Source organism: Balaenoptera borealis (assembly GCF_965194805.1).
Source record: "Balaenoptera borealis genome assembly, chromosome: 17".
NCBI lineage: Eukaryota > Metazoa > Chordata > Mammalia > Artiodactyla > Balaenopteridae > Balaenoptera > Balaenoptera borealis.
In genome coordinates, this window is record NC_138876.1 from 43,563,528 (window position 1) to 43,635,616 (window position 72,089).

General features: G+C 36.3%; 1 pseudogene across 1 annotated transcript; it reads right to left on the bottom strand.

Moving 5' to 3' along the window:
• Nucleotides 1–17,521: 17,521 nt before the first annotated feature.
• On the bottom strand, nucleotides 17,522–33,109 carry LOC309614621 (ATP synthase F(0) complex subunit B1, mitochondrial pseudogene; annotated as a pseudogene). The gene is made up of 3 exons: nucleotides 33,050–33,109; nucleotides 31,640–31,889; nucleotides 17,522–27,876 (listed from the first exon to the last, which is right to left on the bottom strand). The product of its transcript is annotated as an ATP synthase F(0) complex subunit B1, mitochondrial pseudogene (transcript).
• Between the last annotated feature and the right edge of the window lie 38,980 nt (nucleotides 33,110–72,089).

The window sequence follows — 72,089 nt, forward strand, 5'->3', positions numbered from 1 at the left end:
TCAGCATCTCTCTGCTTCATGTCTGCTCCAGTGAAAGGATTACCCTTCTCAACCCATTTAAAGCAGCTTCCCCCATTATTTCTTGTAGAAGCGTGTTTTGTTCCTTCATGACAATTACAATAGTATCTAACATGTACTGTGTTCTTCCTACATGCCAGACCATGTTCCAAGTTTTTTGCAGATATCAGTTTTTTCTCATTTTAATCATGAATATACATACTTTTATTATGTTAAAATGAAGAAATTGAGGAACAAAAAAAGGTTTAATAACTAGTCCACAGTCAAACAGCAAGTAAGTTTTAGAGCCAGGATTTGAACCCACAAAGTCTGATTCTACAACTCATGCTCTTCAAACAACACTGTACTGTCTCTTGTAGTTGGTAATTATATCTATATCTATATCTATATATTTACCTGCTTATTGTCTGTCTTCCCCTCTTAAGTAGAAGCACCATGAGGTGAGGGACCATATTGATTCTGTCCATTAATGTATACTTAATACCTAACACTAACACAGTATTTGGCAGATAATAGGCACTTAATAAAGGAAGGAAGAGAGGAAGGGATGGAGGGAGGGAGAGAGGAAAAGAAGGGAAAGGGAAGAGAAAAACAACTGAATGATCTGACATGACCAAAGAGAGGTTATAGTTTCAGTGGTGCTCACACTAGTTTCATTCATCTCAGACCTGGATGATATTGTTCATGGAGGAAAAAATTTCAACTCTGTTTTCTAAGTGTAGAATGAAGGATAAGGTCCAAACTGTGCACTACACTGCCTAGTGTAATAACCTTAATTCAGAATAAGCACTTTTACATTTCTTAAGGTTCAGTGAAAAGTGATGTAGCTGAAATATATCTGGGTTATGGGCACATCTTCTCATGTATCAGCAGACACAACTCCCAGTGCTCAGGTAATGTGGATGGAAGACCAGCAATATGTTCCAGACAGCAGGGAGGCTTTGTCCAAACTTTGCTTCTGCAAAGAAAAAGTAGTGAGTTACCTGAACAAACTAATAGTGTGCATGTCTTAGAAGTTGCTGCAATGTGGGTGGGCAATACTGAGAGTGGGACACTCAGCCACACCCTTGTCAAGCAAATCAATGTCAAATAAGTTGGCTTGATTTCAGGGTGACAGAATGACAAGTAGAAACCTGGCTCCCATGAGGCTGGGGCTTACCCATGGCATGCATAATCTCTTCCTTTTTAACTGACTAGAGTTTGGAGGAGTTGATGGAGGAAGAGAGGAGTGGCAGATGAGTGAAAGGGACCCAGGGGATAGAAGAGAAACAGGTCTCTGAATGACTACCAACCCACAGAATGTTCTCTAAATGCTGTTTGGGAGATGATGCTTTCAGGGAGCACAGATCTTGCTTCTGTTTGCAGAGCAGACATTGGCGGGTGCATGCCTGCAGGAACATGAATTATACTTCTCTGTGTCTGATTTGTAACTACACCTGTACACTCTTAGAAATGCTAATAGACAAATATAAATTTAGGTACAAAGGAAAATCTAATAAGAGCATTTGAATGAGTAAGAAATGTCCAATTTTTTGCAGTCATTAGGACTGGAGGAACATGCTTATAGTAATTAGGTAAGATTGATTTCGAGGCCGAACACCACCCACAATTTGTGTAGTCTGGGGGTCAGGCGGGCAGCTGCAGAAACCGCTCGGCTAATTATGAGAATTCACTGTTCGTTAATAGAATCTCTCTCCACAAACAGCAGCTGTGTGTTTGCTCACGCAAATTATTAATTCTGGCCTCGCCTCAGCTGCAAGTTTCTGCTACTCAGAAAGCAATCCTCAGATAGAAGTGTCAGTTATCACCCAAGCGATACCGAGGAAGGAAGAAAAATATGAAATGAAAGCAAATATCCCCTAATCACAGGTGTATAAAGATTTTGTATCTACCTCCCTTTTCTACCTTTCACTCCCAAACAATTGAATGCCAATTTGGGAACTCATTAATCTGTAGGCAACCCAGCGAGATCTAATTTATACCTGTCAGGAGCAATGGGCAGCAGCTAATAGGAAAGTAATTGCAATATAAGTCTGCTTTCCCACTTGATAGTATGCAAGATTTTAATGACAGCCCTTCTCTATTGGAATATCAGACTGGCCAACAGATATGTCCTCTCTTTTTCAGAGTAACACTGTGAACAAAAGAGATGTCTCCTTGGGTTTTATTATATACTGCAAATAAAGTGATAACGCATAGTAGATGGCACATGGACGTGCACATACTTATTCTCTGGAAGAAATGAAAGCAATACTCTTGTAGCACAAACTGTGAAGTAGTATTCTCACATTTTTATTTTGTTATGGAAAGCATTTGGCTGGAATCTAATACCGACATAAACTATTATCTCCTGTTTCAAATTGAATTGAATATCTGTATTCGATAATAACATACTTTGAAATGTCAGGGCACTTAAGGGGACTTAGGATTTCTCATCTTGCACTAGAGTGTTTAGAAACAAAGGGTGGTATTTACTACATAAAAAGGGAGAAAGTATTTATTCCACACCTTTCTTCTTCCTCCTGGGATTGTCTTAAGTGGGATTTTTCCATGAACAAATTAGAAACATTAAAGGTTGTCTAGGGTTACAGAATTTGTTTGGTAAAACTATTTTTCAGACATGACCTCTTATTTCTTCATCCATTATCCTCAATGAGTGATCTCCTAGCTGGTCCTTTGGTTCAAGAAAGGACCTGAAAAGAGCATGACTTCTGGAACACGAAGCCTAAATTCAAATCCCCTGCTTTACATATATTCTTTGCATAGCTTTGAACAAATCCATTAACCCCTCTATAACGTGTTCCCTCCCCCATACAAACCTTCCCGTGGTTGTGACAGAATCAAATAAAAGCATGTAGGGGAAATAACTTTGGAAGGAGACATACAAACATTAGTTGTTACTATTTTGTGACAACTGAAAGTGCTTGTGGAGAGAGCATACATTAAAATGCAAATTTCTTGAGGGAAGAAGAGAGAAAATGGCTTAGTATTGTACACCACACATCTGACGCTGTCATCCTCATTTCCAAATCAAATTCAACCAATCTTTTTGGGTATTTGATTTGAGCTTAAAATTTGTCCTTAGGCATTGTAGGAAATACAAAGTCAATAAACCATAATCCCTGCCTTCAAGTGGCTTATCATAGAAACAGAGTCGGTTCTGATACTGTTTATTTATTCAATAAACATTAAAGACCCCACACTGTGACAGGCACTTTTGTGCACAACAGTTAAGAAGATAGCATATGTATGTACTGTCTTGAGGGGCACAGTCAGAAAGTGTGGGTCCTAGACCTCACTCTGCATAAACTAGCCATGACCTTAGAAAAGTCACTTCACTTCTCAGAGCGTTTATTGTTTCTTTATTTGTAAGAAGGGATACTTTTTTTTAAATTAATTAATTTATTTATTTATTTATTTATTTATTTTTGGCTGTGTTGGGTCTTCGTTTCTGTGTGAGGGCTTTCTCTAGTTGCAGCGAGCGGGGGCCACTCTTCATCACGGTGCGCGGGCCTCTCACTGTCGCGGCCTCTCTTGTTGCGGAACACAGGCTCCAGACGCACAGGCTCAGTAGTTGTGGCTCACGGGCCTAGTTGCTCCGTGGCATGTGGGATCTTCCCAGACCAGGGCCCGAACCCGTGTCCCCTGCATTGGCAGGCAGATTTTCAACCACTGCGCCACCAGGAAAGCCCCTGTAAGAAGGGACATTTTAAAAATTTTTCTTAAAGGTATTTTTCAAATCTTGAAGTTCTATGATTCCAAGATATTTTTTTAATTTAAGAAATGAAGAGTTCAAAATTATTATTACTATATTTAGTTCTTCATTTCAGTGAATAAAGATATAGATAATGGAATTTAAAATTTTCAAAGGAAAAGGTCATTAAAACATAGAACAATGAATTGTTAATAAAGGGTACTAAAATGACCTATTAGTTATAACTTTATGGTGGAAAATTAGGAATTACCCAGGAAATTTGCTCCATGTTCACAACCAAAATAGATGACTCAGGTCAAACATTGATTTGGACAAATCACTAATACATTCTGAGTCTTACTATTCTAAGCTACAAAAAAATACATGAAGCCAAATCCCTGCCCTACTTATCTCATAAAGTTTTTGTGAAGATCAAATAAAACATTGTGTGAATGATTTAAAATAATAATACTTTATAAAGATAATTTGTTTTAATTATTATAATCTTGAATTATCTAATTTGCCTGATTTCTCTAAGAGCTACAGTTTCAATAAGAATGGCCAAGTTTCTGCTTCACTATGTTCTGTATGATTGAATATTACTTAGGATTCAGAGAGACCAGGGCTGGGTACCTTATCATTTCATTCACTTATTAAATATATGATGTTGTGAGTATTACCTAACCTTTCTGCACTTCTGTTTTTTCATCTGGAAAAGAGAAAAATTATGCTTTCTTGAAAATATATACAGAGAAAATCATACATTCTCTCTAGTACACAGGTGCCTCCATGGCAGAAAACATGCTAATTTCATACAACCAGACTTAGAGAAAATATTAGAACTAGCTCTGTGATGTGATATAAGAGCTATGGAAGGGCCTCTTCAAGATCCCCTCCTGTCTTGTTTGAAATGTCACACCCCAACCACCTCACATCTGGATCTGCTTTAGGGGAACCCAAACTATGAAAACACTCTGGCCTAGATTTGACATCCTTGTTCTAATGCTACTAATATTCTGGCTTAGAGATAAGCTATTGCTTTTCCAGATAGCTATTGCTGCATAACAGACCATGACAAACCTAGTGGCTTAAAACAGCAGCAGGGTCTTCTGATGTCTTTAAGTAAGGGGGATCAGTGTCCAGGTTTAATTAGTTTTACCTTATTTAAGAGTAATGTCCACAACAAAACCCTGGAATTAGGGATAGTAGAAAGGCAAATCAAGGAATATCAGACTGGCAAGATTATATTTAGTATAAACTTTATAGTAACTTTTTAAAAGTCTTTTTAAAACTTTTTTTTAAACTTTATAATCTTTTTTTCCCCCAGCTCCTGAGTCTTCCATCTGGGCAGAACTCAGCAGGGAAGGTTCATCTTTGCTCCATGTGCCATCAGCTGGGCCTGCTTGCCTGAAGCTGGAGAATCCTCACCCAAGATGTCTCATTTATATGGTTGGTAATTCAGTGCTGGCTATTGTCTGGCTTCCTCACAGGCTGGTGTCTGCGTTACAAGAACCAGTGTCCCAATAGACAAGGAATGGAAACTGCCAATTTCTTAAAACCTTAGCATTGTGTCACTTCTACTGTGTGCTATTGGTCAAGCAATCATAGACCCCAAGTTCAAAGGGAGATTCCACCTTTCAATGAAAAAATGTGCAAAGAATTTGGCGTCCATGTTTCAAAACTGCATCAGTGAATGGCTCAACCATGGTTCAGTGTAGGAAAGAGATCTCAACCTAGATATTTTAAGATGAAAGTATGTAATATAAGTAGATGCTTATGAGAGTACAGGAAGGTTAGAAGAAGCAAGTTTTAGGTTGGTCTTCCTCAGACTTCTGGAACAATACAGGTGATTCACTAGGGCATCTCCTGTCTTGGAGGCTGCCTCAGAAACTCTGCTAAACACAAGACACCAATGTGAGGGATATAATTGCCTCTCATTTCAGAGAAATTGGAGAATGGACACCCATCTTTTCAATTAGGAAGTCAGATCAGGAAGATGTGTCTGCTCAATTGCACCTCAGCACTCAGGAAGCTGGAGAATAGACTGCTGTACAAAGAAGCCTCAAGTGTCCACTATCTTGTTAATCAGCTACTAATAGCCTAGAAGTGGTTTTCAAACTTCAGTGTATATCAAAATCAAATGGAAATCTTGTTAAAATACAGATTGCTGGACCTACCTCAACAATTTCTAACTCAGTAAGTTGAGGGTGGGGTCAAGAATTTACACTTCTAACAAGTTCCCAAGTCACGGTACTGCTGCTGGTCAGGGACCAAACCTGGAGAATCACTGACCTAGAAGTATCAGAAGGTGGCCCTTCCCTCAAGTCTACCCCCAAGTCTCTTATTGAGTATAATGTGTAGAAACTGATTTGAAATCAGAACCATGGTGGTGAGACAGCATAAGAAATGTAGTTTTTAACTTTCCAACCCTTCCAACAAGAAGTTTATAAGGGGGGATGAGAGAGCTAGTCCAGACACTTAATACTCAGAGATATAAACCACTGATCACATAAACCATTGATGTACTACTCTGAGTTGATTTTCAGAAATTCAGAATGGGTTAACATTCACCACTATCAAATTCTACTGCACGTATTTAGTGAAATTATTGTAAAAGTACTAAAGTCATCACTGTGAACACGAAACATCTCTATTTTCTATGTGCATACATGTGAAAATTAAGTTTACAATGTAGTTTTCCATGTCTTGGTGTCCAAAAAAATCTCAATATGCACATGTATTTTGTATGTGGAAGATTTTCATGGGACCTAAAGGAAAGTTTTTATATCATGCTATCTTAAACTAAATTGGCATTTTCTCAATGAGAAAGAAAAATGATTTTATTATTTGTTGATTCTCTTTCCAAATAATAAGATTTGACACATGTTCATACCCATCAGTTTTTTATATCCCTCCTTCTTTAGCAGAGCAGCTTTGGTGACCATAAATATGACTATCTTATATTCATTCCATACCTCAGACATAAAATTGGAGATGGGAAATTTGTATTCAGTGGTGATTTGAAGAAGGTGCAGATGAATTTTATGCTGTTTGCCAAGTTAGTCTCATTTGATTAAATAGCATGTTTGCACTAAAGAGAAGAAGCAGGAAAGGTATAAGGAGGAAGACAGCCCACCAGTACACAATGAGTTGGCACATATGCTGCACTGAACATCCCCTGGGTGATGGTGGCTTGTGTGATAATTATTTCGCAGGTGCAACAACCTCATTATTCAGGTACATCAGGAAGTGCTAAGACAATTCCCAGCAGAAGTAAAAGTGGAACTCAAACAATGGTAACTCAGCTGGGTACATCAAATGACATTGGGTGTTTCTGAGCTTGAGGCTGACCAATAGCTACAGGCTTGTCATAATAGTTTGCCTTAACTCTTCATAAGCAAATATCTTTGTTCTATATTCTTGTTTGATAGGCAAAGCTGAAAGAGTGTCTCACTTAAGAGTATATGACTTCTGTTTAATTAAGCAGATCTGCATCCACAGCATAAATTTTCAACTCTCTAATCCATAACTCATTCCTGACTTCAGCATCCATACCTCCAATGCCACTAGGCAATAATCAATACTTTTAAATGACCACATAAATTAGGGCACCCTTAAGAGCCTTTCTGGAAAAAATAAATATCCCATGGCTATCTCCTAAATAATGATTGCTAAATCACTTTCAGCAAAAATGGCTGATGGTAGCCCTCTCTTTGCTGAAAAACATTCCCCAAACAAGTCTGCTAAGTCATTGCAGCATTTTTTTCATATCAGCTTCTGTAATAAGGAGCATTTTATTTAACACTAACATAAACTTTTGCAATGAGTCAAATACTATGGGAAAGTGAGGAGTAAGAAAGGGAGCTAAACAGGGAATTCTTTTGAAATGTGATTAAAATGTAAGTAAATTAAGATTTCTGAAGGCAGAGGTGTCTCCTTCAGGATAATACTGGTCAGGGTTTCCTTTCCTCTGAGTGTTATACTATCATTTCATATCCAATTCATTCAGAAATCAATCACTAGAGTGATCAATCAATCATTGCCAGCACCACTAATTTGGCACTTAGTATATACTGTCTAGTGTGTTTCCCTGTTTGTAGTGTCCAAGTTTGCTAAAAATAAACATATATTTTATTATTCAGAAAAAATTTTAAAAATAAAACAGGTTACTCTGAGCCTTTACAATGGTTCTCTGTCAATGTACTACGATTAACACAAGTGTTTTGAACAGTTTATGTTTGAATAAGATCCATTTTTTATCCGGGAAAGTTGTCAAAGGCTCAGACGGGTGGCGTAGAACACAAGGACTGAGTGGAGAGAGAAACAGAAAATGAAAACACAGGCTAATGGAGTCGGCAACGTCTTCCTGCAGGCTTCATTAACACAGCAAATGAGAAACAGTGGGTTTACATACTTTGAGTTTTAATCTACATTCTTTAATTTACTTTCATCTAAGTGCAGAAGAAAACGAGTTTTTGGTAGGTTGTTCTAATAGACTAATACTAAGGTTTCTTTTTAATGTCAAAGCTATAAATATTTAAAAGACACAGAGTTTTGTTTTAGCAATGATATTGAGAGGATATCAATAGAAAGAACTTATGGTCAAGCAAAATTATAATTTTTAGTTATATGAAGAATTATTTGTGCAAGAGTTCCAAGAACTCTTAGAAGTAATGATTGGTAAGATGATAGAGACACTAAACTGTGAGAATCCAGAGCTGGACAAAAGACAAACACAGATACAGTTGTGTAGGAATTCAGGCAGTTGTGTCTGAGGGGTTGGGAAGAACGTGGCAAATCATTTATTCTTTCACTCATTCATTCATTCATTCACCACATACTTACTGAATGTCTACTATGTGTCAAGTTTTTGCTCATGTAGCTAATAGTCAGGGTGGGTCAGAAGGGGAGGGAGGACAAGGAGACACATAACCATGTAAGAAAATACATGAGTGAGTTAATTTCTGAAAGTAATAACCCATAGAAAACAGAACACAGTGACATGACAGGGTCTTGAAGAATAAATAAAATGTAGACATTGGTAGTTGAAAAAAGTTAAGAATTGGGAATATATATAGTAGGAGCAAAAGCAGAGAGCCTAGAATGGGGGTCAGGCAGGAAGTAGTAAGTTTTGAGTTAGTGTGGGCCTGGAAAGGAATGGGGGGAAATTAAACAGGGAAATGTCAACAGGTTTGGCTGAGGACTAGATATAGGACCTGAATGATAGGAAAGACCCAATGATGGCAGGACTAAACATCAAGGAAAAGTTAAGGCTGGAGACTTGGATGTGAGTGGAACCCAAAAGCAAGTGATAATTGAATAAAGCTCAATATTAATAATTCCTCATATATATGCAATTATATTTTTAATTTACATGTTTATTTCTCTCACTAGACTTTGAGTCTTTCATGAAAATAGTGTTTATCTATCTCTATGTTCCCAGTACCAATGGAGCATCTGGAGCCTAGTACATGTGTAATAAATATGTAATAAATAGATGAGTAAATGAACAAACAAAATTATATGTCTCCCCAGAACTTTGTAAGCAAGGCAAGACTGATAGCCAGTGATTGGTCTGGTCATATTGGTTGTTTATAGCTAGTGTCCATTCTGATTAGTCAGTGCACCCATTTTGTTTGATCAGGATCCATACTATACTAATTGTGAGATATTTTTAATACCACTCTAGGAAATAGTTGTTGTTATTCCTAGTTTACCAAATAGGAAACTGATGTTTGAAAAGTTTGGGAATGTTTGCACTACATAAGCCAGTAAGAGCTAGGGATGGGCTTCACAGCCTTTTCTCAGGTTGTTTGATCCTAAACTGCCTGTCTTTCATCAGTCTTCTCTCATAGTTTCAACAAGATGGCTAAAAGGCAAGGAAGTTTAGCTGAAACTGTTCTGATATTGTGATCTATAGTAAGAAATATATATTTGGTCTTTGTCCCCATTTCTGGCACAGAGCTCCTAAAACTCTTGGTATTTCCTAAGTGATAAGAGCAATAAAGTGTCTTTTGTTGTGATAATGGTGACTTTTGGAAAGCACCTTAGGATGGGAGCTGGTTGCCAGGACAGCCAACCCTGTGACCTCTGGCTTCTGGGGAGGGGAGAAGACCTGGAGATTAAGTTCAATCACCATTGGCCAATGGTTTAGTCAATTATGCCTATGTAAGAAGCTTCCATTAAAAACCCCAAAAAGAAGGAGGCTCAGAGAGCTTGTTGGTTGGTGAACACCTAGAGATGCTGAGAGACTGGCACCTAAAGAAGGCACAGAAGCTCCACACCCTTTCCCCACACCTTGTCTCTGTGCCTCTTTTTCATCTAGCTGTTCCTGAGTTATATCCGCTTATAATAAACTGGTGATTTAGTAAGTAAGATGTTTCTCTCAGTTCTGTGAGCCACTCTAGGAAATTAATAAAACCTAAAGAAGAGGTCATGGAACCTCCAGTTTGTAGCCAGTCTGTCAGAAGCACAGGTAACAACTTGGACTTCTGACTGTCATTTGAAATGGGCTTGGTGGGGGCGAAGGGGGGAGGGGAGTCTTGTAGGACTGAGCCCTTAACCTAGGAATCTGACCCTCTCGGGTAGATAGTGTCAGAATTGAGTTGAATTCTCAGACACCCTGCTGCTGTCTGAGAATTGCTTGTTGGTATGGGAAAGCCCCACTCCCCCCCTCCCCACAAAACACAAACACACATAAGTGCGCTTTGGAATTAGTTTCAGGAAACCCAAAGTGCTATACATTGTTGAGAATCTTTATTTTCAACAGACTGGATCTGTCATGTTTCACACACACACACACACACACACACACACACACACACACACACACACATGCGTGCGCACACACACCCCAACCCACCACGATTTTATTGAATCTTGTTAATTTAAAATTCCTAGTAGGGTTGGAAATTCCAGGTCTGCCTTAAATTTCACAAAGCATTAGAATATTCTCTAACATATTCTAAAATGAAGTGTTTTTAAAAAAAATTTTTAAATGACTGAACAAGGTAAAATATACTCCTCTAACCAAATTGATTGCAATACACATTATATGAAGATTTCAGAACAAGGAAGATGAACTCCCACAGCAAGAATGCTCTGTGCTGAGTTTAAACTCCTATTTGGTTGGTGTTCCACCCTTACCTTTGTTGGTAGCCCAGTTAGCTGCTCTCTTTCTTTCTTTTTATCTCCCAAGCATTGGGCACTTGAAACACTGATGCTGTATCTTGCATTAAAGAGTATTTCCTAGTCCCTTTCTTCTTCTTCTGTACTTCTCAGATTGGTCCATCTAACAGTACTTCCTGTTACTGGACTTCTCCAGGACTTTATCAAGTGTCTCCATTCTCGTGACAGTATAATTTTCTGGATGCCTAGTCATTCATATCATCTTTGGTCTTTATTTCTGAACAAATTATAGAACTTTTTTCATCTGCTTTCTGTTCTAGGACCTTCATTGATCTTTAATTTAAACATTTCCTTTTTACTCCTTTATTTTTTCCTCCCAGGATTTGTTTTCTCTTAAGGACTATTTTGCCTTATATTCTGGCTCTGCTTGTTTGCTTTCTGGTTTTCTCCTACTTTTATTTCCATTGTTTTACAGTCTTTATCACACTTTCCAATCAAACTAAAAATCCATCTGTAAAGAGTTTTATTTCAAAAGTTGTTTACCTCTATTTCATTTCTTTTAAAACTCATATTTATAAACCAGGATTTCTCAACAATCACACTCTTATATTTTGAACCAAATAATACCGAGCTGTGGAGACTGTCCTGTGCATTGTAGGATGCTGCTAAATGCCAACTGCACCCTCCAACAAACACACAGAAATTGTGACAACCAAAAATGACTTCAGATATTGTGGAATATTCTCTGGAGGGCAATAATGTTCCCAGTTGACAACCACTGCTGCAGAGGCTGATAAGGCTAGCTTATTTGAGTTAATTTGGCAGGAACTTAGGAAGGGCCACAGAATCTTGGGTTGAGCCCTGGTTCCTTAATTTATTAGCCAAAATTCTTGAACACATGATTTCACTTGGGCTTTCAGTTTCTTTATCTGTAAAACAAGGTGTGAAAAATTATCCTAACTGGCTCGAAGAATAATCTTGAGGGTCCAGTGAAATAATATGTGTAAAAGCTCACTGCACACTCTGCAACATCAAAATAACAGTTCTTCCCCTAACTTTCTTTTTCCTTTTGGACTATGAACGAGAACAGGGGAAGAAGTCTTTAAAATTATATTGGATGAGACAATGAAGCCTTCTATTTAAGGGGGAAAATTGCCCCAGTTGGCAGGTTAACTAGATTGCCCACCCACTCCTTCCTTTTCTAATTTCCCAGACTATGAAGAAAATACTCAAAGAGCTTTGCTTCCATTGGAAAATTATAAGCGCACAAAGTTCTCTTGGGCTTTCTAATCCCACTTGTCCAACGCAATTGATATGTCAAAAACCAGAAAGAGTTATGTTTATGATGGTTCAGAGTAAAACTGACATCCTTTAAGCACTGATATTATTTTTATATGGAACAAATAGGTTGACAGTAAATATAATGTGCTACCCACAGCACTTTAGGTCTAAAACATTTTGCATATAAACATTTTAACACACAATTTTCATCACATTAAAAGAAAAAGAGTGTATAACATGAAGAAGATATACTTAACTTCTCTCAGAATGAGATTCAAAAACAACATCCTCTGGAAATTTGGTTTTCTCACAGGGTACTCTTGATTACAAAGAGAAAGGTGTCACTTAGTAAGAAAAGAAATTCATTTCCTTGCATTTCATTTTTCCCTTGTTCACATTATATTGCAATTCAGTTGCCACTTTAGCTAAGTGATCCCCTTAAATAATCTCATTTACACCTACACACAGTTTTTTAACTTGGTCTGGATTTCTTATACCAACATGTGTTGTTCGTAGATGGAAGTTGCTAAGCTTTTCATTCAACTGGGATAATTTCAAGACCATAATGATACCCCTGAAATAAATTATTTAATATATTTTTTGACAATAGTAAAGCAACTCTTCTGGGTAATTGATGCGAAGTAAGCTACAGCATTGGTTGTATATTCATTTTTCTTCAATGTATGCAATTATCCACTCAGCCTGTACCCATTAATATTATTTTTCTTCCTAAGCTGGAATTATTTAAAGCCATTAGAAAATAATCCAAAGAATTCTATTTGCTGAATAAATTTTAATTTGCATGGCACCAGGAATTTTTTATTAATGGGAAATAAATTATTGCAATCTTTGGGAAGGAGACAAGTTAATAGCTTTGTGAAAAGCAATGGAGAGAAAATGATCTTGAAAAGGTCAGGTCTCCTGTCACAGTGTCTTCATGCACAATTAAAACAAGTCAAAAAAGTGGCTATATAATCAGGACCATGAATATGCATTATATCCTAATGAGAGTGTGAAGATGTAGCAGGCTTAGTGCTAAAGTCATGGTGGGGTGGTGACATAAAAATGGTAATTTGTGATGTAGTACTTAACTGTGTTTCTCTTCTTACAGAAAACTTAACTCTTTAGTAGCTAGTCCATCCTACCTTGGTGTAATTAAGCTCTTTCTACTTTTCATGGAACAACAACAAAAATAAAATTAAAAGAACAACCCTATTAATTCTGTGAGAGAAAGAAATAGCCAAACATTATCTACTGCCATGTTTGTGTTAATTTAAGGACTAAATTTTTCATTTTGCCATCAATTGCTTTGATCTTTCAAATAGTTGTATATGTCTGTGTGTGTCTGAGCACATGTATAAGTACATTTTAATTCAAAATAAATTTTACTAGTCCTATCCTTTACTAGTCATACCTAAGCTATCCATGTCACCTCTATTTTTCTATCACCCTTCTTCACTCAGTCACCCTAGGATATTTCATGAATCCCTAACAAATGACAAGGAAAAAGAATAGCATCATGCTTTGATGGAATTTTTTAAATCATGAGCAGTTTTTATCTTGAACACCTTATTACATGTTATATTGTTTATGAGTGCTCTTTTCTGTAGGAAAAGCCTTTAGAAATGACATTAGCAGAAATAACTGGCTACATCAAGAAGTTAACTTAAGTTCTTAAGTGGTCAATTACCTCTGGGTAATGGCAGCTTCACTGGGTCATTCTGCTGCTGCTCTGTGTGCTATTGAGTCAGTTCTGGCTATTCTACATTTTAATTGAAAAGCAGTATGAACATTCTGATTCAGTGATCATTTAATAAAAATGGTGACTGAACAATGATTCTGATTAGCTAATGGCAATTTAAAGGTTTATAGAACCTTTCACAATTCTGCCTGCTTATTCTGGAATATTAATAGAAGAACTTGAACTAAGATTTCTGTTTTTATCTTGATAAGAAGGAAAAAATTTTGGAGAAAAGCAGGAGTTTCTCTTCATGCATTTTGGATGGCAACTGTAAATAGATAACTCTGAATGTTTTTGACAATCAAAACCAACATGGGAGGGGTCTTTGTCTCTACCTCTGCTGGAAGTGAACACCAGTCATCCTGTTAGCCTGGTTTCATTTTTCAAAGAATTGTTTCAATGTTTCTACCTAGGATCTCAGTTTATATTCTCTAGTCATTTATATTGTGAGACCTTACCTCTAGGACTCTGTAAAGCTGAGGGGCGACCCTTTCTTACAAATAGTGCAGAATGCTGTGATTTCAGATCAACAAGCCCCCACAAATATTCTTCTATTTGATGCATTTCAACAATTAGAGACTCGTTTATTTGGCTGTTTAAATGTGTGGTCATTAAGAATAATAATACGTGTTACAGAATGCTACAAAGAATTCTGAAAGTAGGAGCTAAGGATGTTGAAAACAAGTTTCATCCCTTTATAATTTTCCCAAGGGTCAGCCCTAAACATATTCTAAATTGCATAGGACTATGTATTGCATAGTCTTCGTTGTGTAGGACTTAAATACAAGTAGGGTTAAATATTTTCTTTCTTTGCATCAATGCTATTCTTGCCTTATATTAATCATTAAGTACATATTGCTAACTATATAGTACTGATAAGCACAGGAATCAGGAGACTGGAAACAAAAGAAGTGTCTACACTGGAGCAGGTTTTGAAATTGAATTCATCCCTAACAATACAGTGATGGAGTATAATTTTTTTAGGGGGGTAGTTAGGTAAACATACTCTGCAATATCCACTAGGTGCAGTCAAAAACAAGCTTGATAATACTTAACTAAGTATAAAACAAAAGCATTATCTGGACTTAATATCATGACTACCCCGAAATAGAAAACATTAAATAACCCAAAGACCACTCACCTTGAAAGCTCTGGTTTTGGTTTGGTTTGGTTTGGTTTGGTTTGGTTTTGTGCGTGAGCTTTATTCAAAGGATAATCCCCTTGGACCTTGGTCAGTACCTCTTAACATGTAATATATGCACAATTCTAAAAGTTGGTTTCCTTGGGCCATTTTGAGGAGTGTGTGTATCAATGTGGATTTAAAGTCATTAAACATGGAGTTTGAGTCCAGTTCTCACATTTAGTTCAATTATAGTTCCATTTCTTAGTAGCTGTTTGACTTAAGCAAGCTGATTAAATTTTGAGCTTAATTATCTTTTTACCAATGAAGAAGTAACAATAGCCACTTCACAGGGCTGTAGCAAAAATATGTCAGTGTCTTAGCAGAGTATCTATTTAATAGCAGAACATTGAGACAGGTTAGTTTCCTTTTTTTATTCTCTCAGTCCGAAGCAGATTAGAAGTAGAACAGCTTCTCCATTGTCCATGGCACTTCCTTATTGATCAAGTCACCCTCATTAATGGGGTTGAGGGGGAGATCCAAAGCCCTGAGGTGTACCACTTCCAATGGTTCCCCAGGAAGAGGCAAAAATGGACATTGCCTGACAACTTCCTCCCTTCCTCATCCTGCAAGATGAAGCTAGAAAGCAGCATGCTTCAATCAACAAGGGAACTGCGCAGAGTAGAAACTACATGGAAGCTATATCTGTACTTCCCCCTCCTTCCAACTACTCCTTTTCCTCCCTTCCCTTTCCCATTCAGACGCCTTGGGAATGTGAAGGGGATGGAAAAATGTCTAGACTCCACAAACAGATCAAACTGTGGTCCTCATCAAACAGAAGGCAAAACATCAGATCTTCCTCAGCCTTGGCCTAGGAAATTATGGGGAACAGAAGGAAGAAAGGACAACAAAAAATACCCAAAGAAAATAAAATATAAGATAAAAATGGAAATTGTAAGAACTATAGGATGGTATCTATATACACTTATTAGTAGACTAACCGCAAGATTATAAGTTTAATACTAAGTCCAATGAAGGTGGATGATATTTTTTAAATGTTGCTACTGTCATGATAAATTATCAACATACTGATAAAAATATTTTTCTAAAACTATACAGTAATTGAATAATAATATGATTTAATTCTCAAATTATTGGTTTAAAAGTCTTGGGTGCCATGAGAACAGCTGAATATTTTGCAGGAAATGGGTCCAACATCACATCATTCACTCATTAAGTAGATAGTTATTAAGAGGCCTAAATAGGGAGAAAAGGTTTTAAACAAGCAACCATTTAACTAAATACTACTGAGTAAAAAATTTAAAAATACCTTGGTTCAGATTTTATTATAAAATGTATTTGAAGAAAAGCTGTGTTTTTCCAAACTGTTTTTCCATATCATAATGTATTTACTATTTATAGCACACATGAAATAAGAATTTCCATAGGTATGCTTCCCATTTGAAAGATGAAAACCTTGAGGCAAGGAAATGCTATAAAATTGACCAGACCACCCAGGCAATTAATCTTAGGGCTAGAAATTGATGGAATTTCTCTGTTCCTTAGGCATGATGGAATTTCTCTGTTCTTAGACAACATTAATTGATTATAGGATTTGCCAGAATAAAGTCTAATGTCTAAATAGCAAGTGCCCTATCTGAGTTTTTCATTTTTTAAAGTTACTGATTCAAAATACAATTTAATTTAATGGCTATTTTCTGAATTCCTATAATGTTGTTGAGCTTAGATGAGGCTAAGGTTTTTGCTATTCCTACAAGAAACTTACAGTCTAATAAAATTCACTAACCTGCAGGTTTATAAAGTACCTTCATGATTATCATTGTTTTCCAAATTCTGCTTAACCAGAAGGCATGTTAAATGAAGTATGACACTTTAAAAATGTATCACAATGCACACATTTTCAAATTTCTGTCTGCTTAAGAATTTCATGGGCTGGTCAGATTCTGATTTAATAAGATCCAAGAATCTGAATGTTCAACAAGCACCTCACGTGTTCTTATGCCTGTGGTGGAGACCCCACTTTCAGAAGATCTGCCTCAACCTCCTTCCTTGTCCTGTGCTCACTCGGCCACTGTGTTATTTCTGATTTAATATAGGTAGCCAGAGTCTCAGCTGCAGGTTATAGCACTCACACAAATGCTAAAGAAGCACCAATTATAGTGTACAGGGAGGTCTGTATGTTAGGGAAGATTTTTATTTTAAGATGAGATACTATAGTGGAAAGATGAAGACCACAATAGGAAGGAGGCAGGAACACATCTAAAATGGAAATAACATGTGTTGGAAATGAGGATATAGGACTGATCAGAGTAAAGGCTACACCAGCATGGAGACAGATCAAAGTCCTTTAAATGTAAGAGAGAAATCACCAAGAGGGAAGGCTGCCCAAGCCCTAGATAATCAGGTCAGTTGAATATAGAACCCACTCCCCTTTCTTTCTTCCCCAATCTTAGAAAAAAAGAAAATATTAATGTCAAGGAATGGTGAAATATTTTTCATTTGCATGGACTTCAAAGACTGTTATGTGTTAACCCAATACTAACATAATGAAGGGACATGCTTGATTAGGGCTTCAGCACTAACGTGGCTTCTTCTAGAACAAATTATGGAAGACTGTGACTTAGAAGGACTGTATATATGCCAAATCTCATACCCAAATGACAGAGTTCATTATTTTAATATGCAGGAAACAGAATATCTTTTTGTTGCACAGAAATGTCTTTGCTATGAGTGGTTCATCTGTGTGCATTTTTTCACATTCAAACCTATTAATTCACTCATTCATTCATTCAAGAAGTATATATTGTGTGTTACTGTGCATGGAATAATAACAGAGAAAGAGGAATTTAAAAATTAAAAGTATGTTTTTTCCTAAAGGAGCTTAAATCTAGATTATAGAAAGGGGACAGATTTTAAAGTAAACCAGTGTAGATAAAAAGGTAATCTCTTTATTGGAGAACTAGACAAAATGTAGAAGAAAAATCACACCTGGTATAAGCCAAAGAACTCAGGGAAGATGGAATTATAATGAAGTAGTTAACCAGGTGGACCAGAAAGATGAAGGTGCGCCAGGCAGCATACATAGTGGCTGCAGGTCAAGGCAGCCTGAGAGAATATGATGTGTTTGGAGGCTTGGAGAGAGATGAGGCTGAATGAATTAGTAGGGACCAGTTTATGGAGGTTCTTGTACACTGTGCAAAGAAGTTTTAAATATTTCTTTTATGGAGAGAGACACTGAGAAAATTTTAAACACAGTTTGACATTGTGTTTTGGGGCCAGAAAGGTCATTCTAGAAAGTTCGTGAAGAAAAGTTGGAATGAGAATAAGTCGCAAAGATTGATCATGAAAGACTTAGTACATCATTATAAAGGTTTTTGAGAGATCATGGAGAGCTACTGAGAGATTTTAAGCAGGTGAGTAATCTTATTAGATTTACATTTTAGAAAGTAATTTTTCCTTTTTTGGAAACAACATGAAGGTGGGGTTGAAGGCAACAAGACTAGCTTGTGGAATGGGCAGGTGTGAAGTGGGGACAGTGAGGGGGAGGAGACAGATACCTGAGCTCTTCGTGAGATAAAAGCCACTGAACTTGGCCTTGGTTGGATTTGGTGTGTTAGAGAGAGCCAAGTAGAGGATGACTCTTAGTACTTCTAGATTTCAAAAATCTGGGTGCTTCCATATGCCAAATATAGGCAGATTTTGAGGGGAAAGAGTATGAGTTAGTTTTTTAGATCTGTAGAGTTTAATGAGACTTGGAAAATTCAATTGCTATTTGAGGCAGATTTGCCACAAAGCTGATGAAACTTAAGTTTCAGGGCCCCTCCCTCATACAGATCCCTTCCAAGGTCCCAAAAGCTAACCTAACAAAATTGTATTTATACTTTTATTTTCTATAAAGAGAGCCTCAAAAGGATAATTTTCAGGTTCCACAAACCTGGATCTTCCCCTCCTAAGAGACAAATGACACTGTGAATCTAAACCCATGCAGAGAGAGGGGTGTAAGGGGGCAGCGTGTACAGAGGGAAATGAAAATGTTATTGTGTTGGTGGCTGCTTGAAATAAATGAGCTATCAGCTCTGCTTTAACTATTTGTTTGATGTAAAGATATTTGTTTTAATAGATATTTGATATACATAAGGTTTAAAGCATGTAGTGATACTGATCCCTACATGCCATTTTCACAAATTCTTTCTGGAATGTTGTAAAAGTATCACTGGATTGATGAGTAATTGGGTAGAGAAACTTTAAAATTCCCTTGAGCTTAAAAATTTCATGACTGGCATAACATGGTGGTTATGCTCTGTGGTCCAGTCATTCCAAACCACTTGTAGTTCCTGGGAAATGTTAGTTTGTCTGTTCTTTTCCTAGTACACTGGACAGAAACCTATTCGTTTCTTATACCAAGTTTCTTCTGACCACTTCTACCCCAGAGAACTGGCACTTTCTCTTTCATGCCCCTGTACCTATTACTAGCAAATTACTTATAACACTTTACTGCTCTTAAATTTTATGTCCCTCAATTATATAGAACAGGGGTCATCAGACTGTAGCTCAGAGGCAAAATCCAGTTCACCATCTGTTTCTGTAAATATAGTTTTATTGGAAGACAGTCACATCAACACATTTATGTATTTTCTCGGGATGCTTTTGTGCTATATATAGACAAAGTTGAGTAATTGTGACCATGGCTTTATGGCCAACAAAGTTTAAAATATTTACTACCTGACCCTTTACAGAAAAGAAGTTCACCAACTCCTGATATGAAGAATTCTTTGAGAGAAATTAACACGATATATTCTTTTTCTGTATCCTCAATATTTAGCAAGTTCCTGGAATAAAGGAGGTACTCAATAAATATTGAGACAAACAATTTCATCACCATCATCCTTCTCATCACATTGGACAGTTACATATAAGTGTACAATTTTCCAAAATGTTTAAAAATAATCAGAGGTGTTTCCAAAAAGGACAATGAAAGCCACTGAATTGGGAGGATTTGGGAGATTTTGGAGACTCAAATTGAATAATTGAGTTAAGCATGATGGTCTCCAGAAAGCAAGAAGAATGTAAACAAAACAAGGATGATGTCAAAACATGTGGGATGAGTAGAGCACCTTCAACCTTTCTCATTTTCTCTCTGTCTCTCTTTCTCTGTATCTCTCCTTTCCTTCAGAAATTCATAGATATATACACAAACACACACACTAAAAATTGATTTCAACCTATTTATCATCAAGAGAATAAAAGAAGAGAGGGAGAACTTAAAAAGAGGGTCTATGACCATTAACAAAAGACTTTCTAAATGATAATCTAGTGGATTTCATGATCAGATTTATGGTGATTTTTTTCCAGAAGCCCAGAAGTGTCATCTACACTAATAAGGCCTTCTATTTATCAACAAATTATTCTATTTGGTATCCTGACTTTTGAAGAAATGCAGACACAGGTGCAAGAAACTTGTCAGTCTTTGCAGCCTGTTTGGCCATTTGGAATGCAAACAATAAAAGGAATTAAAATATAAACATCAACTGTATTTTGCTTTATTGAATTCACAATTCAAAAGCTCATAATGTCAACAATGTTGACATAATTAAATAACATAATTAAAACAATTTTAGAATTAAAATATGCTGGCTTCTTTGATGATTACAAAGATTATATCTTGGAAAGAGGGCAAAATAAATGGGGACTACTCTTTTTAAGCTTATAAATTACAAAGTTGAAAGTCAATTTATGAATAAAAAGTCAGCACAAACTTTGAAGAAATTTATCTACTTCCCAAATACAATGTATAGTACAGTTCTAACATTTATACATCAATATAAAAATTACAGTCAACATTTAGGCCAAAGGTCTAAAGTTACAGGTTTTAAGGGTGGACAGAGGCAAAATTATTCCTTAGAAATAATTATCCCTCTCTTGTTGTCTCCTTTTTACTCCTCAGTAATGGCTAAGAGGCTGTGGTAGATTATTTGCAAAAATGACCACAAATCTCTCTTCCTTAGACATGGGTCCCCTTGCAGTGTGGCTTTGCCACTCTTCTCATGAGGAGGTGGGATCTAATTCCCCTTCCTTGGAATCTGGACTGACCTTGTGACTAGCTTTGAATGTGGTGGAAGGAAAGCTGTGTGACTTCCAAGTGTCTGTCTGAAAAGACCTTGCAGCTTCTGCCCTTGCAGAAGCTGAGACCCCCAAACTGTGAAAATTCCAGAGACGCAAAAACATGGAGAGAGAGTCCCAGCTATTGCAACCATCCCAGCCACTTAGCCCGATCCTTCAACTGACTGAAGCCTCATGAGTGAGCTAGGCAAGAACAGCAAAAGGACTGCCCAGTTAACACAAGTAATAACTTGTTGAAGTTTTTAGCCACTATGGTTTGCGGCTGGTTTGTTATGCTGCAACAGATAACTGATACAGGGGTCAAGACTATTTTAGAGACTACACAGGACTTACCACCATTTATCCTGACTATCCATGTGAGAGTGGTAGAAGCAGCTGCAGCACTCATTTTTACAGTGTTCATGATATTTTTAAATGCCAAACTATCATTATCTTTATTGGAACAATGTTATATTTTTTGTTTATTAAAAAACCTAAAACCTAAATCATTTATACCTTGAGACTTACTCAGAAAATCAATGTTACAATAAAATTCTGATTCCAACAAGTTTGCCCTCATTTGGAAAGTATTCTGAACATATCTTTTCATGTGCTTAAAATCTAGTTATCTCCTTATTTTAATTTTCATTTCTTAAGTTGATTGGGAATCTCTTATCTTTTATATTTATAATTCATTTTTACTTCCCCAGAGTCAATTTCGACCACCATCAATTCCAAGGTCTCTGCTGGAGTGGTCTTAGAATGGAGGTGTGTGATAGTACTGAAAGCAGGGGGAAAGTACCATTGGGGACTAGCAGGGGAGAAAAGAAGAGAAGTAGATTCTGGGAACCAATTCTCAACCTTCTGAATTCTGATAAATTCCTTTCCTCAAGGACTGAATTCCTTTGGAATCCTTCTCTTTCACTTGCTAAACCTTCCAGGTCTTGACTTTATTTGTTAGGACCTGGCCTACTCCTCTCCAGTAAAATTTGTCTTAATCAAAACGTGCTTCACCAAATATCCTACCTAAAGAGACTCAGCTAGGGAGACTCAGGCCTGAGAGATATGGTCTTGAGCAGACATCTTTTCAAGGACAGTAGTAACTAATAAGTCAGAGTAGAAAATTATGGATATTGTATCTGACTTTTTTTCCTGCTCTTTCAACATTGGATAAATAAATATAAAATTCTGGCATGCTCACTGTGCCCCAACATTAAAATCAGTAAGAAAAGCTTGTTCACTGCTGTCAAGAGATGAATTCAATTTGAATTTTAAGGTTTACCACTTCCATAGGGCTTTGGCTCACCTCTAGTTATAGCCTCTAGCTTGTTTCCTCATCAGCCAGCTCCCTCCACCCCCAACACTACCACCAACTACCATTCCACATTTGGCTCTTTGAGCAATCCATGACCATCACTCAGTCTCACATGTGGGAGGGGATAAGGCATGAACCAATCCTCCAGGCCCTGTGAGAACACTTCACAATTTTTGACTTCCTGTCATTGAGATTGATACAGCATCCTTGCTTCTGCTTGATCAAGAGTGTGTCCATATGTCTTCTATCTCCCACAGCCCATCAAGTCCCCAAATAATATAATAACTATCACTTCTGAGCATTTACTATGTGCAAGGCACTGTTCTGAGAGTTTTATAAGTACTCACATTAAATATTTACATCAGCATCGTTATTATCATATTGTCACCCTTAAGTTCTGTGACAATGTGTTTAGTAGCTATTCTTTATAATATGAAGCTACTTACACCAATTTTCCTCTGCCTGGGGGCTTTACCTAAAATCCCAAATACTTATTACAAAAGCATAAGAAATATTTTTTTCCCTCCCACAGCCTTTTAGAGAATCACAATACACATTAGCATGGTGAAAGTCTTGAGAAGTCTTATAGTTATTTTTTCAATTTATTTAATCTTATTTAACTCATTGCTTCCTAAACTTATTTACCATGGAAACTTTCTCCTTAGCCACTTAACAGTTTTGCAGACACATTTTGAAAATGGTAAATTCTATAAATATAATCAGCAAAACAGTGGGATTCTGATAACAATTTCTATTCCCTCTTCATGCAGAGCTGGTGAAAACTCCTCAGCAGTATGGCAAAAAGAATAGCTCATGTTCTGGTTTTATCTGGATCATTCTGCATTTTTTATTTGTTAATATCCCACACTTTTCTAGATCTTTGCGGGTCTATGAAAGAAAGTCATTATTTCATATGGAGGCCCTTAATCTTAGTCATCATGTATAATTTATTAAAGGTTCATTTTAAGAACATGAACAAGAGGTCTCTTAAAGGTTCACTCCTTTTACTGCCCAGAGGTGGTTGGCCTCTGTTTCTTGGATATTGCAACTCTTTTTTCTAATTAGAGTGTTCTGTTTGTTATCTGCTCCTGGGTTCTGGGTGATCTTTTTTCTCTTTGTGATGCAGGGACGGTGTAGTCTTTAAATCTCCTTTTGGCAGGAAGCATAACTTTCTGATATAAATCTGAACTGGAAAATGTGTCTCTCCTTAGGCAATGACATGCAGATACCAGAACACTTCCTTTTGAATGCTTGCTTGTAACAACTAAAAGAGGTGGGGTAAGGGATGAGGTATCTACTCTCAATATTCCCAGTGATTTTTGTCTCTGTTTGAGGACAGAATACCCAGAAAACATGCTATATGTATGACATTCTCCATTGTCTGCCAGTAATCTCTTATAGAAATAGGCCAGGCCAATCTATAAAAACATTGGTGCATTATTGAAACTGTTAGGAAAAGAACCAAGGGAGCCACTACAAGTCCTTTGACAGATATAACTCCTGGCGTTTAAATCTTACTCTGTGGTTTTGTTTGCAGTCAATTTAAGGTCATTTTGATCCACTTAGTGCCAGGAATGGTTGTGCCTATATTGCATGTCTGAAGTAGCAGAAATTTTCTCAAGAAATATGAAATCAAAAAGGAAGGAATTTTTGTCATTCTGCAATAGTCTACTTGGGGTGCTCTTCTAAGAGAGCACTCTAAGGCAACATTGTCCAAAAGAAGTTTCTACAATATGGAAAATCTTCTATAATCTGCATTCTTCAATACAGTAGCTAATAGTCACATGTAGCTATTGAGCATATGAAATGTGGCAAGTGTATTGGAAAAAAATGAATTTTAAATTTCATTTACTTTTAATTAAATTTAAATTTGTATAGGCACATGTGGCTAGTGCTACTCTTTTGAACAGTGCAACTCTAAAATGCTTACAGCACAAGTAGTCAGTAGAACTGTCAAATCAAAAACATCCATTACTTTTATTTTCCAAAATTAATAAAATTAAAGGAAAAACACACAGATCAAAATCTGTAGTGTGCAATCCATGTTTCTGTTTATAGTAATGTTTATGTGTGAGTTATCTGTGTGTGAGACATAGCAACTATAGGTCATCAAAAAGATAGAGTATCTAGTAGGCATCATGCCTGGTACTAGGTACAGGAGAAAATAGGAGACATCAAGGTAAACAAAGTTGTGAAGAGCAATTTATAGCATCTGGGATGAATTGGTCATGAAATAAGAAACAAAACAAGCAAAATAGTAAATAACTCACTAAAGGAAAATGTTATATACTAAAAAGCAAAATGTTTAAACGATTTGGGGTTTCCTTCACTGACCACAAAACAAAAAATGAAAACATAGAGTTAGTGAAAAGAAAGTCTAAATTCTGGACTTGTTTTGTGAGGATCTCCTGTCCCTGTTCTTACGTCCTACCAAATAAAGTTCAACATCCAGATCTTGATTGAATGTTTCTGGATTCTAGAGGGTCCAGAAGTCAACCCATTCAACAAAAATAAGGTCTTCCCAAAGACTCCTGAAACTTAACTTTAGCCTGGATTGACCCAGGTTTAACTTTCAGTCATTTGTTTTCTTGTAACTTTAGCATGCTGCAAAACAAAATTGAAATGTCAATAAAAAACATATATTGCCAAATACATTGGAACATTAAAAAGGCCACAGGGGAGAATTTGACAACTAGTGATAAAGTTAAATTTGAAGTACATAAGTACATACAATTGGCTGAAGTAAGTATAATTTACTTGTCAATATAACAGTCCTTAAAAAGATCACATTATCAGCAGGTTATAAACTATTACACTAAGGTTGAGTTATAATACTCTTTCTAAACATTAGCAGAGTAAATTGAACTGGATGAAGCAAAGAAATGTACAATGTGGAGGAGGGAGAGGGATGGACTGGGAATTTGGGGTTGGTAGATGCAAACTATTACATTTAGAATGGATAAACAACAAGGTCCTACTGTATAGGACAGGGAACTATATCCAATCTCCTGGGATAAACCATAATGGAAAAGAATATTTTTTAAAAATCTGTGTGTGTAGAACTGAGTCACTTTGCTGTACAGCAGAGATTGGCACAACATTGTAAATCAGTTATACTTCAATTTAAAGAAAAAAAGAAATGTACAGATGTGAAAAAAAAAAGATGAAGAAAAAGTAAAATGTAATACAGGAAAAATAAGTTAGCTGAAAATATCAAAGCAAAATAGCCAGACTCCAGCGAGAAATGAATTCTTTGATGTGTTGTATCCATTATCTGATTTTGGATTTAAATACAAAGTAAAAATATGAGAAAAGCTTTGACATCATAATGTATTCTCTTTGCAGATATCTGAATTGATTCTTACATGATATGATAAATATCTGTGAATAAAAAACCCACATGGCTTCTAGTTTTATCTCCTCAGCCAGTTATTAACGAATCTTTTCTAAAGTCCAACATTAAATGGATACCAAAAAACCTAGCTTCATTTATTTTGCTCTGAATGACATTTAATAATTTTAAAGTTTTTAACATGAAGACTTTTCTTATACTTTTGTTTAAATGCTATTTGATTTTACTTTATCTTATTAAATACCCTTAGTACACCCCTTAATGTGTCTATGTATTTTTTGCCTTCTTTTTAAGTGATTTATTGAATTGATTTCTTTCTTTCTTTTTTTCTTTTTTGTATTGAAGTAGAGTTAACTGCCAATCTTATATTAGTTTTGGGTGTACAAAACTGTGATTCCATACTTTTATAGATTATGCAAAATACAAAGTTATTACCCTATTACTGTGTGCTGTACACTATATCCTTCTGACTTATTTATTTTATAACTGATAGGTTGAAACTCTTACACCCTTCACCTATTTCATACATCCCCTCACCCATTACCCTCTGGCAACTACTAGATTGTTCTCTGTGTTTGTGAATCTATTTCTGTTTTATTATATTTGTTTGTTTTGTTTTTCAAGTTCCACATATAAATGAGAACATACAGTATTTGTCTTTCTCTGTGTGGCTTATTTCACATAAATAAGGCCCTTTAGGCCCATCCGTGTTGTCAAAAATGGTAAAATTTCATTCTTTTTTATGGCTAATAATAACCACATCTTCTTTATTTATTCATCTGTCAATGGACACTTAGGTTGCGTCCATATTGTGGCTATTGTATTGAATAAATATTGCTGAAATGAACATAGGAGTGCATTATCTTTTCAAATTAGTGTTTTCATTTTTCAGATAAGTACCCAGGAGTGGAATTCTGGATTGTATGGAAGTTCTATGTCTTTGTTTGTTTGTTTGTCACTTTATTGCAAGATGGTTGAATTAATTAAAAATTTAAACTATAACTTGATAATCTTTAGTCCGGTACCAAATTTTATTCAAAGCAAACTGCTTATTCAGAAGTGATCATGGAATAATTCAATGTAGAGCAAGAAGGATGAGAGAAACATCTTACTGGCCAATAGATTGTTTTATTTCTCGCATTATATGAAACTCAAACTTTTCATTTTTAGGAAAGGTCAACTCTAACTTCAGTAGACAGCAATATACAAAGATTCTGTCACATAGGCTAGTTTCCATTTAGTCAGTCAACTATTTCTAGCTCTCTCAGTTGGTATAGATGCATTTACAGAACTGGCTGTGCTTTAGTCTTCTTTGTGAGCAGCTTTAGATGTGCTATGCACTTGTCAATTGTCTCCTTCTCCTTCTGTGCAGAGATGCTCTGCACCACATTCTTCTCCACCCAGTCTATCATGTGCTCTTGTTCCTTTTGACACATCATATTCTGCACAGAGATATGATAGTCCAGGCGATTCTTTACCTCCTTGTATACTCTATGCAACTGTTCCTGTTAAGTAACCTCCAAGGCCATAGCAATGTTATTCCTCTGGACATCAAAAAAGTAATGGAGCTTTAGAACCAGTGCCTGCTGTAACTTCTTCAGATCAATCACATCCTGGATTTGTTTGATGGAAGACTGTTTTGCCTCTTCCAGTTGGGCAATTTTTTGCTCATTGAGTTTATCAGCAAACTCCCCAATAGAGGCACCATATTTTTTAACTACATAGACAAGCAATCCTATTGTTGATATTGTGGAGAAAGTCTCTGGAGTTATCACATATATTTCTTTGGAGAGTAAATATAAGATAAGCCCAGTTCTGAGCACATAGGGTCCTGTTACACCAGTTTCAGGGTAAAGGAACTGGAAGAACTCCTCAGGGATCAACCCAAAATGAACTTTTCCTCCATATTCAGGAAGAGGTGGTACAGGGGCAAGACTTGGCAGCCCTGTATGAAAGATCCTTATTGCCTGTAATACCCCTGGACTGAGGAGGGCTGCGTTCTTCAGAGAGGGTACTGCTGCAGCAGCAGCAGAAAGTACCACCCAGTAGCATCTACACAGCAGTCTTGGTGCCCCAGTAGCAGTTCTATTATTAATTTTTGAGGAAACTCCATAATGTTTTCACAATTGAGTATGATGTTAGCTGTAGGTTGTCATAAATGGACTTTATTATATTGAGGTATGTTCCCTCTATACAATTTTTGTTGAGAGTTACTTTTTTTTATCATGAATGGATGCTGAATTTTATCAAATGCTTTTTCTGCATTTATTTAGATGATCATGCGAATTTTATCCTTTGTTTTGTTAATATGGTGTATTGCATTGATTGATTTGTGGATATTGCACCATCCTTGCATCTCTGAAATAAATCCCACTTGATCATGATGTATGAATCTTTTAATGTATTGTTGAATTCGGTTTGCTAATATTTTGTTGAAAATGTTTGCATCTATGTTCATTGGGGATACTGGCCTGTGATTTCTTTTTTTTTTTTTTTTTTTGGTAGGGTCTTTGGTTTTATTATCAAGATAATGCTGGATTTGTAGAATGAATTTGGGACTTCCTTGGTGGTGCAGTGGTTAAGAATCCATCTTCCAGTGCAGGGGACATGGGTTCGAGCCCTGGTCCTGGAAGATCCCACATGCCGTGGAGCAACTAAGCCTGTGTGCCACAACTACTGAGCCTGCGCTCTAGAGCCCAAGAACCATAACTACTGAGCCCATGTGCCACAACTACTGAAGACAGCGCTCCTAGCACCCTTGCTCCACAATAAGAGAAGCCACATGATGAGAAGCCCTCACACCACAACAAAGAGTAGCCCCCATTCGCCACAACTAGAGAAAGCCCATGTGCAGCAACAAAGACTAAATGCAGTCAAAAAATAAATAAATAAATAAAATAAAATTTAAAAATATATATTATTTTAAAAATTATATGTTTTAAAAAAAAGAATGAGTTAGAAGTGTTCCCTCCTCTTCAAATTTTTAGAACTCGGTTGAGAAAAATATGTGTTAACTCTTCTCTTTAAATGTTTGGTAGGTCTCCTGTGAAGCCATCTGGTTCTGAACTTTGGTTTATTGGGAATTTTTTGATTATTGATTCAATTTCAATGCTAGATTTTCTATTTTTTCCTGATTCAGTTATGGAAGATTGTATGTTTCTAGAAATTTATCCATTTCTTCTAGGTTGTCCAATTCAATGTCATATAATTGTTGGTAGTATTTTCTTATGACTGTATTTCTGTGACATCAGTTGTAACTCCTCTTTCATTTCTAATTTTCTTTGTGTTCTCTCTCTTTTTTTCTTGATATGAGTCTGGCTAAAGGTTTATCAATTTTGTTTATCTTTTCAAAGAATCAGATGTTAGTTTCATTGGTCTTTTCTATTGTTTTTGGTCTCTATTTTATTTATTTCCACTCTGATCTCTATTATTTCCTTTCTTCTACTAACTTTGGGCTTTGTTTTCTGTTTTTGTTTTTTTTTTCTAATTTCTTTGAGTGTAAATTTAAGTTGTTCATTTGAGATTTTTTCTTGTTTCTTGAGGTAGACTTGTATAGCTACAAACTTCCTTATTAAAACTGCTTTTGCTGCATCCCATAGATTTTGGAAAGTTGTGTTTCTATTTTCATTCATCTCAAGGTATTTTTGATTTTCTCTTTTATTTCTTCATTGACCCATTTGTTTTTTAGTAGCATGCTGTTTAGTCTCCAAGTGTTTGAGGTTTTTCCAGTTTTCTTCCTGATATTGACTTCTACTTTCATAACATTGTTGTTGGAAAAAATGCTTGATATGATTTTAATCTTCTTAAATTTATTGAGACTTGTTTTGTGGCCTAGCATGTGATCTGTCCTGGAGTATCTTCCATGTGCACTTGAATAGAATGCATGTTCTGCTGTTTTGGATGGAATGTTCTGTAGATGTCTATTAAGTCCATCTGGTCTAATGTGTCACTTAAGTCCAATGTTTCCTTACTGAGTTTCTGTCTGGATGATTTATCCATTTTTGTAAGTGGAGTATTAAAGTCTCCTGCTATTATTACATACTGTCGATTTCTCCCTTTATGTCTGTTAATATTTGCTTTATGTATTTAGATGCTCTTATATTATGTCCATATATATTTACAAATGCTATATCCTCTTTATGGATTGACCTCTTTATCATGATGTAATGCCCTTTTGTCTTTTGTTATAGCCTTTGTTTTAAAGTCCACTTTGTCTGATAGGAGTATGGCTACCCCAGCTAGCTTTCTTTTCATTTCCATTTACATAGAATATCTTTTTATATCCCCTCACTTTCAGTCCGTGTGTGTGTTTAGCTCTTAAGTGAGTCTCTCGTAGGCAGCATATAGATGGGTCTTCTTTTTTATCCATTCAGCTACCCTGTGTCATTTGATTGGGGCATTTAGTCCATTTACATTCAAAGTGATTATTGAAAAGTGTGTATTTATTGCCCTTTTGTTACTTGTTTTCTGATTGTTTTTGCAGTTCTTCTCTTCTTTCTGTAGTCTCTTCCCTTGTGATTTGATGATTTTTGTTAATGTAATGTTCGGGCTCCTTTCTCTTTGTGTGTGTGTATGTATTGTAGGTTTTTGGGTTTTCGTTACCATGAGGTATGTTTATATGTAGATTAAAAACATATGTATATATACATATGTAAATGTACATATATATTTAAGCCAATAGTTGTTTAAATTCAAACGCATTCTAAATGCTCTACATTTTTCACTCCCCCATCCAAATTTTATGTTTTCTTATGTATCCCTTAACTACTTACTGCAGTTATTGTGATTTTATGACTTTTGTCTTTTAACCTTCCTACTAGCTTTTTAAGTGGTTGATCCACTGCCTTTGTTATATATTTGCTTTTACTGGCAAGATATTTTTCCTTTGCATATAAACACATTTCTTATTATGGCCTATTATTTTCCACTTAAAGAAGATCCTTTAACATCTCTTGTAAGGCCAGTTTAATAGTGATGAACTCTTAGTTTTTCTTGTCTGGGAAACTCTTATCTCTCCTCAATTCTGAATGATAACCTTGCCTGAATGATATCCTAGGTTGTAGGATGTATCCTAGGTTGTTTTCCTTTCAGTATTTTAACTATATCATGCCATTCCCTTTTGGCCAGCAAAGTTTCTGCTGAAAAATCAGCTGATTGCCTTAAGGAGTTCCTTTGTATGTGACTCTGTTTTTCTCTTGCTGCCTTTAAAATTCTCTCTTTAACTTTAAATTTTGCCATTTAAATTATGATATGCCTTGGTGTGGATGTCTTTGGGTTCATCTTGTTTGGGACTCTCTATGCTTCCTGGACCTGGATGTCTGTTTCCTACTGCAGGTTAGGGAAATTGTTCACCATTAAGTCATCTGATATGTTTTCTGCCCCTTTCTCTCTCTCTTCTCTTTCTGGAACTACTGTAATGTGAATGTTAATATTCTTGATGTTGTCCCTAAAGTCCCTTAAACTATCCTCATTTTTTCAAATTTTCTTTGTACTGTTCTGATTGGGTGATTTCTGCTATTCTCTCTTCCAGGTTGCTTATGCATTTTTCTGTATCATTTAATCTGCTGTTGATTACCTCTAACCTATTTTTCATTTTATTTATTGTATTTTTCAACTTTGATAAGTACTTTTTAAAAAATTTTCTATTGAAATTCTCACTGTGTTCCTCAATTCTTCTTCCAAGTCAGTGAACATTTTTGTGGCAGTTCCTTTGAACTCTTTATCAGGTAAATTACTTATCTCCATATCATTAGTTCCCCCGCCGCACCTCCCAGGGGATTTATCTTGCTCTTTCACTTGGAACATATTCCTGTTTTCTCATTTTGTTTGACTTTTTGTGTTTCTCTCTATAAGTTAGACAAAACAGTTACCTGTCCCAGTCTTGAAGATGTGTCCTTGTGTAGGAGCATCACTATGTAGACTGAGTGTGTCTGGTGGCTTTAGAAAGAGTGCTGGAGCTAAAGCAAGCCCCAGCTGGGACCTCTTCCAGTGCATGCCAAGGCCATCACCTTGGTGTGTCTGGGAAAGGGATCTGGAGCTGGAGGGGTTAAAGCCAAAGCCTGACACAGGCTGGGGCTTCTCCTGGGGTGCATCCAAGGCTGCTGCTTTGGTGGAAGGTGGCTAGAGCCAAAGCCCAACACCAGCTGGGGCTTTTCCCAGAGTGTGCTGGGAGCCACTACTTTGGCAGTGGTGTTGGAGCCAGAGCCTAGTGTGGGCTAGGGTGCATGCTGGAATAGCCATGGAAGGCTGGCTAGAGTGTCAAGCACTTTTCAATCTGATGCCTGTGTGCTGGGACTCAGAGCAAGTAAATTTGTCTGTGTGCCCTTTAAGAGTAGATTCTGTTTTCTACAGCCCTCTGGCTTTCCTGGTCCTAAGCCCTGCTGGTTTTCAAAACCAGTTAGGGGGGAGTTGTCTTTCATGTACTGATCCCAGGGCTAGGGTGCCCAAAGTGGACTCTAACCTCTCACTCCTTAGGGAGGACCTCCAAGTTTGAGATATCTCCTTTCACTTTGTGTTGCCTACTGGGGGTGTGGGTCTTGACTAAATTGCTTCTCTTCCCCTCTTACCTGTCTCAGTGTGTTTTTTTTTTTCTTTATGTCCTTAATTGTAGAACAGCTGTTCTGCTAGTCTTTAGATCATTCTCAGAGAGACTTTTTATATACAAACTTGTAGTTTTGATGTGTCAAAACTAAGACGCGGTGAGCTCACAGTCTTCCTTCTCTACCGTCTTGATCCTGCCTCAGTGTGTCTATGTTGAAATGCTAGGAGGACTACTTAACTAGTTTATTAAGCTCCTTTTCTCAGAAAAAAAAGTCCTATTACATTGTATTTAGTTTCCCACTGTAAATTTGTCCCCAAATTCTCTCTTTCCGAGTATTTACATTCTGGTATGTAAGACACAGGATACAAAGTTATTTTTCAACATTTTGAGTTTGTCCTGTTCTAAACATGTAAAATGATGAGGGAACTTCACATCTCAACTACTTACCCAAGGAATACCCAAGATTTTGTTTCATCTGTTTGTTTGTTCAGCTATTGCTTTCATTGAGCCCTATCAGTTGTTTGGTTACCTGAAATCCTCTTACCAGCAGCGCTACGGTTTGATTTTTTGGTCAATTCCCTGAGTAAATTTAGGTGTATTGCCCAATGAGAAAATGATGCCTCCCTCATTCTCACCTAACAAAAGAAGGAGTCATGCCAGTCCAAGTTATTGTAAATTGAGACAGGGTATAAAAATCCTGAAGTGATTCTAGCACCTAGAGATGAGTTATCTGTCTTACCTTGAAGCCCTGAAACTTCTGAGTATTTTGCTTAGCTACAGAGGTTGTGGCCAGCACCATGGACTGTAGGCCGCTAATAACCCATATAATTTTGTTGCATATACAAATTACAGTCATTTGTAGAGTATTATAAAAATATTTTATTTTTTATGTTTAAAAACCTATAAATTTATTGTTTGTTAGTATAAATATTTTATTATGAATTTGTTTTTTATGTTCATTCTTTATATCCTGGAATCACTACAGCATAAGCTATTATATAAGCTCAGCTATATGGATCAACTATCCTTACCCAACTACTTGAAAATATCTAATGTATTGATGGTTTTTATTTTAGGCTTTTCTCAAAGCAGATTCAAATGTTATTTTCTACCTTTGCCAATCTTTGGACATTTTAACATTATTGCTTTACAAGAATCTCCTTCATCTTAAATAGCTATAAATTATTAGTCCATTAATTGGATGTGATAAAGAACTTCCATCAGTTAAAAATATAAATCTTATTGACACAGGGACACAAGAATTATTCATTTGAATATTGCCAACTATTACCCTTCACACATACATCAGAAAGCTGTGTTCTCACTCTCTAATTTAAATGCAATTGATAATTAAAATGTAATCTTAAAGTGTGATCAGAATGTATATTTCTGTAAATTATTTAAGTCACAAACATCAGAGGACTATATAACTAAAATGGCATATATTTCACACATGATGAATAAAAATTAATATTTCCAGGTATCAGCAGAAAAAAAGCAAATATGTACTTTATACAGATGTAAATTAAAATCTAGCAATCCTTTCACCAAAGGACATGTCCGCAGGATATTTCAAATCATGAAGTGTGTGGGTACACTCATTAACTCATGGGAATTAACCATCTGGCACATGATATCCTCACTGGTTTGAAAGAAAAATAGGTCTTTTTAAACAAAACGCTCTCCATTCAGTATGCAGAACAGTCATTAATAGAATACTCACTGTTGGGTTGAAACACAAGGAAATAAGATCTGGGGCATAGAACAAGTCATCCTTAAAAAGTTATTAGAATACCAGTGACATTGATAAAAGACCACACAACAACATTTTGCCTAACCAAAGATTTGACAACAAATAAGACAGCTGTATATGAAATAGAGGTTCTACTCACTACCAGCTACAGGAGTTTATATTACAGGTCCATCTGCTAACTATATAACTATCTGTGTACTTATACCTATAATAATACCTATATAGCTACTTATATGCCTGTAGTAGGATTCTATAGATTAACATCTGCTCCTTCCACCCACGGACCTAGCTTTGGAAAACTGTGCTCTGCTGATTGAACCTAAAATGTACCTGTGCTAATAAGCAGTCCAATTTTATTTGAATCTCGCTAGTACTACACTACCAACCAAAGCAGCAACCTAACTCTTTCTCACCCCAAATAAATGGAATAGGTATACATGTTTATAAATGTAAAATAATTTACCTTAAAATTCCCATATTAAGACACAGTACACTGTAACTCTGAGTAATATAAATTATGGAATTTTATATACACTATTAATTAAAAACCACAAAAATTAAACATTTGCTCTATTACAAAACCAATTCTTATTACTCTATAATAGGGAGTCACAGTAGGGGGATGTCATCATCTGTTTTATAAGCATTACTTAGGTGCCTCCTATGTATTCAAGCTTCCATTTTGAGGCTCAAAGAGAATATAAAAGAAGTAAAGTATGTTGCCCAGGAACTTACCATGTAATTAGGGCAGAAACCTACACATATGAGTCAACTTGGAAAAAATTCTAAGGCTACATGCAAGTTTAAGAGAGTATATATTATGATAAAATAAAATACCAAAGTGTAAGTAAGGTAAACTTAATAAGCAAATGCTTCTTATACCCAGTGAACCTTAATATGAGCTTTGAAAGAAGAGGACACTTTGGGTTGAAGGATAGCAAATAGAAAAGAATTATAAGAGAATAGGTAAGGACTGGAGGAGAGAAAATTACTTCCCTTGTTAGAATAGAAGACCCTGTAGGAAGAGTGAAAGGTGAGTTGGGAAAGATACATTGGGGTTAATGGAGATCCTGATATCTGCATAATGGATTTGAAGAAATAGGAAGTCACTGTAAATTCATGAGCCAAGCGGCACTGTGACAGAGAGCTCCTGGAAGCAATATACAAACTGGAGTCCAATAGAAAGAGACTGAATATAAAAGGCATGAGGACAAGGCAGTTCATATTTGATTTTATATAAATGGGCAAGAACCCATGGCTCCCAAACATTCACAGGCTAATCCGTGGAATAAACTACATACCACGTGATCAGAAGCGAAAATAGGGAACATATAAGAGGAATAAAAAGACAGGCCTCTTCCCAACCTTGACTATCCTCACAGTACTTGCTTATTATTATATGAAAAGTCTACTTTTCACCCTGCTTTGAATGCTTAAATGAGCCCAGTATTTCAGTTAAGTCCTGAACCTCCAAAATTCATCTGGGTTCATATCACATTCCATCCTAGTTATACTACTCCTCCTTTCTTGGTTCCCTCAAACCCTCTCTCCATTTAGTGTGACTTTTCCAAGCCCCACTTTCATTTTGAGTGTTTATGTTGGCTCTCACTCCCTTACTGGAGTAATACTCTGATTTTGATCTTACCATCCCAACTCTCACCTTAGAGTCTTTCCTCTAATTGGAAGCCTCAACTTCTGAGCACCATACACACTTGAGATTGGGGTCCTTGTCTATTGTGTGCCCAATTATATCTTATATCTAGCTGGCTTTACACAAATAATTAAGATCTGAAGATTATAGCAAAAAGGGAATTTGGACTGTCTGTGATACCAAATCCACTTTTAAAAATATATTTATTTTATTAATCATTCTAGCCTCCTATGTCCTCAAACTAGAGGAGTTTTATACTGTTTCTGGAACCAAATTTATTAATCCACAGAGCTTCAGACAAAGCCCTCCACTTTTGGAATTCAGAGCAGTGCCCTATGATAATTGCTTCACAAGCTAAGACATGGAAAGTTTGGTAACCACACAGAAGATTGAGATTATCTTCACACTTACCTACTTGACACCTCATTTGGTGTAAATCTGAAGGACAGTTTCATACAGAACGCCACATGGCTCACTGTCCAAATTCCTAACGAAAGCTTCTTTAAGCGAGACTTCCTCCCCTTGCATTTTGTGCTTTTCCTTGGAGAATTCCCCCCCCCCCCCAAACACTTACAAGGTGAGATACATTTTAGGTACTGAAATATGTCAAGTCTTAACCCCAGGTGGTATGACTATAGGCATTTCACAATTGAGAAAAATCATGAATTTTTAATAATTTTGCTGGTGACAATTGTCTTTTCTTATTGTTGTTAGATTATTCTTTTCCCTCCCACTCACATTTTTATACCATTCTTTAACTCCAGTTTTAAAACAAAACACCACAACTTTTGAAAACACAGTTGGAAGCATTTGACCACTTGGTACACAGAACTGCCTAGCAGTAGCCCTCCCCACCCCCTTGCTAAACGTCCTAGATTGGGCATGAACTTTAAAATCTCAGGGGACTTCCCTGGTGGTCCGGTGGGTAAGACACCACACTCCCAATGCAGGGGGCCTGGGTTTGATCCTGGCTGGGGAACTAGATCCCACATGCATGCCACAACTAAGAGCCCACATGCTGCAACTAAGAGTCTGCATGCCACAACTAAAAAGTCTGCATGCCACAACTAAGACCTGGCGCAATGTAAATAAATAAAATAAAATCTCAGATACAGAGACAATTCTACCAGGTGTTGGCTGTTCTGGAGTGGATATAAAAAGCAGTGCTCTGAATACCACATTAGAGGCAGGAATTTTGAAGGCTGAAAACCCACCCTCCTTTATTAAATAATTCATTTATTCAACCACCACTTACTTGTACTTTTAAGAACCAAAAATAATTTTTTCCTGCAAGGTATTTTTTAATAGACTTTAATTTTTAGAATGGTTTAAGGTTCACAGCAGTATTGAGCAGAAAGTATAGAGATTTCCCATACACCCTCTGCCCCAATCCATACATGGCTTCCCCCATTATCAATATCCCCCACCAGATGTAGGTTTACAACTGATAAAACTACATCAACACATCTTTATTACCCAGAGTCCATAGTTTATATTAGGGTTTACTCTTGGTGTAGTACATTTTATGGGTTTAGTCACATATATAGTGACATGAATCCACCATCATAGTATCATACAGTACAGTTTCACTGCTCTAAAAACCCTCTGTGCTCTGCCTATTCATATGCCCCTCACCCCCACCCCTGGCAACTATTGATCTTTTTACTATCTCCAAAGTTTTGCCTTTTCCAGAATGTAATATAGCTGGAATCATACTGCAAGATGTTTTTTAATTTATCCCTTCCACACCTCCATGTGTGAGTGTGTGTGTGTGTATGTGTGTGTGTAGCAACAGGCTAATAGTATAATGTAACACCAGCCTCCCCACTTCAGCTCTGACGACATTGAGAAATAGCAAAACAGAGATTATCTTACTCATTTGGAGCAGAAGCAAAAGACATATTATTAAATAATGGAAGACCTTGGATTGCTGAGCTTATAGTACATCCCTGATACTCACTGCTCTGCCCAAAATTAAAAACTGTCCTTTAGTAGAAAAATGATAAATGGGTTTGCTAGTGCCCTGTCATGCTGACAGAAACTGTTATCCAGGTAAAAAAATAATCATTTTATGCAAAGAATGACCCATCCCCAAGCGACTGCCTAATTACTGTGCCCCAGATTTCAAATAATGATGAGAACAATCAAGATCCCTTCCAAGAATTGATATCCACTTTAATCAGGGGTTTCAACCTAGATGTGGTACAGTTTTCTGTATCTTTATCCTTTTTAGCAATTAAGATAATCTGGATGTAAGGGCTGGCAGGGATGAATCCACCTGAGTCCCCCAAGTGATTGAGCTTGTCAAGCAAATGTACAGATAGGGCTAAGCCAAAGGTTTTATAGAAATCTCCTGTAGATCCACCAGGGCCAAGAACTTTCTCTTGGGGAAGATTTTTAATTACTTCACCTATTTCTGAAAGTAAAGGGGAATCAAGTAATTCCCCAGTCTTCTGCAAATCACCTAGACAACTTGGAAGGAATGAGAACTGTTTATCTGTTCATGATATTGAGTTCTAATTTCTATATCACTCTTCATCTTATTTTTGACATAACTTACTAAGGAGCCCTGGGCCTGTGTTTGTCTTTTTCTCCTTTGGGCATCTAACTTCTATCATAGTTAAGAGTTTATTGTCAAAGCTCTCATCCTCCCACTAGTGTAGGTATTGCCTAGCTGAGTGATGGATATCTTCACTTTATGTATTATGAGTGAGCTCAGAGTTGGTGGGTTGAAGGAAAAGTTTGCTTATGACTTTTGGCAGAGGTTATCCTCCAAGTCTGGATTCTGCCTTTATTTCCTATAAAGGTTGTTTTCTCAATCAACCTTTCCCATGTATATTTTTTTATTGAACAGAGAACAGGAGTCACAAAATTGAAACAAGAGAGCAGACAACAATGTTCAAGAAAACAAACAGCTATCATAAATCCTTTTGGGAAATAGCTGTATACAAGTAAATCTGACAAATGAAATATAGATTATTAATTTTCACACCAGTAGAAACATTTTAACTGTGGTTAATTTGTGTCATCCAGTGTGTTTTATGACAATTTTGGGAGCTAGACCAGGTAATCCATTTTACAAAATCTACTTTCATTCATCTAAAGACCCTGAAAGCTTCATGTAATAAACATTTTATTTCACTAAGAAGACACTCACTTTGATAAATTAGGAGTTTCTCAAGTGACAGTGTTTGAAGAGATTTTTAAAAAATCTTTAAAGTAGATCATAACTAGATCTAAATCCAACCAAGCTATAACTATACAAGACACTAAGATTCATTTTTATAGGTTTTCCCCCTCAATAAATTAGTGGCAAGCCTTGTAGCCCTTGATTTAAAAGAATCTATCTTTCAAAATACAGTATTATCTATTTCAAAGTTTAGGTCCCCATTCAAGTATTTCATAGCACATCAGACATTTTTATTTATTGTCAAACATTGTTATTTTCATTTTTTTTAATCTTCAACTTTCACATTCAATCCTAACTTCTTAAAGTCATGTCACATTTTATGTTTTAAGTTTTGCATTATTATATAGACTCTCAAGCTTAAACTCCTTCTAGCTATTTATTTGTTATGTATTTTTATGATCATTATTAATAAAATTAATTGAATTCTGTAACATTTTAAAGTAAATTTTAATGAACTTCTTCAGATACTTGGCATTGGGCCTCCAAAATTTGTTCTGTGTTTTCCAAGTTGTTTAGACAGCAACTTGATCAATATGGTAATTTTCTGGAAACTCTCTTCTTATTATTGTTGATTATTTTTAATTAACTCAAATTTAGTTCCTAATCTGTTATAATCCTTAGCGATGCATGGCACAAGTATGTCTTTTCCTAGTAAGCTAGCATTGATAGTAGAATTTCTGGGCTCTGTTCTCCTATTTAGACCTAGGAAAGCGCTAGCATTGATAGTAGAATTTCTGGGCTCTGTTCTCCTATTTAGACCTAGGAAAGTGCTCATTATTTGTTGCCCTTGGTGCAGAAGGGAAAATTAAAAGACTTGCAGTGCACTTCTTCATAAACTTGGAATTTTGCCCTTCATCAAAGACCTTGAAGAAGAAGAGGTTGGACTGTCTTTGCTAGAAATGCCAGTTTATAGTTCTGGTGACCAATGACCTTAGATTTTTCCAGATATATACTATTTGAAATACTCTGTCCTGTTGTCTGATAATATGTCTTTAATTTTGATTTAGAAAATATGATCACTGCTGTCTGACTTATCATCAGAACCTACTCTTAAAGTACAATTCCCCAAAGTTCCTCACTCTCCAAACCTCATCTAGGACAGAACCATGTAACACTTACTAATTTATAGAAGGCCACTAAGTTCCAAGAAAGAGAAAAATCCAAATGTGCCTTTTAGTAAGGTGGTCCTTGCTCATCATAGAACTTCTTGGGAGCTAACAAATCTAGGTGCTGTATAATAATCACAACTTACATTCATAAAGTTTTTTTTTTATTATTAACTTATTTATTTATTTTTGTCTGCGTTGGATCTTCATTGCTGAGCATGGGCTTTCTCTAGTCACAGCGAGCAGGGTCTACTCTTCATTGTGGTGCACGGGCTTCTCATTGCGGCGTCTTCTCTTCTTGTGGATCACGGGCTCTAGGTGCATGGGCTTCAGTAGTTGTGGCTAGCAGACTCTAGAGCCCAGGCTCAGTAGTTGTGGCCCATGGGCTTAGTTGCTCTGCGGCATGTCGGATCTTCCCAGACCAGGGATCGAACCCATGTTCCCTGCATTGACAGGTGGATTCTTAACCACTGCACCACCAGGGAAGTCCTTCATGAAGCTTTTATAGTTTATAACACACTATCAGCTCACCTAAGCCTCACATCTCTTTGAGACCGATATTATGACCCCCAGTATACAAAGGAGTATATTACTTACCTCTAGCAATTAAGTCCAAAACTTGGACTCTCCTCTTCTCCTCGCTGCTCTTCCATGACCCCACAGTTCTTTCTGGATTATACTTCTTTGTGTATTGCAGACAATGGTTATGAACATGCAGTGACCCTTTCCTGAAGCAGGAAGTTTGCATAAATAGCCTGGCCCAGTGTCTGCACAACATCTCAATAAAAAAAAAAACAAAACAGCAACTCAAATCCATTCTCTCTGACAATAAGGCAGATTCTCTCTGACAATAAGGCAGATCTTTGTTTTGAGTTTCCTTAAAGAGCACTGTAGTAGTTTCACACAGTTCTTCACATAGAAAACCTTCTTAGATTTTTCTCCTTAGACACTACATTCTTCCCCTAGAATTTCAAACTCAAAGCTCCTGCTAAAACCTTTTTCTATCCCTGACCATCCCCCTCGACCCCCATAATCTTTATGATGTCTTTCTATTGCTTTTCTCTTCACCCCTCACTTCCTCCATCTCTCCTGTCATCTCTTCCCATCACTAAAGCTTTTTTTATCCACCAACCTGCCTAGTGGGCCACTGAAAGTATTGAAAGATTCCTGAAAGTCTTGTTTTTTCTTACCCTTACAGGTTTTCTCCGAAGAAAATCTTGTTGAGAGTCCCTCTCAATAACAATAGTACTTTGTAGGAGGGAACAAAGAGAGGAGATTTAACGTTTGGGGAGTGTTTATTTTATGCCATGTCCTGATGGGCAGTGTGAAGTGGTAGAAAACTAGATTTAGATTAAGATTGCTCCACCTACCAGCTATGTGATCTTGGGCAAGTTGTTTATTTTCTATTTTGCCTCAGTTTCACTCGTAGTACTGTTTTGAGAATGAAAAGATATAATGTATGCCATTTGCCTGGTGTATAGACACTAAATAAAGTGTATTTTTGTAATGGCATAAAGTAAATTTTGCAAAAGAGGAAAATGAGTTTTTCAGAAATTTAATACTGAACCTAGGTCACAAAGCTCATAAATAACAAGGCCAAAAAGAGAGCTCAGTGGATACCAAGTGACCAGGAACAGTGTGTTGACACTACATTCATTTAGTGCAGGAGGTGTTCATTAGTGAACTTCCCATATGGAGAGTTAATTTTTGCCAAAGATCTACCTTTCTGCAACTTCAACCAAGAAGTTTTCATTTGGGTTTTGATCAGCAGTTCACATATTTGATCATCAATATTACTTCTGTTCTCCCTTCTGCCTCATGACAACAAAAGTGCACGCAGTTACATATGATAGGACAACTGAATTCAGTACTATTTTTCTTGTCACAGTTCTGCTTTCTCTGACAGCTTGAAAGTTATGATTGTCTGGACAATTTTCAAAATATTTAAAACAAGCTTTCATTTCAACTAAAAAGAAATCAATCACTTCATCTGAACTGATAGGAATAGCAGGGCTCCTGGAGTTTCCTTTATGCCTAGAACAAGGTCAAAATACAGAATGTTCTTGTTTGACTTAACTGCCTTCAAATATACTTAATAGTATCTATTTTATAAAGATTATTTGTTGCTAAACCCATTGATATTTACATTTTTTTTAAACATCTTTATTGAAGTATAATTGCCTTACAATGGTGTGTTAGCTTCTGCTTTATAACAAAGTGAATCAGTTATACATATACAATATGTTCCTTTTCTCTTTCCTCTTGCATCTCCCTCCCTCCCACCCTCCCCATCCCACCCCTCTAGGTGGTCACAAAGCACGAGCTGATCTCCCTGTGCTATGCGGCTGCTTCCCACTAGTTATCTATTTTACATTTGGTAGCGTATATATGTCCATGACACTCTTTTACCCTGTCACATCCCACCCCACCCCCTCCCCATATCCTCAAGTCCATTCTCTAGTAGGTCTGTGTCTTTATTCCCGTCTTGCCACTAGGTTCTTCATGGCCTTTTTTTTTTTTTTTTCCCTTAGATTCCGTATATATGTGTTAGCATACTGTATTTGTTTTTCTCTTTCTGACTTACTTCACTCTGTATGACAGACTCTAACTCCATCCACCTCATTACAAATACCTCCATTTCATTTCTTTTTATGGCTGAGTAATATTCCATTGTATATATGTGCCACATCTTCTTTATCCATTCATCTGTCGATGGACATTTGGTTGCTTCCATGTCCTGGCTATTGTAAATAGAGCTGCAATGAACATTTTGGTACATGACTCTTTTTGACCTATGGTTTTCTCAGGGTATATGCCCAGTAGTGGGATTGCTGGGTCGTAGGGTAGTTCTATTTGTAGTTTTTTAAGGAACCTCCATACTGTTCTCCATAGTGGCTGTATCAATTTACATTCCCACCAACAGTGCAAGAGTGTTCCCTTTCCTCCACACCCTCTCCAGCATTTATTGTTTGTAGATTTTTTGATGATGGCCATTCTGACCGGTGTGAGATGATATCTCATTGTAGCTTTGATTTGCATGATATTTACATTTTTAAAACATCTTTATTGGAGTATAATTGCTTTACAATGGTGTGTTAGTTTCTGCTTTATAACAAAATGAATCAGCTATACATATACATATATCTCCATATCTCCTCCCTCTTGCGTCTCCCTTCCATCCTCCCTATCCCACCCCTCTAGGTGGTCACAAAGCACTGAGCTGATCTCCCTGTGCTATGCAGCTGCTATATTTACATTTTTTAAACTACAAGGCAAGACAAATTTGATCAAGAACAATTTTCTTGAAAGCAATTTAAAATCCATTGATAATAATAAATGCTTTTATTGAACATGCTCTCCTCAACACCTCAAGTTTTTGATCAAGAAAATGGATGTCAGTCTTAGGCAAACTTTAAAACACTTAAAATTTGACTCAACCATTTCTCTCCTCAACTTTTGAACTCAATGTGTTATGGCACATTTATTTTTTCTTCTCTGACAGTAAGACTTTATTATTATGTAGGTGCATTTATCATAAGATCTTATTCCTCTCAGAGCTCTTTGACTTTCAAAAGAGGACAACAAAAAAGTCTATGTTTAATTCAAGTAATAGATGGTACCAAAAGAGACTAAGCATTTTGAAAGCATTAACAGTTTAAAAAGGACTTTTACATATGGTATCACTTTTGTTTCTCTGGGTAGCCATATGTAGATGGTATTATTATTCTTTTATCCCTTTTTTTCCGAATAAGGATACTGACACCTCAGAGATAAAATGAGTTGTCCATGTGGTCAAATAGTTCAAATACAGACCTTCTTACCCCAGAGACCATACTCTTCTCACTATATACTGACCAGCCTCCCCTCACATGAAATGTCATTTCCAGACACTAGTGGGTGAAGCACAGGTGAACTTGAGAACAAAACAATGCAATCAATAACAAAACAATGCAATCAAAACAAAACAATCAATAAATAGATTCATAAATAGTGGAAAATTCTATGTTGATACTACCCATGGTGCATCCATCCAAGAGTTGTTTTGTTACACTTAAATCAGAAAATAACAGAACTGTGGTCTTGCCAGAGAGAGGTAGAAGATGACATGAATGGTTGGGACTTCTTTTGCTCTGCAAGGAAAATATTTGTTGAGCAGGTTCTTCTAGGGTTACCTAGAAGAAATGAGAAGCTGACATAATAAAACAATACCTACAGTTAGCTAGCTTTATTTGACAGATTAGGGAGCTAGGATGTGATCAGGATACAGGTTGACCTCTGAGATTATTGTGACAAATAAACTCAATTCCTCTCTTTTCTTCTTCTTTATTCCCTCATCTCCATTCTCTATGATAAAACAAAGATTTTGTCTAGAATTCTGAAATAGCATTTTATTATAAAATTACTACAAACTCTATGCAGAAAATTTTTCAAATACAGAAAAATAAAGTACGCAAACCACCTTACATCCCACTACCCAGAGATAATCACAGTTAACATATCAATACACTATACAGTTGACCCTTGAACAACACAGGTTTGAACTGCACAGATCCACTTACACGCAGATTTCTTTCACTAAATAAGTTCTAAAATACTATAGGATCCATGGTGGATGAATCTGAGGATTCAAAAACATGGATATGAAGGGCTTATAAAGTTATACACGGATTTTCAACTTCAAGGAAAGTTGGAGCCCTGTGTTGTTCAATGATCAACTGTATATCTTTCAAGTAGCTTTTTTCTTTAAAATATTACATTACACATATAGTTTTATATATAATTGTTATCAGTATAGTGTACCTTTTCACTTACAGAAATTTGGGTTAAATTGATTGAATATATGATCCAAATTTTTCATGGCATCCTGTGTTCATTCTTGTTCTTGTACCTTCACACACTGACCCTCGGCTTGGCCATGTGACTTGCTTAGGCCAGTGGACTGCAGCACATTTGTAGTAAACAGATCCAAGTCAACAGAATTTCCCTTCAGACGTCTTTATAGACTTTGAGAGGTGGTTGTTTTAAGCAAATAGATTTGGGGGTAGCTTATTAGGCAGCAATAGTTAACTGATACAACATTCTATAATAGATACACACACATGCTAAATTTATTCTTCGCCCTTCTATTATTCTATACAGATCAACCAGAGTGATTGTCTTAAAATGGAAATAAAATCATGTTATTTCCTTTGTAAAACATTTCAATCACTTCCTCACTGCTTTGGAATACAATCCAATCAACTCAGCATGGCCTGTAAGCCCTGGGTAATCCACTCTTGCCACTCATCCACCCTTATTCCTTGGTTCCTCCCCTTCATGCACCACACTCCAGCCACACGGGTCTTTTTAAAATGTCTCTTCCCCACAGAGCCATTGTACAGGGTGTTCTCTCAACCTGGAATGCTGACTGTATGCCACTGCTCATCCAACAGCTCTGATTTTAAATATCATCAACTCATAAAAAGTTTTCTTGGTGATACTATCTAAAGAAGTGTCCTTCAACCTACAGTTATTTTCATCATCACATTTCTCTCTTAGCACTTGTCACAATAATAAACACTTATTGGCTTAGTTGCTTCTTGTCTATCTACCTTTCTTGGTCATGAAATCAATGAGGACAGGGTCATGTCTGTTTTATTCACTGTGCTATCCCCAACTTCTATCTGAATATTCGGAAACCTGTGGGTTCAACATATTTTGAGTAAATGTATGAAAATTTATACCAAAATTAAATTTTAAAATACCCTATTTTTGGACATACAGGCAGTTTTTATATGTATATATTTGACACATATTCTACATATTTATCAAAGCTTTTAAAAATCAGCAAGAAAAAATGTTCAACATGATAAATGTAATGAACACTGCTGTGTGTTATACATGAAAGTTGTTGAGGGTAAATCATAAGCATTCTCATCACAAGGCAAAAATTTTTTTTTTCGATTTCTTTAATGTTGTATCTGTATAAGATGATACATGCTCACTAAACTTACTGTGGTAATCATTTCATGATGTATGTAAGTCAAAACATTATGCTGTGCACCTTAAACTTATACAGTACTGTACATCAATTATATCTCAATAAAACTGGAAGGAAAAAAAATCAATGAGAAAAAAAGATGGAAACCCAAAAGAAAATCAGAGAAGAATATGACAGGCAATTTCATTAATTAAAAAAAGAAATACAGATGAATAAAAGCATATATATAAATGTCATACCTCAATAGAAATGAAAAGTAAAATGTTATACAAAACATTATCTAACATTATTTATAGTTCAAAAAATGTAAACAATTACATTACAACAATTCAAGAATAAGCACTCCTAAACCCAGGTGACTCAAGCATAGATGGATATAATTTTTCTGGAGGCTTCATAGACATGAGATATCATGTGTATTAAAAGTATGCAATTCTTTGACCTTACAATTCCACTTCTGGGAAGTTATCTTAAGGAAACAGTAATGAAAGGTTACCACCGTTGTAAAACCTATCCATATACCGATGAAGTGACAGCCAAGACTCTGCCCTGCACTGGTCACTTTCTTGTGCATATTTCTTTATTTACTAGGTGTTTTTTCTCCTAGGACACAGGATTTGCGATGCATTCTCACCTCTGTTAAGCCTCCTTTTTAATATTTTTTTGGAAAAAATAAAAGCTTCATTGTCCTACTAATGATTACCTACTTTCCATAGTCTCCTAAAGAGTCAGTCACGTGGATAATATTGGAAGGCATAATAGGTTCAACTCCATAGAACAAAACCTAATTACTCAACTTCCTAGAGTCTCAAAATACTTAATGGGGATTTTAAAATGATATTGTATGTGAAATTGCTTTGTCAATTCTAGTTGATGGTTTTACCAAAATTTTTGTAGTGGATTCTTCACCCAGATCTCTGATGTCTCCTTTTATAGTCATCTTTATTAAGAATTCTTGTACTTAAATGTTGGCATACCCCAGGATTCTGTTCTTAGCTTTCTTTTACTTTCAAAATATATATAATCCCTGAGCTGATTTTATCTACTATAATACCTTCAAACAGCATTTATTATTGATGGTTCCCAATTTATGTTACTGTCCATCAATGTTCTGGTTCTGCTCTTTTCTTCTAGGCATATATATGAGTAAGATTGTGCTTTCCTACTCCTTTGAAGTTACACATGCCTGTGTGACTTTCTTTGGCCAGTATAACTTTAACCAGAAGAGACATGTGTGACTTCCAGGCAGAAGTCTCTAAAAGACAGTGTGCAATTTTATTGATACAAAGTTCTCTCCTATTCAAGGACCAGTCACTTTCCAATTGATAAAGTTTCCTTTATCTGATGTCTTTAAGTAAGCGTTAGAGAGATATGTAACATCAGCAGAAAATAAAACTGTTGTTTTTAAGTCACTGTTTTATGGATGTTTGTTACTGCAGCAGAACTCACTGACACTGCCTCAATTCCATTTTATTTTTCAGCCTGGATGTCTATACTCTGATGCTCCACAGACAAAGTATAACATAATCTTCCCTTCAAATTGATTATCCTCTGGTGTCCTCCATATCTGTTAATGGAACTTCTGTACAATTAGTTGTCCTGGGATTCATCTTAGTCCTTCTCTATTACACCCACATCTAATCAGTTATGGAACCCATTCATTCTATCTCCTAAGTACCTTCATATGAAGCTCCACAGTCTGTTTTAACTGGTGCTACCTTGACTCATGCCATAGTTATTACAAATCATTCCCAATTAGCTTCCAGTTCATCTGCTTAGCACCCTTCCAATCTGTCGTTCACACAACAGCAGCATGTTTAAGCTTCCTAAAACTTAAAAGTGATCAAATCACTTCTCAACCTAAAATGATTCAAGCTATTACCTCTGGCTACCTTTCAAGTCTTATTTCTCTCTCACAGACTTTATGCTCCAATCATACTAAACTCCTTGGATGAATATGTCCTATTATTTCCTACATTTATGCCTTTGTCTTTGCTTTTCTCAAACATTTCTATGTCAAATCCCTAGCATTCGAGTATTCTGAAGATAAACATACAGTTTTAGCTACTTCTTGGATGGTGTAACTGAGCAAGTGGGCTCGTTTCACACTGTTCAATGGAAAGTCCAAATACCAACGCAACGGCCTTTTGCAGAGAGAAAAGGCTTAGTAGAGTGGCCAAGCAAAGAGACAGAAGGCAAGGCTCAGTTCTGTCTCCCCAGTCAGCTTTTGTGTGGGATATTTATTGTGGGAGGAGGGAATAAGAGGGTGTTGGGACTAAGAAATGATTGGTAGGAGGGTAAAGAGAAGTGTTAAGAGTCTTCTGAGCAGGTGCAACTGTCTTTCAAGTCTCTTCATGGGTTGTATGTGTAAATTCAGGGGGGTCCATGTGTTTAAGGCAGTAAATTTTCAGCCCATGACATCTAAAATTCACTGATCATTCTAGTCCTTAAATACATCTGAGTGATGTTCAGTCAAAGGAAGATGTCAGCAGCTGTTTTCTCATCTGTAGTTTTCCTATTTTTCTGCAAACTAAGCTAAAGGGTCTTAATTAATCATCTTTTGCCTTATTTTAACCCAGTGGGTATGAGCATACAGTTTCAAAGGTAGAGTGATTTGTCTTGAAAAATTAGCTAAGAATGGGGAAAAAAATCCACCAACTCATGTTTTATTAAGAAAATATTGTCTGTGTATCTGTAGACTTTAAATATTTTTTAAATCACTGTTCATCTTAGAATTCTCAATGTGGAACTGAAAACTAAAACTGTAAGTCATTTTAAAACTTCAAATAATAGAATTTTTAAGGCTAGAATAGAATCCATTTGGAATGGTTAAGCTGCCATATATCATGATATACCAGTATAATGTCTTCTGGGTGGAAATAATGTGTACTATTTAGAACCCAAGCAAAAATGAATATCAAAACCAAACAACTTTGATTCCATAAATTGCTGAGACTCTCTCCATGTTACTACTGACTTCAACATGACTTCCCTCCAATAAAATATGTGACAAAGAATTTTCAGATGCTGTCAGCAAGCTCCAGGTAGAATAGCTTCTGTTCTTAGTGAGTGGCCATAGTAGCGGTAAAGGAAGACTCTGAGCCCGCCTCCTCCCACAGGCAAACCAAGATTGTAAGTATTTACAGAGAAACTATCCATGAGAACAACCTGAATACTATCAGAAAAGATCTTCTACAGCTAAAGATATAAAGAAGGAACCACAATAAAACAGGTAGGAGGGACGGAGACACATATAGTTAAGACCCATACTTCTGGGTAGGCAACCCACAAAAGGGAGGATAATTACAATTGAAGTGGTTCTCCCCAAGGAGCAAGGGATCCAAGCTCCACATAAGTCTCCCCAGCCAGGGGGTCTGGCACCAGGAAGAGGAACCCTCAGAATATTTGGCATTGAAGGCCAGTGTGACTTACATTTGGGAGAGCCACAGGTCTATGGATAATAGAAACTCCTCTCTTAAAAGGAATGCATAAAATCTCACACACTGTGAGACCCAGGGCAGCAGTAATCTGAAAGGAACCTGGGACATACCCACTTGGTGATCCTTCAGAGCCTCCCAGTGAGGCAGGAGGCAATTAAAGCTCACCCTGGGGACATACATGCTGGCAGCAGCCATGTTGAGAAGCTCATCCCACCACAGGAACACTAATGATGTTAAGTGCCATTTTGAAATCCTTCCTCAAACTTATTAGTGCCAGGACCCAGCCCCACCCACCAGCAGCAGGCAGTCACCACACAAGGCAAGGTCTGACAACCAATTGGACCAGGGCCCAGCCACACCTCTCAGCATGCTCACAGGAGTTGGCCTGGCCACAGCAGAAGGACACATGCAGCCCACATAAAGAGCACCTCCAAAACATATAGCTCTCATAATCAGAGGTGAGGGTGCTGCTGGGCCCCATAGTACATTTCTTACATAAGACCACTCCTCCATGATCAAGAAATGTAACCAACCTACATAAAAATACACAGAAATAAAAACAGCAAATAAGACAAAATGAGGCAACAGAGAAAAGTGTTCCAAATGAAGGAACAAGATAAAACCCCAGAAGGAGAACTAAGTGAAGTAGAGAAGCAATCTACCCAGTAAAGAGTTTAAGGTAATGATCATAAAGATGTTCAAAGGACTTGGGAGAAGACTAGATGAACAAAGAAGTTAGAAGTTTTTAACAAAGAGTTAGAAAATGTAACAAAGAACAAATCAAAGCTGAAGAATACATAACTGAAATAAAAAATACACTAGAAGGAAGAAGCAGTAGATTAGATGATACAGAGGAACAGATCAGCAAACAAGAAAGCAGAGTAATGGAAATCACTTAAGCTGAACAGAAGAAAAAAAAGAGTTTAAAAAATGAGGGCAGTTTGAGATGTTCTAGGACATCAAGTGAACTAACATTGGCATTATAGGGGTCCCAAAAGAAGAAGAGAGAGAGAAAGGGGCAGAAAACATATTTAAAGGCATAATAGCTGAAAATTTTCCTAACCAGGGAAAGAAAACAGACATCCAGGTCCAGGAAGCACAGAGAGTCCCAAACAGGTTTCCAAAGAAAACCACACCAAGATACATCATAATTAAAATGGCAAAAATTAAAGATAAAGAGAAAATATTAAAAACAACAAGGAGAATGCAACATTGTGTACAAGGGAACTCATAAAGGGCTATCAGCTTACTTTTCAGTAGAAATTCTGCAGGACAGAAGGGAGTGGCACAATATACTTAAAGTGATGAAAGAAAGAAAAAACCTTCAACCAAGGGTATTCTACTTGGCAAGGCTTTATTCAGATTTGAAGGAGAGATCAAAAGTTTTACAGACAAGCAAAAGCTAAAAGCACCACCAAAGCAGTTTTACAAGAAGCTAAAGTGACTTCTCCAAACTAAAAAGAAAAGGCTGAAACTAGAAATATTAAATTATAAAAGGAAAAATCTCATTGTTAAAGGGAAATATACAGTAAATGTAGTAGATCAATCAACTTATAAAGCTAGTAGGATGGTTAAAAGACAAAAGTAGTAAAATCTTTTATATCCACAATAAGTAGTAAAGGGATACACAAAACAAAAGGATGTAAAATTTAATGTCACAAACAGTAAATTGGTAGGGTGGGGAGTAAAAATACAGGGTTGTTAAAATGTGTTTGAACTTAAGAGATCAGCAACTTAAAATAACCATATAGATATAGAAATATATATAGATACTGATTGCTATATATAAACTCCTAGTGTCCACAAGCCAAAAATCTATACTAGATACACACACACACACACACACACACACACAAGAAAAAAATCCAAACATATCACTAAAGGATGTCATCAAATCACAGGGAAGAGAGCAAAAGAAGAAGAAAGGAAAATAAAAGAACCACAAAAACAAAGTAAAAACAATTAACAAAATGGCAATAAGTACATACATATCAATAATTATTTTAAATATAAATGGACTAAATGCTCCAACCAAAAGACATAGAGTAGCTAAATAGATATGAAAACAACACTCATATATATGCTGCTTACAAGAGACTCATTAATGATCTAAAGAAAAACACAGACTAAAAGTGAAGGGTTGGAAAAAGATATTTTATGCAAATGGAAATGAAAAGAAAGATGGGATAGCAATACTTACATCAGACAAAATAGACTTTAAAACAAAGACTGTAACAAGAGACAAAGAAGAAAATTACATAATGATCAAGGGACAAATCCAAGAAGAAAATATAATTATTGTAAATATATATGTACCTAACATAGGACCATCTAAATACATAAAGCAAATATTAACAGACATAAAGGGAAAAATTAAAAGTAACCCAAAAATAGTAGGAAACTTTAACACCCCACTTACAGCAATGAACAAGTCATCCAAACATAAAATCAGCACAGAAACATTGACCTTAAAACACACGTTAGACAAGATAGACTTAATAGACACATATAGAACTTTCCATCCAAAAGCAGCAGAATATACATTCTTTTCAATTATACAAGGAACATTCTCCGGGATGGATCACATGGTAGGCCAAAAAACAAGTCCCAGTAAATTTAAGAATACTGAAATTATATCAATCATCTTTCTTAACCAAAATGCAATGAGACTAGAAATCAACCACAAGAACAAAACTGCAAAAAACACAAACACTTGAAGACTAAACAATATGATACTAAACAACAAATGCATTACTGAAGAAAACAAAGAAGAAATCCAAAACTATCTGGAGACAAATAAAAATCAAACAAAATGATCCAAAATCTATGGGAAGCGTTAAAAGCAGTTCTAAGAGGGAATTTACAGCAATACAAGCTTACCTCAGGAAACATGAAAATTCTCAAATGAACAACCTAATCTTACACCTAAATGGACTAGGAAAAGAACAAACAAAATCCAAAGTTAATAGAAGGAAAGAAATCATAAAGATCAGAGCAGAAATAAATGAAGTAGAGACTTAAAAAAATTTTAAAAAAAGAAAAGACTGATGAAACTAAGAGTTGGTTCTTTGAAAAGACAAACAAAATTAATAAAACTTTAGCCAGACTCATCAAGAAAAAAAGGGTCCATATCAACAAAGTCAAAAATGAAAGAGAAGTTACAACCAACACCAAAGAAATACAAAAGATCATAAGAGACTACTACAACCAATCATACGTCAATAAAATGAGTGGCCTAGAAGAAATGGGCCAATCCTAGAAATGTACAATCTCCCAAGATTGAATAAGGAAGACATAGAAAATATGAAGAGAATAATTATCAGTAATTAAATCAAATCAGTAATTTAAAATTCCCAAAAAACAAAAGTCCAGAACCAGAAGACTTCACAGATGAATTCTACCAAACATTTAGAGGAGAGTTGACACCTATCCTTCTCAAACTATTCCAAAAAATGTAGAGGAAGGAAGGTTTCCCAACTCATTCTATGAGGCCAGCGTCACCTTGGTACACAATGCTGATGAAGACAGCACTAAAAGAAAATTACAGACCAATATCACTGGTGAACATAGATGCAAAAATCCTCAACAAAATATTAGCAAACTGGACCCAAAAATACACTAAAAGGATTACATACCATGATCAAGTGGAATTTAACCAAGGAATGCAAGGATTTTTCAATATCTGCAAATCTATCAATGTGATACACCACATTAACAAATTGAAGAATAAAACCCATATCATCATCTCAATAGATGCAGAACAAGCTTTTGACAAAGTTCAACATCCATTTTTGATTAAAAACTCTCAACAAAAGGGGTATAGAGGGAACATACTTCAGCATAATAAAGGCCATGTATGGCAAGCCTACAGCTAACATCATACACAGTGGTAAAAAGCTGAAAGTATTTCCTCTAAGATCAGGAACAAGACAAGCATGCCCACATTCACCACTTTTATTTAAAAGAGTATTGGAAGTCCTAGCCACAGCAATCAGACAAGAAAAATAAATAAAAGAAATCCAAATTGGAAAGGAAAAAGTAAAACTATCACTGTTTGCAGATGATGCATTATTATACATAAAAAATCCTAAAGATGCCACCAAAAAACTACTGGAACTGATCAATGAATTCAGTAAATTTGCAGGATACAAAATTAATATACAGAAATCTATTGCATTTCCATACACTAACAATGAACTATTAGAAACAGAAGTTAAGGAAACAATCCCATTCACAATCTCATCAAAAAGAATAAAATACCTGGTAATAAATCTAACTAAGGAAGTAAAAGACCTGTACTCAGAAAACTAAAAGACATTGAGGAAAGAAATTTAAGATGACACAAACAAATGAAAAGATACACTGTGCTCATGGATTGCAAGAATCAATATTATTAAAATGACCATACTACCCATGGCAATCTACAGATTGAATGCAATCCCTATCAAAATGCCAATGGCATTTTTCACAGAACTAGAACAAATAATTCTAAAATTTGTACAGAAACACAAAAGACCTCAACTAGCCAAAAAAAAAAAAAAAAAAAAATCTTGAAAAGAAGAACAAACCTGGAGGTATCATGCTCTCTGATTTCAAACTATACCACAAAGCTACAGGAAGCAAAACAGTGTGGTACTGGCACAAAAACAGACACATAGACCAACGGAACAGAATACAGAGCAGAACAGAATAGTTCAGAAATGAACACACATTTACATAGGCAATTAATCTATGACAAAGGAGGCAAGAATATACAATGGGAAGAATATAACCTCTTCAATAAATGGTGTTGGGAAAACTGGACAGTTACATGCAAAATAACCAAACTGGACAACTCTCTCACACCACAAAAATAAACTCAAAATGGATTAAAGACTTTAAGTTAATACCTGAAACCATAAAACTCCTAGAAAAAAACATATGCAGTACACTCTTTGACATTGGTCTTAGTAATATTTTTTTGGATCTGTTTCCTCAGGCAAGGGAAACAAAAGCAAAATGGTGAGACTACCTCAAACTAAAAACATTTTGCACCGCAAAAGAAACTTATCAACAGAAAGAAAATCTTGCCTACCTAATGGAAAATGATATTTGCAAATAATATACCTGACAAGGGGTTAATATCCAAAATATACAAAGAACTCATACAACTCAACATCAAAAAAAAAAAAAAATCTGATTAAAAAATGGGCAGAGGACCTGAATAGACATTTTCCCAAAGAAGACATATAAATGGTCAACAGGCACATGAAAAGATGTTCAACATAATTAATCATCAGGGAAATGCAAATCAAAATCACCATGAGATATCACCTCACACCTGTTAAGATGGCCATTATCAAAAAAGACAAGAAAAAAGAAGTGTTGATGAGGATGTGGAGAAAAGGGAACCCTTGTTCACTGTTGGTGTGACTGTAAGTTGGAGCATCCATTATGGAAAACAGTATGGGTTCCTCAAAAAATTAAAAATAGAAGCATCATACAATCCAACAATTCCACTTCTAGATATTTATTGGAAGAAAAATTGAAAAGATATATGCACCCTTATGTTCACTGCTGCATTATTTACAATAGCCAAGATATTGAAGCAACCTAAGTGCCCATCAATTAATAAATGAATAAAGGAAATTATAGATAGATAGATAGATAGATAGATGATAGATAAATAGATAGATAGATGGATAGATGGATAGATGGATGGATGGATGGATGTAGTGGAATATTACTCAGCCATAAAAAAAGAATGAAATCTTGCCATTTGTAATAATATGGATGGACCTAAAAGGCATTATGTTAAGTGAAATAAGTTAGCCAGATAAAGAAGAATACTGTATGTTTTCACTTATATGCGGAATCTAAAAAGCAAAACAAATGAACAAATGGAAACAGTCATATATACAGAGAACAAATAGGTGATAATTGAAGGGGAGGAGGTTTGGGGGAGGAGAGAAATAGGTGAGGGAGATTAAGAGGTACAAACTTCCAGTTACTACAATATAAGTGACTGGTATGAAATGTACAGTGTGGGGAAAATAGTCAATAACTATGTAATATTCTTCTGTGGTGACAGATAACTTAAATTATCATGGTGATCATTTTGAAATGTATAGAAATATCGAATCACTATATTGTGTTCAAGGAACTATCAGAGTGTTGGAAGCCACTTACACTTCAAAAACAAACAAACAGATAAACTCATGGAAAAAGATCAGATTTGTGATTTCCAGAGGAGGGGGTGGGGGAGAGGGTAGTTCAAATGGTACAAAGTTCCAGTTATAAGATAAGTACTAGGGATGTAATGTACAATATGATAAATATAATTAACACTACTATATATTATAAATGAAAGCTAAGAGAGTAAATTCTGAGAGTCCTCATCACAAGGAAAAAAAATTTCTATTTCTTTAATTTTGTATCTATATGAAATGATGAATGTTCACTAAACTTATTGTGGTAATCATTTTATGATGTATGTGAATCAAATCATTATGCTGTACACCTTAAACTTATACAGTCTTATGTGTCAGTTATATCTCAATAAATCTGGAAGGAAACAAAAAGAATAGTGTCTATCTTTTGGAAGGTGAAATACATGAAGCTAAATACATGAAATACAGCTACAAGCTGTACACCTTAAACTTATACAGTCCTATGTGTCAGTTATATCTCAATAAATCTGGAAGGAAACAAAAAGAATAGTGTCTATCTTTTGGAAGGTGAAATACATGAAGCTATAGTCATCCAACTTCCACTATCTGTCAGGAGCAGGATTTCTGGGAGTTGGAGGAGGTCAGTGTATTTAACTGGAAAATCCTACCCCAAAGTCTCATTACCACAAAATACAAGATATTACGTATAAATGACATTCCTCAACTTCAAGATTAAAAAACTACCTAAATATGGTGTCCCAGACTTCTCACTTTCACTTCTCACCTGTCAGTGTTCCAAAGAACTGATCAGAAGCTATTTCTACCACTAAATTTGGGGGGACTGATGATGTAAAATTCCTTTCAGAGTACTGTCACCAAGGTGATCCAAAAATTTAATTCAGTATATCTTAAAGCCTTTGTGATTTAAAGCATTTCAAAACTTTCCTTCAATCAGTAACAGTGATGAGAAAAAAAAATATTTGCCTCACCAATTACCTGACTTCAGACAGTTTCAGTTTGTAACATTTCTTTTTTTTTTTCACTTTCAGTAAAAATAAAGTAAAACAGCCATTTTAAAAGGACATTTTGATAGTATGTTATTTGTGATTGAGACTAATTTGTTTTAAAAATTGTTTTATTTACTTCTAGTAATAATTAACTGGAAAAGAAAATGCTGGCAAAGAGGAAAAAAAAATATATGTATAAATAAAACAGTTTGGGGTTATACCCTACTGATGTCTATTCAAAAAAGCAAATCCCAAAGCAGTCAGTCTTTTAGAGTCTTTGGACAGCCCAATGGAAAAGAACACAAAATGTATTGTCCAACTGGCTCATTCAGGAACAACTGATCCTTAGACGACAAGAAGATAACATGTTTAGCAAAGCTACATTCTATTATTTTAAATTATTAAATTATTTTTCAACATATTTAGGAGATAATACGTTACTTTCTTTAAATGGACTTGGATTCCCAGAGCTGTTTTGTCAAACCCTTAATGTCATTTACCTCTCTGAGTATTTACCTCTCTGAGTACTTACCTTCTAAGACAGAAACTGTTGGAAGGAAGCCAGTGTTTGTGAAGGAGTGCATTGTACTTTTGAAAGATGTTTCTTCTGTAATTTTATGATTCTGATGCAGCCTCCTTGCTAGCCTGACTTCCCTGATCATGGATTCCAGTCTAGGGCTATAGTTTAGTGCCCTTGCAGACTGCTGGTAAACAGTGAGCTAACAATGAATTTCTACTTTGGAGATAAGGGAATGAAACATTTCCATGAGAATTCTAATAGCCACAGGGAAACAGAATAGCATGAGTAATCTTTAAAACCACAATTTCAGAAGATTGTTAAATTCTATCAAATAATAAAATTCCATTCTGAAAATCAAACCACAGAGAAGGTAAACAATTCCACTATAAAGTAAACAGTACAGCTTACTACATATTTGAAAGAATGAGAGATTTGATTTTGAGCTATACAGGCCTGAATGTGTATTCCCAAATTGATAAAAAAACATCCATGTCCCATTTTGTGTTACCTATCTAAATGACTTTTAACAATTATAGATAAAAATTAAAATTATTTGCATTGTTGAAATTTTTCAAGTAAATTCTGATTTTTCAGCTATTTTCCTAAACAGTTTTGCAATATTTATTTGGTTTCATAACTAAAGGTAACAAAAATAATCAGTGTTGGAAATGATTCAGAATAACTCTCTTGTATTTCTTCACGTCTTGCAAGTGATGCACTGACTTACCATTGTTCCTTTGTTTTCAATGATGATTGTAGTGTAAATGGCCTTGGAGGATACAGATAACACCCTTTTCTGGAGCAAAACGCAGGCATGCCTACTATCAAGTATGAAAGATTCCAGATCTTTAAGCTCAGAGTTCTTTTCCTGCAATTCAACCCACCCACCCTGTATGCAGTAATCATCTGACCCTTTGGGGAAAACCAGCTCAGAAATGCTGATACTCTGGCTACTGCTAATGCTGAGTAGTAAACTGTCTTTTGTCCCTGACCCAGGAGTTTCATGTCCTCTACTTGCATTCATGAAATGTGTCAGGCAAACTTTCAAGTTTATGAGTAAAATATCAAACCCTTCGCAGTTCTTGACAACCAGGTGTGTCGCATTGAAGATGGGTCTCAAACAACTAGTTGGACTTAGTACAAGTTAGCAATGAGCCTATCATTTTATTGGGTTAGAATAGAGATAGCCAACTTTTTCTTAATTATCTTGTTACTAAATATTTTAGGCTTCTGGTGCCTTACATTCCCTGTTGCTGCTACACAACTCTGCTGTTATAGCACAAAATCAAAATAGATAATATGTACATGAATAAGCATGGCTGTATTCCTCTAAAACTTTATTTGTAGATACTTAACTTTGAATTTTCTATAATTTCACATGTAATTAAGTATTATTTTTCTTAAATTTTTTTCCAACCATTTAAAAATTTTAAAACCGCAATTATCTCACAGGTTGTATAAAAGCAAGTGTCAGGCTGAACCAACCACTGGAATAGAAAAAGACTGCCAAAAAAAATTAAACATATTAGTTTATTTTTTGTTCTTTCTGTTTTAATTGATCTGGAAGAACCATAAGCACATGGAGCATTTGGGATAAGAAATATTTTTATAAGTAGAATATAAAAATTCACTGTCACTTAACCCTTCATTTTCCAACCTCAGATTCTAATGTTTTTCAGTTTGTCTGTTTCATAATCTAGAGGGCTATATGAATGCAAAGGAAATATACCACTAAAAGGACAATTATTGGCATTTAACATTTCAATTTCCTTTGAACTGTAATGATTTTAATAACTTTAGCACTATTTTTGCATATATTCTTTTAGTCTTCCATGAAACCCTCTCACTGGTAGGCATCATGTCTATGATTAGTTGGTGATGCTTCACAAAGCCTCATGCCCATAAAGAACAGAAAAAAACAAACAGATTTCTTTGCCATGTTATATTATATTAAATTTTATGATTCGCTCAAACCTAAAAATTATTTAAACCACTTTGATAACTTAAAGAAAGCACCTAGTACAGTGCCTGGCAATTAGTACAGGCCCAATATGTATTATCTTGTTGGCTATTAATAAATGTTGGCTTTATTATTAATATTACCTTGAAGTTAGACTCAAGCTTACCTGAACTGGGTCATGTAGGATTTTCCACATCTTTCATTTACACAAACAAGAAAGCAAAACATACACTCATTTGCATAATGCTTGAGACTGAATTTGGATTCATACGTATATGAAGTTTGCTTTGGTGAAAATGGATATCTCTGTTTCTTCTCAAGGAAGGAATTTATAAATAATTAGCAAACATTGAATGAGTGAGTGAGTGAAACTGTCACCATCAACTTGACCTTAAGTTCACTGACTAACCCAGAACGTAGGCTTCAAGGGGCAGCTTTCATAAAGACCATTAAACTAGGTAGCTGTGTTTTACTTCTCTGTTTAAATTATGAAGCTTTTTTTTTTTCCATCATGAATACAGATTAGAGAATGACCCAGCAGAGCAAGACCCCACAGTTTGACCCTAATCAGCACCAGATAATATCCCTGAGTGAATATATTACCTAATTTGCTGCATAATAGCCACGGAGCAATACACAAGTCTCAAGTCAACACTTGGCTTTGCACTTCTCACACACACATTCTTTCAATCTAGACAGTGTTTTTAGTCAGGACTTAAGATTTTCTGCAGGTTTGGAAGGAACCTATTCTTTATAAATCAATGTTAGACTGATAACATTAGCTATTTGCCAAGAGAAGAGTTATAACCCTATTGTAGCTTGGTTGACAACAAACACTTTGGTAATTTCTTAGGAAAAATATTTCCTGTTGACCATTAAAAGCCAAATTTTGAGTTGCTTCCCCCTCTGGATTAAATAAATGCTATTAGTTTTTCAACTGTATACAATAAATATGGATTTCAAGACTCATTTGTCTGCATTTCTTAAAACATTTATGAACATTGAACAGATTAATTTGTTTTAAGCATATTTTTTTCATTTGAACACTTTTCCCAATGGTTTTTAACATGGATACTGTTCATCACATATTGAATAAAGCAACTTTTACTTTATTTAATGTCTTGACCCAAATCACATTGTCTCCATAAATATTTTACAGTCTGTGGGCAACGAAAGTGAGATTACCACAGTCACGTCTGCACTTGCAGGTAATACACTATAAAACATGGGTTGTTTTCTCTCCTCTAGTTTTTGAGAGAGGGGAATTGGTGCCTGCATTTGCCCAAGTGGGTTTTTTCTTTTTCTTTTTCTCTTTTTTTACACTAACTAGCTCCTTAGGGGTAAGATGTTGGAAACATGGGTCTGTGCCAAGTTACTCTCTCTATAAAATTCACAAAAGAACAAGAAAACATTGCTCATTTTATTTCTTTCCAGCCGCTTTTCCCTGAAAGAAGAAATGTTGAGACTTTCATTATCCTGATAAACAGAATGAAACTACTCCACAACTGATTGGGAAGAAGTTACACTGCCATGAAAAGAGCAAAATAAAATAAAATAAAATTGAAATATGTCTTTCTTATGAGAGCTGGCAATCATCCCTCCTTTTAGCAGCTGATTTGTCACACACTTTGAAATTAGAGTATTTCATATAAACATCAATACTTTGGAAATGTACTTAAAGAGATTCAAGAAAGATAATATGGTTTATAAATTCCGTAGGTCACCTTTTGCTCTTACAGTGCAAAAAAGCATTGATACCCTTGATGTCTCAGTGAAGGGCAACTATCCTGGGTAATTAAACAGAGTGGGTTCTTGCATTAGTGCTTTTCTCCCCCACAACCCCAGAGTGATATAATCATTTTATTCCTGTTTAATTCTTATCTACTGAGGTAAACTAAATAAAATTTGTGTAATTAATAAAGGACTTCCCTAGATGTCTAGGAACAAAGCAGCCCTTTCACAAAGGAACCCCTTTAGCTTTTGTCTCCAGTAATTAATGGGCAGTCTATCCAGGAACTACCTTGTCTAAATACTTTTAAAAGTAATAGAGAAATAGCAGAATGAATACACATTTACACGTTTATGCTTTTTATGTCGGCTCACAATAAAATAGCTATGTCACATGTGTATGAGATAATCATAAATTATCCTGCGAATTTGTGTAAGTATGCAGAGGAAGCTTGACTATGATATTTTATAAATGATATAACATGAAGGAGCCTCAAGTTGGTGGAAGAGTAAGACGTGGAGATCACCTTCCTCCCCACAAATACATCAGAAATACATCTACACGTGGAACAACTCCTACAGAACACCTCCTGAATGCTGGCAGAAGACCTCAGACCTCCCAAAAGGCAAGAAACTCCCCACGTACCTGGGTAGGGCAAAAGAAAACAGAAAAAACAGAGACAAAACAATAGGGACAGGACCTGCGCCAGTGGGAGGGAGCTGTGAAGGAGGAAAGGTTTCCACACACTAAGAAGCCAATTCTTGGGCGGAGACTGTGGGTGGTGGAGGGGGGAAGCTTTGGAGACACAGAGGAGAGCGTAGCAACAGGGGTGCGGAGGGCAAAGTGGAGAGATTCCTGCACAGAGGATCGGTGCCGACCAGCACTCACCAGCCCGAGAGGCTTGTCTGCCTACCCACCGGGACAGGTGGGGGCTGGGAGCTGAGGCTCAGGGTTCCGTTGGATCCGAGGGAGAGGACTGCGGTTGGCTGCGTGAACACAGCTGAAGGGACTAGTGTGCCACAGCTAGCTGGGAGGGAGTCCAGGAAAGTCTGGAGCTGCCGATGAGGCAAGAGACTTTTTCTTGCCTCTTTGTTTCCTGGTGCGTGAGGAGAGGGGATTAAGAACTCAGCTTAAAGGAGCTCCAGAGATGGGCACGAGCTGCAGCTATCAGTGGGGACCCCAGAGACGGGCATGACATACTAAGGCTGCTGTTGCAGCCACCAAGAAACCTGTGTGCAAGCACAGGCCACTATCCACACCTCCCCTCCTGGAAGCCTGTGCAGCCTGCCACTGCCAGGGTCCCGTGATCCAGGGACAACTTCCCTGGGAGAATGCACGGTGGGCCTCAGGCTGGTGCAACGTCACACTGGCCTCTGCCGCTGCAGGCTCGCGCCACATCCGTACCCCTCCCCCCCCCCCCCGGCAGGAGTGAGCCAGAGGTCCCGAATCAGCTGCTTCCTTAACCCCGTCCTGTCTGAACGAAGAACAGATGCCCTCAGGTGACCTACATGCAGAGGCGGGTCCAAATCCAAAGCTGAACCCTGGGAGCTGTGTTAACAAAGAAGAGAAAGGGAAATTTCTCCCAGCAGCCTCAGGAGCAACGGATTAAATCTCCACAATCAACTTGATGTACCGTGCATCTGTGGAATAGTTGAATAGACAACGAATCATCCCAAATTGAGGAGGTGGACTTTGGGAGCAATGATATATACATATTATTTTTTCCCCTTTTTCTCTTTTTGTGAGTGTGTATGTGTATGCTTCTGTGTGTGATTTTTGTCTGTATTGCTTTGCTTTTACCATTTGACCTAGGGTGCCGTCTGTTTTTTGGTGTTTTTTTTTCTTAAAATTTTTTTTTCTTAATACTTATTTTTTATTTTAATAACTTTATTTTATTTTATTTTACTTTATTTTATTTTATTTTATCTTCATCTTTCTTTTTTTTCTCCCTTTTATTCTGAGCCATGTGGAGTACAAGCTCTTGGTGCTCCAGCCAGGCGTCAGGGCTGTGCCACTGAGGTGGGAGAGCCAAGTTCAGGGCACTTGTCCACAAGAGACCTCCCAGCTCCATGTAATGTCAAATGGAGAAAATCTCCCAGAGATCTCCATTTCAATGCCAAAACCCAGCTCCACTCAACGACCAGCAAGCTGCAGTGTAGGACGTGCCATGCCAAACAACTAGCAAGACAGGAACACAACCCCATCCATTAGCATAGAGGCTGCCAAAAATCATAATAAGGCCACAGACACCCCAAAACACACCACCAGACGTGGACCTACCCACCAGAAGGACAAGATCCAGCCTCATCCACCAGAACACAGGCACCAGTCCCATCCACCAGGAAGCCTACAAAACCCACTGAACCAACCTTAGCCACTGGGGACAGACACCAAAAACAAAGGGAACTACGAACCTGCAGCCTGCGAAAAGGAGACCCCAAACACAGTAAGTTAAGCAAAATGAGAAGACAGAGAAACACACAGCAGATGAAGGAGCAAGGCAAAAACCCACCAGACCTAACAAATGAAGAGGAAATAGGCAGTCTACCTGAAAAAGAATTCAGAATAATGATAGTAAAGATGATCCAAAATCTTGGAAATAGAATGGAGAAAATACAAGAAACGTTAAACAAGGACCTAGAAGAACTAAAGAGCAAACAAACAGTGATGAACAACACAATAAATGAAATAAAAATTTCTCTAGAAGGGATCAATAGCAGAATAACTGAGGCAGAAGAACGGATAAGTGACCTGGAAGATAAAGTAGTGGAAATAACTACTGCAGAGCAGAATGAAGAAAAAAGAATGAAAAGAATTGAAAACAGCCTCAGAGAACTCTGGGACAACATTAAATGCACTAACATGCGAATTATAGGGATCCCAGAAGAAGAAGAGAAAAAGAAAGGGACTGAGGAAATATTTGAAGAGATTATAGTTGAAAACTTCCCTAATATGGGAAAGGAAATAGTTAATCAAGTCCAGGAAGCACAGAGAGCCCATACAGGATAAATCCAAGGAGAAACACACAAAGACACATATTAATCAAACTATCAAAAATTAAATGGAAAAAAAATATTAAAAGCAGCAAGGGAAAAATGACAAATAACACATAAGGGAATCCCCATAAGGTTAACAGCTGATCTTTCAGCAGAAACTCTGCAAGCCAGAAGGGAGTGGCATTACATATTTAAAGTGATGAAGGAGAAAAACCTACAATGAAGATTACTCTACCCAGCAAGGGTCACATTCAGATTTGATGGAGAAATTAAGAAGTTTACAGACAAGCAAAGGCTAAGAGAATTCAACACCACCAAACCAGCTTTATAACAAAAGCTAAAGGACCTTCTCTAGGCAGGAAACACAGAGAAGGGAAAGACTTACAATAATAAACCCAAAACAATTAAGAAAATGGTAATAGGAACATACATATTGATAATTACCTTAAATGTAAATGGATTAAATGCTCCAACCAAAAGACATAGACTGGCTGAATGGATACAAAAACAAAATCCGTACATATGCTGTCTACAAGAGACCAACTTCAGACCTAGGAGCACATACAGACTCAAACTGAGGGGACGGAAAAAGGTATTCCATGCAAATGGAAAACAAAAGAAAGGTGGAATAGCAATTCTCATATCAGACAAAATAGACTTTAAAACAAACACTATTACAAGAGGCAAAGAAGGACACTACATAATGATCAAGGGAACAATCCAAGACGAAGATATAACAAACAATGGTAAATATTTATTCACCAAACATAGGAGCACCACAATACATAAGGCAAATACTAACAGCCATAAAAGGGGAAATCGACAGTAACACGATCATAGTAGAGGGCCTTAACACCCCACTTTCACCAATGGACAGATCATCCAAAATGAAAATAAATAAGGAAACACAAGCTTTAAATGATATACTAAACAAGATAGACGTAATTAATATTTATAGGACATTCCATCCAAAAACAACAGAATACACATTGTTCTCAAGTGCTCATGGAACATTCTCCAGGATAGATCATATCTTTGGTCACAAATCAAGCCTTGGTATACTTAGGAAAATTGAAATCATATCAAGTATCTTTTGTGACCACAATGCTATGAGACTAGATATCAATTAGAGGAACAAAATTGTAAGAAATACAAATACATGGAGGCTAAACAACACACTACTTAATAACCAAGAGATCACTGAAGAAATCAAAGAAGAAATCAAAAAATACCTAGAAACAAATGAAAATGAAAACACAATGACCCAAAACCTATGGGATGCAGTGAAAGCAGGTCTAAGAGGGAAGTTTATAGCTATACAAGCCTACCTTAAGAAACAAGAAACATCTCAAATAAACAACCTAACCTTACACCTAAAGCAATCAGAGACAGAAGAACAAAAAAAAAACCCAAAGTTAACAGAAGGAAAGAAATCATAAAGATCAGATCAGATAAACATGAAAAAGAAATGAAGCAAAAAATAGCAAAGATCAATAATACTAAAAGCTGGTTCTTTGAGAGGATAAAGTTGATAAACCATTAGCCAGACTCATCAAGAGAAAAAGGGAGAAGACTCAAATCAATAGAATTAGAAATGAAAAAGGAGAAGTAACCACTGACACTGCAGAAATACAAACGATCATGAGAGATTACTACAAGCAACTCTATGCCAATAAAATGGACAACCTGGAAGAAATGGACAGATTCTTAGAAATGCACAACCTGCCGAGCCTGAACCAGGAAGAAATAGAAAATATGAACAGACCAATCACAAGCACTGAAATTGAAACTGTGATTAAAAATCTTCCAACAAACAAAAGCCCAGGACCACATGGCTTCACAGGTGAATTCTATCAAACATTTAGAGAAGAGCTAACACCTATCCTTCTCAAACTCTTCCAAAATATAGCAGAGGGAGGAATACTCTCAAAATCATTCTATGAGGCCACCATCACTCTGATACCAAAACCAGACAAAGATGTCACAAAGAAAGAAAACTACAGGCCAATATCACTGATGAATACACAGGCAAAAATCCTCAACAGAATACTAGCAAACAGAATCCAACAGCATATTAAAAGGATCATACACTATGATCAAGTGGGGTTTATCCCAGGAATGCAAGGATTCTTCAATATATGCAAATCAATCAACGTGATAAACCATATTACCAAACTGAAGAGAAAAACCATATGATCATCTCAATAGATGCAGAGAAAGCTTTTGACAAAATTCAACACCCATTTATGATAAAAACCCTCCAGAAATTAGGCATAGAGGGAATTTTCCTTAACATAATAAAGGCCATATATGACAAACCCACAGCCAACATTGTCCTCAATGATGAAAAAGTGAAACCATTTCCCCTAAGATCAGGAACAAGACAAGGTTGCCCACTCTCACCACTATTATTTAACATAGTTTTGGAAGTTTTAGCCATAGCAATCAGAGAAGAAAAAGAAAGAAAAAGAATCCAAATTGGAAAACAAGAAGTAAAGCTGTCACTGTTTGCAGATGACATGATACTATACATAGAGAATCCTAAAGATGCTACCAGAAAACTACTAAACCTAATCAATGAATTTGGTAAAGTAGCAGGATACAAAATTAATGCACAGAAATCTCTTGCATTCCTATACACTAATGATGAAAAATCTGAAAGTGAAATTAAGAAAACACTCCCATTTACCACTGCAACAATGAGAATAAAATATCTAGGAATAAACCTACCTAAGGAGACAAAGGACCTGTATGCAGAAAATTATAAGATGCTGATGAAAGAAATTAAAGATGATACAAATATATGGAGAGATATGCCATGTTCTTGGATGGGAAGAATCAACATTGTGAAAATGACTCTACTACCCAAAGCAATCTACAGATTCTGTGTAATCCCTATCCAACTACCACTGGCATTTTTCACAGAACTAGAACAAAAAATTTCACAATTTGTATGGAAACACAAAAGACACTGAATAGCCAAAGCAATCTTGAGAAAGAAAAACGAAGCTGGAGGAATTAGGCTCCCTGAGTTCAGTCTATACTACAAAGCTACCATAATCAAGACAGTATGGTACTGGCACAGAAACAGAAATATAGATCAATGGAACAGGAGAGAAAGCCCAGAGATAAACCCACACACATATGGTCACCTTATCTTTGATAAAGGAGGCAAGAATATACAGTGGAGAAAAGACAGCCTCTTCAATAAGTGGTGCTGGGAAAACTGAACAGCTACATGTAAAAGAATGAAATTAGAATACTCCCTAACACCATGCACAAAAATAAACTCAAAATTCATTAAAGACCTAAATGTAAGACCAGACACCATCAAACTCTTAGAGGAAAACATAGGCAGAACACTCTATGACATAAGTCACAGCAAGATCCTTTTTGACCCACCTCCTAGAGTAATGGAAATAAAAACAAAAATAAACAAATGGGACCTAATGAAACTTAAAAGCTTTTGCACATCAAAGGAAACCATAAACAAGACGAAAAGACAACCCTCAGAATGGGAGAAAATGTTTGTCAATGAAGCAACTGACAAAGGATTAATCTCCAAAATTTACAAGCAGCTCATGCAATTCAATATCAAAAAAACAACAACCCAATCCAAAAATGGGCAGAAGACCTAAATAGACATTTCTCCAAAGAAGGTATACAGATTGCCAACAAACACATGAAAGAATGCTCAACATCATTACTCATTAGAGAATTGCAGATCAAAACTACAATGAGATATCATCTCACACTGGTCAGAATGGCCATCATCAAAAAAATCTACAAACAATAAATGCTGGAGAGGGTGTGGAGAAAAGGGAACCCTCTTGCACTGTTGGTGGGAATGTAAATTGATACAGCCACTATGGAGAACAGTATGGAGGTTCCTTAAAAAACTGAAAATAGAAGTACCATACGACCCAGCAATCCCACTACTGGGCATATACCCTGAGAAAACCATAATTCAAAAAGAGTCATGTACCAAAATGTTCATTGCAGCTCTATTTACAATAGCCAGGACATGGAAGCAATGTAAGTGTCCATCAACAGATGAATGGATAAAGAAGATGTGGCACATATATTCAATGGAATATTACTCAGCCATAAAAAGGAATGAAACTGAGTTATCTGTAGTGAGGTGGATGGACCTAGAGACTGTCATACAGAGTGAAGTAAGTCAGAAAGAGGAAAACAAATATCGTATGCTAACACATATATATGGAATCTAAAAAGAGAGGAAAAAAAAAAGTTCAGAAGAACCTAGGGGCAAGATGGGAATAAAGATGCAGATCTACTAGGGAATGGACTTGAGGATCCTGGGAGGGAGAATGGTAAGCTGGGACAAAGTAAGAGAGTGGCATGGACATATATACACTACCAAATGTAAAATAGATAGCTAGTGGGAAGCAGCCGCATAGGACAGGGAGATCAGCTCGGTGCTTTGTGATCTCCTAGAGGGGTGGGTGGGATAGGGAGGGTGTGAGGGAGGGAGATGCAAGAGGGAAGAGATATGGGGACATATGCATATGTATAACTGATTCACTTTGTTATAAAGCAGAAACTAACACACCATTGTAAAGCAATTATACTCCAATAAAGATGTTTAAAAAAAAAGATATTAAAAAAAAATGATATAACATTGTTCATGGAAAGGCAACGTGAAAAACTTCTACATAGTACCTTATAATCACAATTAGATTTGTGTAGTGACTATTGTTTTTGCCCTTCCATGTCCTTCCTCCCCACTTCTTTCTTCCAATCATCGACATTGCTTCTCTTGTGCATAGGTTGGACACATAGGCAAGGCAAAGCCTGGCTAGAATGAGAGCTGCAAGGGACAGGCACCAGTATTCAGCCAGCTTGATCAGAATTGTTCCCCAGGTGATTTTTCACACTGGTGCTGACGGAGAAAAAGTCTCTTTCTTTTGGGTGTTCAAGACACTATAAAAATGCAAATTTGGAGCTACAAATCATTGAATCCCCTAAAGTGATTTTAGCCAGTCCAGGAAATTGAAGCTGACACATAAAGGAACAAAGAGGAGAGATGAAGCAAAAGGAAGTCTGATGGTACTTAAGTCCCCACTTCCATTTGTCCACAAAGCCAGCTCTACTCCTCACTTTCCCATAATCTGGTCATGTGAGGCAACAAATCCCTCATTTTAGCTAAAATATTTTGACTTGGGTTTCTTTCTTTTTCAGCAAAAAGAATCCTGAACAATGGATGGATGAATATAATTAGCTTCTGCCAGATGTCAATTTAGAAAGATTGAAAGTGCACCTGGCCCAAATCTCTCTTCCATCAGTTTTTTCATGATACTAGGAAAACCTTGAGATTCTAGTTCAAGTGTAAATGTCCTTAATGCTTGTAATAAGCAAGCATTAAGAAATTATTTCTGACTTCTAGCTTTAGGATGTCAGAATAAATACAATGTTATATATAAAACTATTAGAAAATTTTTAATTTATATGTGCTAAGGAATTTTATTTTTATAAGTTTAAGGGTCTCTGGGAGTAAGAGTGGGAACACAAGCTCTATCTTAAACAAAATCAAGTGTTGCCTATTGCACCAAATTTAATAAATGACAAAGTTAAAGATCGAGTAGAGGAACAGAAAGTCACTTGCAACTACTGACCTCAAACAAAGAAAGAAGAAACTAGTTCTCCAAAATAAGTCAAAATACCCTGAAGATGAAAACAAGGAAGCAAAAACACTTATTGAGATAATGATATTGAATGCATGGATTACAAATGGTAACTTGTTTAGGACATCACTGACATGAAAAGAAGGAGGCAATGCTGGGCAGAATGAGGAAATGTATGGTCAGACTATTTTTGCTGGAACCAGTGTGTACATGAGACATCAAAGAGGAAAGCTATTCTAAATTTCAAGCAGCCCTAGAGTTGCATATTTTTGTTGGCTGGGAATAAATAAAGAGTAAGACAACCCCCCACCCCAATACACATACACATACACAAGAATCTTGAGCATGAGCCAAGAACATTAGCCCAGAACACCTCATTAACCCCTCCCCTCCATGAAGCTCTGATAAATAAAAGATTCATGTAGAATTCTTATAATTCAAAAATGACTAATTATCTATAATTATCAAAACAGTATCTATATACAAATATTACAAATAAACAAATGGCAGACAAAGAACAGTCAGCATTTTATATATATATGTATTATATATATATACACTCACATACATATATATAAACAAAAAAATTACCATTGAGCAGTTAAAAACCATGATTAAATATCTTGCCATAAACTCAGTAGAAGAGCCTAGGAAAGGGAAAATAAAGCAATACATGAAGGATATATAAACACAAAGCAGCAAAAGCTAGGATAAGAAATGGAAGGGAGAACTAGAATCAAAGGTCGCATTGTAGGCAACACAAAAGAGAACAAACACTGCTGATGATACAGTTACACATATGGAAGTTAGGAATGAGAAAAATGAACAAAAGTATATGGAAATGGGGCTTCCTGGTGTTGCAGTGGTTAAGAATCCGCCTGCCATGCAGGGGACATGGGTTCAAGCCCTGGTCTGGGAAGATCCCACATGCCACAGAGCAACTAAGCCCGTGAGCCACAACTACTGAGCCTGTGCTCTAAAGCCCATGAACCACAACTACTGAAGCCCATGCACCTAAAACCCATGTTCTGCAACAAGAGAGGCCACGGCAATGAGAAGCCCACACACCACAATGAAGAGTAGTCCCTGCTCACCGCAACTAGAGAAAGTCCGTGCACAGCAACGAAGACCCAACACAGCCAAAAATAATTAAATAAATAAAATAAAATAAAAATTCTTAAAAAAAATGGAAATGAACCTAGATTTTAAATTTTTTTAAGAGATAATAATAGATATGAAGTATGACAAATGAGACAAAGGAGATTCAATATATGTATGATTGGTATTCCTGAAATATGAAATCTCAACAAATGAAATAGAAAAATATATTTCAAAGGTTTTATAAAAGAAAGATTTCCAGGAAAAAAAAGCTTTTCAAATAGAAAAAAAGCACACTATGTCCCAGATTGGGGAAAAGATGATACAAATGGTCATATCCTGGTAAAGAGGCTAAACTTCAAATATAAAGATCCCCTTATGCATATTGGCAAAAAGATCAAATCATCTATAGGGAGAGAAATTCAGGTTAGCCTCAGATTTCTCCACAATAAACTTCAACCTGGAAATGAGTTGTACAAAGCCTTTAAGTTTTCACAGAAAGTGTAATCACAGCAACTAATGGTAATTCTCCTTGCCTAGGGAAAGCTTTAGGAGGGTATGGGGGAATAGCATGGGAGTTTGAAGGATTAGCAAAGCACTGTGGAAGTCAGAGTCACTTCTGGTTTCTGAACTGCCTTCTTGCTCTATTATTTTTAAGTTAAGAACCTGCTTGTTTCTCTCTCCATTTCCATCATCTGTAATTTGGATGTTCAAGACACTGTAAAGATGCAAGTTTGGAGCTACCAATCACTGAATCCCCTACAGAGGTTTCAACCAGTCCAGGAAATTGAAGCTGACAGATAAAGAAACACATAAATCCTGTAATTCCAGATAGGATTTTTCCCATTAGTTGTAAGAAGTGAACAAAATATATCTGTTCTTATCTAAAAACAATCCTTATATTTCTACATGTGAATTCTAGCCTGGCCCCCTTATAGTCAATGTTTTTGCTCTTGCAAGTATACTTTTTTTCCCCTGCATTATCATCTTTCTTTTTCTGTTGGTCCATCTCATCATCATTAGAACATGTTGTCATTTTTCCCATCTGCATTTACTTCCTCATCCCTCTTTCTATCCTCAACCCACTTGTTAGATTTTTCTCCCAGCAAGCCACTGAAAACTCTCTGTTAAAGTCTTCAACCACTTCCATCTTCCCAAATACAATCATCTGTCTCTCTTCACACTCTACCCTTTTGCCTAACAAACATGATTACAGAGTCCACAGGATGTATACCCTATTTTGGATTTATTGGGGTTAAATAGACTTCTGTGGGGATAACCTAGAGCAATAGCCAGTTAAAAAACCCACAGCCACCACAGAGTTTTCAAAATAATCTTTATAAGCCAAACTTAGCCTTGTAACTTTAAAACACAGTTCACTGGGAATGGTGTCAACAAAATGGCAGAATCGGAAGTCCTAGCCCTCTTTTCATCCTCTTACAGAAACTCTGATTTAACAATGTTCTATGGACCAATTAATTCTATGAAAACATAGTTCATTTCACAATTAGGGGCTCTACTTCTATTCTTGGAGTCTTCGTTGTTTAGTTTTTGT